At 40.6% G+C, this 72,089-nt stretch overlaps 2 protein-coding genes across 2 annotated transcripts in view; one reads left to right on the top strand and one right to left on the bottom strand.

The window, feature by feature from the left end:
• DLL1 (delta like canonical Notch ligand 1) overlaps positions 1–3,343 on the bottom strand; it is a gene marked incomplete at both ends in the record, with an annotated part of 6,698 nt that extends 3,355 nt beyond the window's left edge. The window contains 5 exons of the mRNA XM_079550315.1: positions 3–63; positions 2,308–2,565; positions 2,695–2,755; positions 2,856–3,167; positions 3,284–3,343. Coding sequence (XP_079406441.1) covers positions 3–63; positions 2,308–2,565; positions 2,695–2,755; positions 2,856–3,167; positions 3,284–3,343 — 752 coding nt within the window. The remainder of the gene's footprint in view (positions 1–2; positions 64–2,307; positions 2,566–2,694; positions 2,756–2,855; positions 3,168–3,283) is intronic.
• Positions 3,344–12,968: 9,625 nt separating this feature from the next.
• On the top strand, positions 12,969–71,413 carry FAM120B (family with sequence similarity 120 member B; the record flags this gene model as incomplete). Its single annotated transcript, XM_079532938.1, has 10 exons — positions 12,969–13,988; positions 16,948–17,128; positions 22,348–22,443; positions 28,954–29,126; positions 33,359–33,451; positions 48,267–48,473; positions 53,494–53,602; positions 55,338–55,451; positions 58,455–58,512; positions 71,308–71,413. 10 exons carry the CDS (start codon positions 12,969–12,971, stop codon positions 71,411–71,413), a joined length of 2,157 nt encoding a protein of 718 aa, XP_079389064.1.
• Positions 71,414–72,089: the final 676 nt, after the last annotated feature.

Raw genomic sequence — 72,089 nt, 5'->3', positions numbered from 1 at the left:
ACTTGCATTCCCCAGGTTTGTCACAGAAGCCGTGCTGCTCATCACACCCAGGCAAGCAAATCGCTGTGAACAGAGGAAGGAGGGAAGGATTGAGCCTGAAGGCCCACCACCTCCCCCTGCAGAATACCCTCCCGAGAGCACCCTGTGGGTGGGGGGCCAGGCAGTTAATAGCAGCTGAGTTAATCTCTGGAGCCTGCAGGAGTATTGATCTCGCCTGGTAGCCGGGCACTTTACTTATCGCCAGGGATGAGCATTCTTCTTAATACAGTTGCACACAGACAAAAGAAGGCTCACAATTGCTGCCTTCCCCGCAGCCCCTCGCCCCCCTTCCCTTCCCAGCGAGGGTCAGAAGTCCTTTTTTCCAATTCTATGCACATAGCTCCACCTCTTAATATCCCCCGAAAGTGTGTGTGCAGATAAGAGTGGACAGCTGGTGTGCAGGGTGCCAGTGCAAGACAGCTGCTCTATTGTCTATTCTCTCCCAGCAGCTGCCCCGCTGCAACAATACCCCCGGCCCCGGAGCCAATGGGGCCGGTGCCGGCGGCCGGGCAGCCTATCCCTGTCCACGGCTAATCTATGGCACGCGCGTGATTTCGCTGCAAAAACTTTTTTTCTTATTCAAATAAATAAGTCTAAAGTTCTTCCTCCCTCCTCCCCCCCGCTCGGAACAGGGGCGGGCAGCTCCGGGCATGGTGAGGAGGTAAGCGGGCCAGCGGGAGGGAGGAGAGGGGAGGGAGAAAGGGACTTGTGCTCATTACTTTGCCTGGTTATGGAACTCATTAAGCAGGCACTGCAAAGTTTTAATTCAACAAAGCCAGCCGGAGACAATGGCATGCAAGGGGAAGGCGGGGAAGTGGGGAGTGAGTAGGGAGGGTAGGGGGGAGGGGAAAGAAAGAATCGGTGCTGATAATCAGATCGCCTCAAAGTTGGAAAGAATGGAGCCGAAGGCAAGGAGACGGGAAGCAGTCTGCCACTGGGAGCTCGGCTCCTAACGGGAAGACATTCTTTTCGCATGCACACATAAACACAGCTCGGGAGCCGCGTCCTCCGCACAGAGATGGGCAGCGCCGGGCTGGGCGGCGGGCAGAGCAGTGGTGCGCAGGCATCCCGAGTGCTGACAGCACCGAAAGGGCTCGTTATCAAAGGGCTTCCTCTTCCTTCCCCTTCCCCCCCGTCCCCCGGCACAGCCGGGACAAGCACTTTTGATCATGGGAAAGGTTCTAGTTCCTATTTAAAATGCTATCAAAGGAAACGAAAGCTCTTTTGCCTGCTGCTTGTTGTGCAACATCGTAAGATGAACTGTTAAATGCATCTTAGCAGCCACGAGTAGTGTGAGCAGTTGGTCTGGGCCGGTGATAGCAGCTCAGCTGGGACCACAGTGCTTTATGGACTGTGACTGTTCTCTCCCTGCCTGCCTGGAGGGCTCACCCGGTGTCATCTGCCAGCACGCCTCAGTGTGTGCACACAGAATGCCACCACACACCACAGTGAGAGCTGAGTGTCCGTCTGTCTGTACTACACAGCTGTGTATCTACAGAGGGCTCCTCTTGTAAAACCGACAGTACCTTGCAATCATGACCGCCTGTCCCTCTGGGATGTGCTGACTGCCCCAGCTTTCCCTGCTGTACCAATACATTGCACTCCTCAACAACTTCAAGCTTGGGCTCACTCAAAACTCGTGTCCCATGACCTACTCCTGCTGGTAACAGTGATCACAGCAACGCTACAGGAGAGTGATGGGGAAGAAGCTGAGTGTTTTGGTGGCCCCAGATGCACTCCCCCTGGCAGTGGCAGCGTGTGAGCATCCCAAAGAAGAAACATATAGTCTGAAGGCCACAGAGGACATCCTGGATATCCCACTGCTCTTGTCAGTGCAAAATGGGAAGACATCAGGCCACAGCAATCCTACTTCTAGCCCTGCCATGGGGATGCTCCCAAAGCTGAGGTCTTTAGAATCATTTCAGATGGAATGGACCTTTAAAGGTCATCTAGTCTAACTCCCAGGTCCTCTCCTGGAGCCACATACCCATGGATGTGATACATCCCCAAGCAACTGCTGAACATGTTGCCATCAGCTTGGCAACTGAGTGAACGAGTGACGTTGGCACTGCCATTTTGTTAGCCTGAGATGTGGCTGCTTGAGTCAAGTTTCTGTGCTAATACTGAGCACTGCCTATACCCCACATGGATGAAACCTGCACCTAGCAACGTGCACACCTGCCTAGACCCCTCTCCATGGAACCTGAAGTTAAAGAAACCCCTCCCCCACCCCCCCAAGAGCTCAGGGGACACAAAGGGGACACTCACGCTCAGTGCAGTACTGGCCCTTCCAGCCGGGGTTGCAGACTTTCTCGCCACGCTCTCCACAGGTGAAGTGACCAAAGGCATCGTCACGGGGCCGGCAGAAGACAGAGCAACCTTCCCCGTAGTAGTGCTCATCACACACAAAGCGATAGGAGTACTTGAGGTCGGTTCGGCCGCTGCTGTGCAGGTCCTGGGACCACTCCTCACCCACCGCCAGGTGCCTCTGCGTGGCCAGGCGGCTGATGAGGCGCTCGGGGTTTTCTGCATGAGAGCGGAGAGATGAAGGATGAGAGAGCCCGAAGAGGGCAGAGCATGGGGAGATGCTCAGCGGGAGGGAAGCACGGGGAGAAGGGAGCGCAAAGAGAAGGGGCCCGGCGCTGGGCCCGGTACCTGTGGTGAGGTCGTCGGGTGAGTCGGTGTGCAGAGCCTCGATGATGAGCGAGAAGGTGCCCTGGGGAAAGAAGGAGCACAGACAGCCGTGAGGGCGGGCACGGCCGGAGGGGCAGCGCCGCGTCCGGAGCCCGGGATGGGCCCCCCGCCCCAACACTTACGGGCCAGGTGAAGCCGAAGGGGAAGCGGATGGGGTTGCTGAAGGCGGGGTCGGCGCCGCCCGCGCCGTCGGGGACGCTGAAGGAGTTGGCGCCGAGGACGGGGGTGATGGCGCTGCCGTAGGTGCAGGGAGGCTCGGGGGAGACGCTGGCCTGGTAGTGCTTCAGGCAGACGCGGAAGAAGGTCTTGCAGTCGCACTGCTGCAGCCCGGCGCCTCCGGGGCCGCCGCCCCGGCAGCAGTTGCGGTTGCTGAGCAGCCCCTTCTTGTTGACAAACTCCTGCAGCTTCAGCTCGAACACCCCGGAGCCGTCAACCTGCCGAGCACAGCGGCCGTCAGCCCGCGGAGCGGCCCCTGCGCGTCGGGCAGCAACCGGAGGCCCTCCCCGCTCCCTCCGGCCGGGCCCGTCGGGGGTCGGCGAGCGGCACTTACCTGGCATCGGCACAGCAGCGCCGAGAGGAGGGCGAGCGTCAGCAGGAAGCGGCTTCCCATGGCGGAGGGGCAGCGCTCGCGTTCCTGCCCCTGTGTCTTCGTGGGGGGAAAGGAAGAGTGTCTCTCGGGGAAGGAGAAAGAACGGAGGGGCCACAACCGCCCCGCAGAGCCGGAGGGGGTACTGTCCCGTCTCCTGCTTTCAGGAGGGTCTCTGACTGTTATCCCCCTACCGACACCTCTAGGTGCAGCCCGGCGGCGGCTGACAGCTCTTTCAGATGGCAAAAGGAAAAGAAAGAAAAAAGAGGAAAAAAAAAAAAAAGTTTTAAGATTAATCTGCTAAACTCTTTTTCTTGCCCAATCCACGGTGCTCCTCCTTTTCTCCAGGAAGAAAATAATAACAATTAAAAAAAAATTAAAAAAATTAAACAAAAGCAACTTAATTCCCAACGGAGGCAGAGAAGAGGCTTCCAAGGAAGGTCACAAATCGGCGCCCTGGCAATCCCTCCGCAGGGGCAGCGCGGGGCGGCAGCGGCAGCGGCGATAATTCCCGGAGCGGTGCGGGGCGGCTCTGCGCGGCTCTGAGCGGCTGCGCTCGCCCTGCGCACGTCGGGGCTGGAAGGTGTCAAGCGGCAGCGGCGGCAGCGGGTCACGTTGGAGCCTTGATCCTTTTTTTTTTTTTTTTTCTTTTTTTCTTTTCTTTTTATTGTTTTTATGTTTTTAATTGCAAAAGAAGCTCCCGCTCGTTCGTTGTTGTGGGCTGACTTTTGTTTTGAGAGGAATCCCAGCCAACACAAATAAGCTCGTGTCTCAATAGCGGCGCACGGAGCGTGTCCGGGTGTGCTCCTGCGGGGGGGCAGGGGGTGCCCGCTCTGCGCCGCGGCCCCGCGGCTCTCTCCGAGGGTGAACGCGAAGGATCTGCCTCTCCGTGGGCGCCGGCCTCCCTTATATCCCGCCGGCCGCCCGCATGCCTAATGAGATGCAAATGAGCAGCCCCCCAATCTGGCTGGAGCTGTCACAAAGGAGCCACTTTTCCAAACCCTCCTCTCAATGGATCGCCAAATGGTCAGTGAGCTGTAAAATGTGCAACCCTCCTCCCCCTCCCCTCCGCGCTCACAAAACGTGCTCATTTACATTCCTACAAATTCGGGAACCGCAAGAATCCCCCTTCTGCTACGGGGAGAGGGCGGCACCCCCGCCGCACCGGGCAGCGGCCCCGGCACCTCCGCCGCCACCGCCCCGACAAGCGCCCCGGAGACCGCGGCCGCTGCCGGGGGGCTCCGCGGGGCCGGGGGCGGTGGGCGGCAGCGATCCGCAGCGGGGGGAAGCCGATCCCTTTCCTTTCGCACCGCATTTCCCCCGACGTCGGCGAGATGGGCGGGAGCGGGGGGCGAACGGCGCGACCCCGAGTCGAGTTTGCCCGTCTTCGCGCTCCGCTCGCAGCCCCCGTCCCGGCAGCGGAGAGGAGGCCCGCGGGGTCCCGGTGGTGCCTGCCGCCCCCCCGCCTCGGGAGCGCCGCCGGGAGCGGTGAACGGGGGCTGCGGGGGTTACGGCTCCCGTCTCCACGAGAACCGCCGCCGGGAAGAGCTCCCCTCTCCGCCCCGGTCCTGCACCCCTCTATGATTATTATCATCATCGCCAGCAACCTCGGCCTCTCTCCCTCTCTCCCTCTCCCTCTCTCTCTCTCTCTCTTTCTCTTTTTTTTTTTTTTTTTTTTTTTTTTTTTCCTGCTTCAGCTTAGTAAAAAGTGAGTTTGGTGTGTGTCGTTCGCGTGGCTGTCATTAAGGCCGTTTGTTATTGTGTGAGGGCTGAATCAGTTAGCTCTTTGTGCTCTCAGCTGTATGGTAATGTAGACAGCACCTGCTCCCTGCACAATGCGAGGGAGAGAAAGAGCTCCCCTCGGCGCACGCTGCTGCCTCTACAACAATGTCCGCACATTTTTTAAAGAAATCCCTTCCAGCACTTCCCCGCTCCGTGGAGGAAAAAAAAAAAAAAAAAAAAAAAAAAGACGACTTTACCCCAACCGTCACCTTATTATTTTTTTATATATCCGTCACACACTGGAACTTTTGTTTTGGTCGTAAAAACATCGCGAGGAGTTCGGTGGCGAGGAGATAGAGGGGTAGGGACGATTTCCCTTCGAGCATCTCCCCAGTGACGGATGCGATCGGGGATAAAAGTTTGCGGGCGGCTCTGGCACGGGGTCTGCCGCTTTGTCGGGCCCTCTGCGAAACACCTTCGGCCTCGGGTTCATTAGGATGCAAGGTGTAACTGTCTCCCTAAATGTCATTTTAATTGTAACAGAGCATTTCAGCGCAGATTAAGCTGGTGTGCGAAAGGAGAGGATTTGGCTACAATAACCTCACTGTAGGTATGCCGTGCTCAAAGCCTTATTATGGCGACTTTATTGGGTGGGAACGTGCATTTGCATGGCGAAATGTGACTTTCATTGAAGCAGATGTCTTGATCACAAATTATGTTACAATGCGCTAGAAAAAAAAAAAAAAATCTTAAAGACTCCTTAAAGTAAAAGCATCGGGTAATACCAATTAAAAGAAAATCGCTAATGAGCCCATTCAGCCCCGTTCACTGCCTGCTCCTGGACCTCCGCTGCCCACGCGGCTGTGCAGCCTCGGGATCCAGGCGGGCACTGCCTTCTCTCCTGTAAACCCAGCTCCACTCCAGCCAGCCACCTGCACGCAGGTACCCGAGGAGAAGGCTGTTTTCCTCCGTCCCGGTGCTCGCAGGCTGCTCTGTGCCGGAATGTTTGCGTTTCCCCGTGCCTGGCCCGAGGATGCGGCCGGGGGCGAGGCTGGGGTGTGCCCGGCGGCGGAGCGGAGAGGGCGGCTGCTGCGGCCCCAAGCGCACATTGCTTTTGCCACCTAGCGACAGTGCCGCTCCGCCAACTTGGCTGCGGCGTTATCCTCGGAAAGGGGAGGAAGAAAACAACAACAACAACAACAACAAAAAAAAAAAAAAAAAACAAAACAGCACATCCAGCATCCCTCTGTATCGGGTTTACCAACCGAGTGGGGTGGAGGGGTGGCAATATTTGAGATCCGAGGGCGGATGGATCTGCCGAAGATCGCTAAGGATCTTTTAGCCTAGGAGAGGTATAGAAAGTTGGTCCGTGAGCATCCCCTTGCTTAAGAAAGTGGAAATAAAAAGTTCCACGCGCGAGGGCTTTCACCCAGCAAAGAAAAAAAAAAAAAAAAAGCCCCGTAAAACCGTGCCCCCGAATCGCGACCACCCCCCCGTCGGCACCGGGTATTTGTTAAACTGACGTGGCACAGATTTCTCGATTACCGCTGCTGAGCGTGACTGAAAGGCGCCGTGAGAGCCGGCAGGATCCTGCCCACGGCGCTCATTCTTCTCCGGCTTAATTTATGCCACGCGATTCTGTATTGGGGAAATCAAGCAGAAAGCTCCTTTTTCTGCTTTTTTCCCCCCTCTCCCTCTCTCTTTCAGATGCCGGGCTAACGGGGAGACTGTTTAACTTAAGTGTTTCTATAGGAGGCTGTTGTAGTTTAACTCCTGCCCACCAGTAGCTGAGGCGAACAAAGGAGGGACTCGAGGTCTAACTATTCATCCATTCTCTGCACTTTAATTTTCATTGATTTTGAAGACAAGGGGACTCCTTAGGGATTCTCGCTGAAGGGGGATGACACGCCTTTAGACGCGATCAGCCCCCCAGCCAGCCATCTGCTCCCAACCAAATGGCGCTTTTTCGCTCCCAACCGCGTGTCTCCGCACCCCGCTTCCCCCGGGCCGCCCCCGCGGAGGTGCGCGCTCGCGGTGAGCAGCGCGGGGGTTGCGCGGTGACACCCCCCCCCCCCCCCCCCCCGGCCGGGAACGGCTGGGTTGCCGCGTTCCCTCGTGGATCGTGCTCCTTTCGGCAAACTCGAGGATGGGAAAAGTCACTTCAAATCGGGGAGAGAGAGCTGAGGATGAAGGCCTCCCCCCGACCCTGCCTTCTTCCCGGGGCGGGGGGGCCGCGGGCATATGGCGAACGGTGCCTACGTGTGGAGCTATGTGTAGCCGAGTGTGCATAATATTTTAATTAGCCCCCCGGCCCCTACGTAGGCATGCGTGAGGCCGCAACCCCGCGTCACCTGTCCCGGGCATCCCGGTCCTCCCCGGTGCCGGGCGCTGGCATCGCGCTGCCCCGGGCGGTGCTCGGCCGCCGCCGGACCCTGCGCACGGTGCCCCGGGGCCGCGCCTGCCGTGTGCGGGAGGGGATTACGGAGTTCTGCATGTAGGTTAGCCCAAAGTTGCAAAGGCATGTGCTGATTAGAATAAGAATGGGCAGTCGCGTGGCTCAGCTGGCACACAGCGAGGCCAGATGATAGATAAGCAGCTCCGGGCCTTCCCTCCCCCCCAACCCCCTTTTTCAAATCGCAAATCATCTGCTCCGGCCCTATCCTCGCCCCTCATTTCCATGACAATGGCCGTGTGTTTACCTGTGATCCCAGGACCGGCGGGGCATTCCTTTGTCTCCCGAAGCGATTACCACAGCCAGCTGCTCTCCAACCCATCCCCGGGCAAATCCCGAAGTGGCCCCTATATGTGTTTTACCGATGGCACACGAGGAGAAAGTGAGCCCCCCCTTCTTCCCCCCTCCCACCCCGTTCCCCTGCGCTCCGTGTTTGTTTGGGTTTTCTCCCTGGTTCTTCTCCGACGAGATTTCGCTCGTGGGAAACCGCGAGGGATAAAATTGGCTGCTCGTGTGTGTGTGCTTTTCCAAAACGGGACGGATCGGGGTGCACTTCCTTTAGGGGTACACGGAGGGAAGCGGGAAGCAGCGCCTGCTGTGAGGCTCCGGGGACCTCATACAGGGCTCCCCGGCTCTTTCCCGTGCCTCAGGCCCTTGGGCTCCCTCCCTAGGAGAGATGCCTTCTCCAGGGTGCCCAGACTGCACGAAAGCCCACTTCCCAGCAACCCACCTATCTGCTGAAATCTCCTGCCTCACTTCTGCAGAAGGGATGTGGGGACAAATCACTGCATCTCCAGGGTCCACTTGGGTGCAGTTCAGTCCTACTGCAACAGAAGAAGCCTTTCTCCTTTTTAACCCCACGCTTGCTCCCCACCCCAGGAACCGGGAACTGTATGAGGAGCACCCATGGTGCCTTCCAATTTGAGGAATAGCCAGGACAAACCTGCAGCCCCCATAGGGCTGGATCAGGCCTTCCCTGGTTCTGAGGCCATGGAATGGGAGGTATGAGCAGGCTGACATCGTGCAGACAGGGAAACTTATAGTACTTCTCAGAAAAGTGCTCTGCACGTTGGCAATGAGGCTCCTCTCAGCAGCAGTTCTTAATGCATTCACCATTTCACCTAAGGAAACCCCCTCTTGTCTTTTCACTGGTTTTACTTATCATCATTATAAGCCAGAACCCCAAAGAGTGTCTGCAAAGTGCTCCCCCAGCCCTGCTCCCTGCCTGCAGCCCTGCTCCCTGCGTGCCACTGTACTGTACCATGTTTCATGCATGAGGGGTTTTTCTGTCCCCTGAGGCCCCCATCCCTCCCCCCCCCCCCCCCCCCCCACTCAGTGCACACATTGTGTGCTGGCTGCAGCACAGAACCTGCTGCTAATAAACCTTGAGGGGGTTAGAGGTGGGAGGGGGGGAGCAGAGGGGGCAACAGTTTGGTTGTATGTTTGCAGGGCTCTCTGAGCCACTTCCAATTTGTGTTGTTTTTATTTCTTCCTGCATCTCTGTGCAGGGGAGAGGGCTTTTGCAGAAGGTGATTATGAGGCAGAGGATGGGTACGGATGGGGCGGGCCGTCCTTTTGGAAATGCTCTCTGCTTTTCTCAGAGCATCTGCCCGGAGACGAACAGATGTGGGCACCTGCGGTGACAGGCCACATATGCTCCATCCTATTCACAGGCATTCAGACACAGCCACAATGGCCAGGCTTTGTGCACGCCGAGCCACCAAATATATTAATCTGCGCTCCCCAGAGCACCGCTCTGGTTAATTTTTCCCTGGCAATAACATCAGATCTCAGCCTTCCTCGCTCCCCTCCTTTGCCTGAGAACATGTGGAGCTATGCCCCACCTGTTGGCTGCGGGCAGAGGTGGGCATGCAGTGGGGACACGGGGCTCCCTGCTCACCCCAAGCACAGCAAACCCACCCCCACCTCACACAGCCTGCTCCCCCATGGGGTCCCAGAGGTCACTTTGTTGGTCAAACTCTGCTATTTGTCCCCGCAAACACCGGTCAACGAGCGGCGCAGATGCAAAATGACATCAATCTCAGATGCAAGGCTGGGACTCTATTTTTTTAACCAAATCACTTGGCTGCCCGCCCTTGTCATCGCCCCCTCTCGGGTTTGTTTTGGGGCACAGTGTTTGGGGGACAGCAGGCCCGCGGACGAGTCCGAGACCCTCCCCATACCCCAGGCCGCCATTGTGATGCGAGCAGACCGCTGCAGCCGTCGGACGGCACCGCAGCCTCCCGACCCGCGGCTCCTCGGGCCCGGCCCGGCCGCTGCGCGCATGCGCGGCTCCGCCCTGGGAGAAGCGGAAGCGCCTGTTCGGGTCAGTGGTGGGGGCGCCGGGCAGTGCTGGTGGGGCGCTCGGGGGTGGAGGCGAGCGGGGTCCCGCTCCTGGCCGGCAGCACGCCCGCCCGCCCGCGGCAAGGGCTCGCTGCGCGGCGGGCTCGCACCTCGACCGGGTTGCTCACTGTGCCTGGAGAGCGGCGAGGCCGCGGGGGGGTGGCGGTGCGTGTGAGCGGGAAGTGGTGGGCTGTGCTCCTGGGGCGGAGTGCTGCTGGCTGCCCTTTGAGATGGGACGCGGGGTTTCGTGGCCATAGCATGCGTGTCGTAGGTTGGTGGCTGGCAAAGGCCGTGGTGTAAGGATACACAGAATCTTTGGGCCTATACAGCGCTTAGAGGGAAACTGGCTATTTTGGGTCATGGAGGATTTTTTTATTCCCCTCTAGTTCATGCACTTGGTAGCTTTGCAGCTAAAGGCAACTGGGACGTCTCTCTCACAAAAGTAACGAGCATCCAGCCTTCATTGCACAAAATGTGTTTTCCTCTGTTAAGAAACGTGAACATTCCAACATAAAGTGTTTTAGTCCTACTTCTTCGTGGATTGGACTAGGTGATCTCCAGAGGTCCCTTCCAATCCCAGTGATTCTATGATTCCTCCAGTTGTGCTAAGGAATCCCTGACAGTAGCACTCCGGGCTCCAGGCAGAATGTTTGCCTTCCCTTTTCAGACACTGAATGAATTAAACGTGGCTCCTCCTTAATGTGGACGTTTCTGTTTAGTGGTGGAACAGGGTGGGTGGAAGAATATAAAATCCTCAATTTTTGTAGTGACTTTTTTAGTAAACGTGTGTGGTCATGTTGAAATGGCAGCAGCGGCCAATATTCTTGCTTATATGGCTGGCTGTTAACTGCCTCTTAATTAAACTAGGTCATTACTGGTCATGGAGATTTTTCTGATAGTGATGATAATAATGTCATAGATTTGCATGAGTTCTTAGGCAAGAATATCTTCAGATACAGGTGTTAAAGGTAGGGAAAATGTCTCTTTCAGTTGCATATGGCATAGTATAGCTTGTAAGTTGTTTACTGCACGTCTTGCTCTAGCTGCATAGCTGCTGGGGACAGAGTCTGCACTGATTCATAAATTTTGCTTGGACATGATGCGTTACTGCAGAAGTAAGACCTGCTATGGCTTTTTACATCTCTGCAGTGAGTTTGAAAGGTGAAGATCTTCACACCCATTGCTAGGTCTCCATGGAAAGTGATAAAAAGAGATAACCTTCCAGGACTCAAATTATTCATAATCAGAAGTGTATCTTTCCTGGAAAGCAAATGGCTGGAGTGTTAAGGGCACGCAGGTATCACTGCAAGGAAGTAGCATCTCAGAGAAAGCAGTGCCCTATCTTGCATACTTGTACAGCAATGTGTGTGATTTATGCATGTTCATTTCTGATTCTTATAACAGTGATGTCTGTTGTATATTTTGAGATCTTATTACACGTGCATTTGTGTATTTCATCTTGCATTGAAGACTATGGCATTCAAAAGCTATATCTGAAAGGCATTTAAATATTTAAAACTTCAAGGGAGAAGAACTCAAAAATACCTGTAGAAATTTCCAATTGCAATACTTCTGAATTCAACTTTCTCCCTCCCCTCCCCCCCCCCTTTTTTTTCTTTATATCACAGACATGTTTATTGCAATCATAGAATTGTTAAAATTGGAAAAGATCATCTAGTCCAACCATCCACCTACCACCAATATGCCCACTAAACCATGTCCCTAAGTACTGCATCTACCCTTTTCTTCAACACCTCCTGAGAGTGTGACTCCACCACTTCCCTGGGCAGCTGTTTCTATGTAGCAATGTAATGCTCTGAAGACAACCTGTAACTGAATTGTCAGAGCGGCGTGAAAAAACAAAAATTGTAGCTGATTAATTAAAACATAGTGAATATCTTCACTAACGGAAGAGGCATTCAACTTTTAAGTAAAATCAGCATAAAAGCAAATAGATATTTTTGAGAATAGAGAACAAAGTGAAGCTCAATGAGAAAATCAACTTGTTTCTTCCAGTTTTCATTGCAAAGTCCTTTAAAATATCATTGTGATAAAAAGCACATCTAATGTCAAAGCTGTGCTAAACTAATAATGTGCCATGAGATTTCTGGAAACGAAGTGGAGGTCATCTATGGTTCTAATTTTATCCTGCGACTCTTTTTATGGAAGATATACGTTGGTTCATTTAGCATTCCAAATAAAGTTCTGCCACAGAAGTTGGAGACTGTGCTTCATTCTTTCGGCCGTTTGCAAATAGAAAATAGACTTATTCCAGTTTTAATTATTTAGTTTCTAGCCAGTGCTTGTGTATGTGTCTTTGAAAATAGGTTGACTCAAAATTGCTGTGCATGTTAGAGATCTCATTTAATAAAATAAATTAACTTCACTATCGGTGACAGTGAGATTTGTAGATTTACTGAGGGTAGGTAAGTCTGTAGTTCTTTAATGTGTCTTAAAACTTAATATTACGTCTCCAAATGACAGCATGATGAAATGAATTGGAAAATAAATCCAAAGCAAACTGGCGATACTGATAATGTCAAGGTATTGCAACTGGTACCACATTGATGGAGTACTGCCTGTAAACGCTGACGGCAGGTGACCAATTTGAGCAGTGAAGGTACAGGACCAATTTCTGAAGTTATTCAGTATTTTTTTTCATCTGGCTACAAGATGTTAATGTATTTTTAGTATGAAAATCAAGTCATTAATTCATGTGTTGCACACTGCCAGGTGAGATGCTGTAAGGCTTTTAATTGCATCTATATTTGTTTTTTTCTAGAAGTGTATACTTTTTATATTTAAGAGTGTTCTGAAATTTTTGAAGTCATACTTCTGAGAACATGTTGATAATTACAGTTTTTACTCATACAAAAAAAAAAAAAAAAAAAAAAAAAACAAAGCAGGGATGGAAAGCAAAGCAAATGGGCTATGTAGTCAGTTGGTGATGGGAAGAAAACTGGATGTGACACTTTAAAGGCCAGGATAAAAGAGCAAGCTATTAGCAAAAGCAGAAAAATTCCGTTCAATTTCTGAGCTGTTTTTTCAACTGTAGCATTTCTCAAAACTGCATTTTGGAATGGTGTTTTTATTTTTTTCCTTTCAGACTGCGGTGAGCTTCCGAAATCAACCATGGGCATTAAAGGTTTACAGGGATTTGTGGCGAGAGTTTGCCCTGACGCATGCAGGATGGTAGATCTGAAAGAGATGGCAGAAAAACACCGCATCGATCATCCAGATGTCACGCCTGTTATTGTAGTAGATGCCATGAGTTGTGTTCGACACTGGTACACACCAGAATCCTGGGTGTGTGGTGGCCAGTGGCGAGAGTACCTTACTGTTTTAGAGCATTTCATCGAAACTTTTAAAGCAGCTGGTATCGAGTTGGTGTTTTACTTTGATGGAGTGGTAGAAGAGAAAAAGAGAGATGAGTGGATCAAACGGAGGCAGCAGAATAACAAGGAAATAGCCAACCTATTTCAGTTTATCAAGACTCACAGGAAACAGCCGGGGAGAGAAATGTTTGTTCTTCCCTCAGCTTTGCCTACTTTTACACGGTTTGCTCTTAAGTCACTTGGTCAAAAAACAGTGTGCACATTGCAAGAGGCAGATTTTGAGGTGGCTGCATATGGTTTGCAGCATAACTGCATGGGAATTCTTGGGCAAGATAGTGACTACCTCATCTATAATACATCTCCCTATTTTTCCATTGAGAAGCTCTGCTTGGACAGACTAGTCACTGTTATGTACTCCAGAGAAGATCTTTGCCGTGCGCTAGGTCTTAATATGATGCACCTTCCTCTCTTTGCTTGTTTGCTTGGCAATGATGTTGTTCCAGAAAACTTGCTGGAAGGCTTCTGGCATAAATGTTTAGTCATCTGTCCCTCCAGGAATAAGAGCTACAACAGAAGAACAAGCATAATTCTAGCTGTAGCAAAATATATCTCCAAAATTCCATGCTTGTACAGCAGCCTGAAACACTTGGAAGATATGCTACCTCTGGGATCAGACAAGACATTACTTCACAGAGGAATGGAGTCCTATCTTTTGCCAGGGCAGCAGTCTCCATGGATTCCTCCTGATGCAAGAAATTTCAAAATGTTCTCAGGTCAAGAAGAAACACCCATGTGTCGAGATAAGGAAATCTTTCAGGTACTTTGGCTTCTAAAGCTTAATGGGCATTTCATTGTCGTGACTACTTAGTGAAAGCTGGTACTGAGTATGCTGATCCTATGTATTTAAATTAGAGCCATGATTAGAAGAGTTACACACTCAGGGCAGATGCAGCACATTTTAATTAACTTGTTTCTCTCTTTTTGAAGTATCAGACAGGTCAAATAATGGGAAGCAGCACATGTATGGACCCACAGCTGGGCAAAGAGATGTGCTTTCCAAGTATTGTACAATGGAGTAACTTGCTTTTTGCTTTGAGAAGCTGCAGGTCAGATACAGCTGGTTAATGGTCTGCTTGGTTGTGCCTGGCACAGGCAAAGTACCAAAGGGGAGCTGTGCTAAGAATGCAGAAGTTGAAATTGCTTTCATGGAGGTGTTGGAAAAGCTTCCAATAAATCTGTATTTCATGATTTTAGGACCACGCTCATTACTGTTCAGATACATAATGCATGGATGAACCAAAAGCAGAGGCCTGTTAATTCTTAAAGGGCAGGTCTGCGTGAAGAAGTTTCACATATGGCTTCCCGCATGGGCAGAGATGCACTGGTGTTGGGTTGTGAAGAGGTACCATCTGCAGATTGGATATATTAATTAGGGTTGCCTGCCTGGCTAGTGGAAAACTGCTGCCAACACATGCACTGATCTTTACACCAACTGGGCTACATTGCATCTGAGTCTATACAACAGTAGTAAGTTTAGAGTATAACTGCAAATGCACGGCAATTAAGAGAATGTATTGAAGTTTAATTAAAAAAAAAAAAAAAAAAAAAGTCTAAAGGAGATGATAGAATTACTGTTACTCCCTGTTTTGTTAGATACATAGGGGCTTTAAAGAGAGAGATTTTTTTTGTCTATATGTTACTTAGTTTCCTTTACAGCTGTTTTTCTGTTTCCTCCTTATATTACTCTCATGTAATCCTACAATGTACATTTTCCTTTTCAGAAAGACTCCAAAGCATTTAAAAGTTAAATTAAAACCTATGCAATGCTCATTTCAGCTAAACTGTAGGCATCTGGGTTTGATGTTAACCACACACATATACAATACATGTAATTTTTCACTGTACTAGTTAAATAGAAGACACCATTGAAAAAAAAAAAAACAAAAACATCACTACATCCTAATTAAATTTTGAAAAATACTGTTTCTGTTTGAAGTGCATGGAAAAATTAGGTAGAATGTAATCATCTATGTTGGATTACAGCCAGGACAATAGTAGTAATATCCTTACTCCTTAAGAGAACGTATCATGTGGTATTTATGACAAGAGGTCATTATTTCTTGATCTTTCATTTTAAGGGTTGCAGTTCTCTAGCATTGTGCTGAGCTACTACAGTATGAAAATATTAATGTTTAGAAGCTTCATTGAAGAATGCCTCACTGTTGCTGCATAAATCCTATGTTAAGCCAGTCACTGAGCCAAGGAAATTACAGTCAAAACTGAAGACATGTTAACTAGTCTTCTGCTTTTCTACAACAAGTGTTTAGATATTCGTATGTTGTGTGTGTGCTTTGCTTCATATTTTGGAATCTTTAAAAATAATTCCATTTGCCCTGCACATTATATAAAATGCACATAACTGGCATGTTCAGCCCAGTTCCAAGTTCAAGGACATAACCTCTTGTTACCTCTTCCCTCGGGTTTGGTTTTGCTGTATGTGAAAGCAGGTTTGGGATACTGCATTTCTTCCAGGGTAACCATAAGGATATTGTTATAAGAAAATGCTCTGTTGATTGTACGGAAGCCTACTGTTCATTCTGTGCTCATGTGTGCAGTTCTTTGGAAAGTATGACATTTCAGTTGAGTTAGTTTTGATCCATAACGAGCAGTGCTTGACTGCAGCTTTGAACTCCTGAGTTCCCATTCTGGCAGACACTGGAATTCTGTGGAGACAGTGAGTTTCTCTGATCCGGCAATTTCCAGTGAAAGAGACGGAGAGAGTTGTGTATATGCACAACCCCAGTCACATAGATAACATGACACGTAGGGAATGCTGAGCAGAGAAACTTCAGTGCCTCTCACCATTCAGTATGGATCCAAGAGAGTCTACTAGTGGTACCCCATGGAAATAATAGGTCTCATTCAACAGTTTGAGCACCCCTACAGTTTGGTTTGAGGTTGTGAAGTACCAAGTATGGCTGGTTCTGCCCTTGCCCAGTCCAGTTAGGTGCCTGAGAGCAACTCTGTTGCTTTTCCATGTAAGATGTTCCAGACCAGCAGTCCCTGTTGGTGCTCTCTAGGTGCAGACGTGTCTGTACCCAGTGTGTGGTTAACCTGCAGTCGGCACTGCTGTGATTCTGCTTCTCAGCAAGTCTGGAGACCTTGTTTTCCTCACTGCAGCAGACTATTTCTTAACCTGGGAGAAAAACTATTGCAAGGTAATAAGTAAAATTGCAAGGTAAAAAACTGTGGTGAGTTTAAGTGTTCCAGATTCACCACTGTGTAAACTACACACACTCAACTACTCTCGGAAGAGTCTGGTGTAGTTCATCTTGAAATAGAATAAAAAGGTTGGGTTTTGTCATGATTTCACTTTTTTTTTTTTTCTTTAAGTGCACATACCCTTTTTTGAGAGGGAAATTCGAGTGACTAATGGAGGGCAGTTCATTTTTCTACATCTGCATTCGGAATTAATTCTAGAAATGATTGCACTTCAAAAGATGTCACGGAAAAACAACTACCAATTTTCAGAATTCAGGGAGAGACTAAAGAGGAGGGCAATGATGAGTTCCCTGATAATCCCTATCCACAAAATGATAGGTGTCTGAAAATATACTGTACTTCTTTTTTAAAAAGTTCTTGTTCCCTCCCAAACATTCTGTCTACTTCTCCTGATAAAGTACTGTGTCTTCCAGTAATGAATGCATTTATTTTTTTCTGTTTTTACTGTTTGATTGTTCTTACTTTTGAAGATAACGCCTTCTTTCTTTGAACAGTTAGCTAAAGAACATCACATCCAATCTGAAAATTATGCAATCTTCAATATCCTGAGTAATGGAGAGCTTGAGTGCAGCAACTCTTTGGAAGATGATTGTGATACAGAGATTCCTGGACAGGCACTCATCTATCGCCCTGCTCGTCAGCATATTTATTCTGTCTTGTTGGAATCAGAAGGAGGTAAGGTTGAGGCTCCTTACGCTACTATTCAAGCGTACTTTAAAATCTGAAATCTTGAATTCATTGTTTCATTGGCTAATTCAGCATGGCATTTAGGATAAAAGCTGGGCAGCTGAAATGTACTTTGGGAGGAACCAACAAAAAAACTTCACGAATTGTTTTTCTGCATGCTGCTAAATTTCAGTGCTTTTAAAGAGATGTTTTTTAAAATATTTTGTTAAATGAGAAGTTATGAAAGTTGTTAATGATCAAAAGATTGAGCAAAACTGTGACATTTAGGCCATTTTAAGAGTTTGAGAGGATATGAAGCCTTATTTTGCTTTAGAAAGTATAGCTCCTAATGAATTAGCTTCAGCTGTAATATTATTCTGCGAAACAGTAATGCACTGTTGCCATTTTACCTTCTGTTGACTTTAAGTTTGCAATTTTAAGAACATTTGATAGGCAAATGTATTTATTGTATACAAACACAAGTAGTCATGCTGGTGATTATTAGTGCTTTTATCAATGTGGAAGAAAGTGAGATTTATTTATCCAGCAGTGTAAGTAGATTCTGCAGTGGGTGTATCTGTGCTTTTATTCTACTTTAAGACACAGAATTATTTATGCTCTCAGTGGCTCTTAGGCAGTGACTTGAAAATTAACTGCATTGCAGTTTTATTCTTTTTAATATGTTGCTAATCACTTTACATTTTTATTAATGAAAGTGCAAAACTATCTACTTAATATTCGAAATTCAAAGCAAAGCCTTATATATTAAGTACCTGACTTCCTTCACCAACTGGAGTTTGAAGTCACCATAATAGGAAAAAAAAATTGGAAAAACTGAATCAGAGTTTACACAGTCCTTTAGAGAGAATAACAAAAAGCTCAGCAGTAGCCATGCACATCTGTCATCTTTCATTTTTCGGCCTACTGCTTCTAAATTTTGTAGACAATTATAACTTGGTTGGGTTTTGTTTATTCCTCTACGCAGCAGGATGTTCATTGATGTTTTCAGAAACACCCCGACCCAAAACTTCCAATTAACAATTGTTGCTGCAAGATGGCAGGGTAGTGGGCAGATTTGCATCTGTGTTAGTTTTTTGTAGTACTCAGATGAAGTAGATCAGAATTGAAATGCAGAAACATTAATTTGGAATTCTAATGAATATGAAATTTGGACATGAAGGAGATTTTATTTTAAAAGAATTCTATTTTTTAAAATAAAACCACAGATAACACCTAATACTTGCTCTCAGTTCATGCTTCAAATTCCAGAAAAAAAATTCTGCAGTAGATTAAGCTGAACACTCCCACTCCTTACCTTTCCAAAAAGATACAAGGAGTGTATCTGCATGGGTCCCATCCTAAATCTGCATTTATTAATTTCGTGCATGTATTTACTAACTGCTATAACTATGTTGCTTCCCAGTATTTCATTGGTTGGTATTTTATTCCAGTGTATATTTGCTTCCAGAGCAAAAGTGTTGACCATTGATTAGTTTCTATAGAGATTTATAAGTAAATGTCCATGTTACTTTTTAATGAATTTCCTTCTAAAGCTACAAGGCAGTAGCGTTCTCCACAAAGCAGAATCCTTTACCAGTTTTGCTCAGATAAAGTCAATTATTTTTTGTAATTCAGTAAGAGGTAGAAGAGGGAGATGTAAACTACGCTGTATGCAGATTGTCATATGATGTAGAATTACTTTGAATTAGCATTGAAATAAGAGCTTACTGGAAGGAATCAACCAATTAAGTTAGTGCACATGGAGTCTGCTGCCATCATGAAAAACTGCCACTGTAGTTCACCCAAAACCAAGTTGGCTAACTACATGATGTTCCGTTTTGTAGTTTGGATACTGGCCTCTTTGCAGTTCACAAATCTGCTTATTTACTGTTTAAAATAGAGATAGCCAATATTTTGCAAAAGCAGTGATTGCAGTTTTATTTAAGAACAGGTGAAAATTATTTAAACTGCTTTGTCTACCTTGAAACAAGAAGCTCTTGTAAGTTTTGAATGTTTAGGTTGAGGTTTTTAAGTAGCCTAAGATACCCAAGAATCAACAGGAGCTGCGTATCATATCCTTTGAAATCACTTGCACAGAGTATGCCACTTTGCCTGAAGCCATAGTGTAATAAGCAGTGCCAGCTGAATTCTCTTGCACAGCCACTCATTTCAGTCCCCTTGCAACCTGACAGTTGTGCTGGTGCAGCTGTTTGTGATGCTACGTGGTGACCTATATTGAGAAACTGAAAATAATCACTTTTTCCCCTCTTACTTTCTTGCAGTTGAGTAACTAACCTGGTTCTGTTTCCCTGTCCAGCTCTGTAGTCACGAACAGTTATGGTGAAGGAATGACAGGGAGTAGGAATGAATGAATCAGCTCTTACCTGAAAATGTGAGCAAGTGTGCTGGAAGAATTGCTCATGGAGCTATGACTTTGACTGTAATTTGGTGTATGGTGAGCACTTTTACTCTCTGAAATGTTACCAGAATCAGAGCCTTATTTTGACTCAGTGAAAATAAACAGGAGATTGATGGTGATCTTGACAATACACCATTTGTTGCCTATCTTTTTATAAAATATATATAATTAATACTATTAGAGCTTCTTCTCATCATTGGGTTGAGTATTGTTTATAGTGATACATAAGCTGACAACTTCTAGCGTTGCTCTTAGGACAATTGTACTATTAGAAAAAATTACATAGGAGGGAAAAACAACAGTAAGTAGTACAGCCAAGCTCTTTTGTGCACAAAGAATTCAGAACAAAGCCGACAGGTTTTGGCACGAGCTCAGTTCATGGAAATACCTGCACCAGTTGCAAGGTTATGTAATGTGGCCTGAACACGTGGCCAGCTCCTGGAAGTCCTGGCGTCACTCCCAGTTCTAAGATTAGCAGCCAAGACTGACCATGCCTTTGACACTGTCAAAAACAGGCCATTAGGAGAATTTTTGCCAGTTACCACCAGGGATAGCTCAGTAGGGCTGTTGTTGCAGGTGTAGAGGAGCACAGAATTTCCAGCAGTCTCTAATTTTGGTGTTTTGCACGTAACTAATTTTTTTTTTTTACCTGCTAGGCAGACTTTTCATGATTCATTCAGAATCTATTTAAGCAGAGGAGCTGCTGTTGGTGATATTATGTATATGCATTGTTGGGGGGAAAAATTTGAAAAGTTAAACCTTTTCTTTTTAATTTTCCCCTAGCAATAATTCCATGCCAGGAGGTTTGGCATTTATTAATCAAACCTCCATTTTGTTCTTGCTAGGTTAATGTGCTGTGAATTTGCATGACTTGGGTTTTAGCTGTATTTATTTGGCATCTTATGAGAGCAGTCATATATTTCTGTTACTAAGGATTATAACAATGAAAAGCATTGAGCTGATGTGAAGCTGCATAGATTAAAAAGATGATACTGTAAGTTTCCCACTATTTTCTGTTTTTACTGTACTTGAGCTCAATGGGTGATGTACAAATAGTATTTCACTAGCATTTGAACTCAAGTGGCATTTTGATAAGCTGTTTTGTGAGTTGTGGAGCTTTGTGGCTCCCCCAGCTTCCCTCAGCAAAGTTTTGTATTTCCATGTTCCTGTTGTCCTCTTAACTTCTCTTAACTTCTCACATCCACAGCATTCCATCATGTAATATATTGTGTTCTCAAGTATGTCCCTTATTGTCTGTTGCTCTCCACAGATCCTGTCTGTCTTTTTATTCAGCTCTATTTCTTCCATAGCTATTTGCCATCTTGATTTGAGGTGGAAAAGGTAACTTCGCTTCCCTGCCTTTCTTTCAGTTGGTGCCCTGATAGGATCCTCTTGTCTGCCAAGTCACTGTCTTCGTGAAATGTTTTGCAATTTCATACAGTTGAAATCTTTTGTACTCTTCCATCTTGAGGTGGAAAAGACCTGTGGGTCCATCGATTAATTAAAAGACAGGCATCTTAATTGTATAAGCCTTGCTTCCTTAAGAAGCCAGGCTGAAACCTGGGAGTTTGAACAAGCTGAATGGATTGAATAAATCAGAGTAATTTACTTAATAACCCTTAAAACAGAGTGCTTTGTGAAAGTGACTTTGGGATATTAAATTTGAAGGTTTTCTTAATGAAATAACATTGTCACAGGTAGTAATTTGTAATCAAGATGTGAAACTATTCATGTACTGGAATACTCAGTTTAATGTGTTTGTTTTCCCTACTGAAGGAATTTTTCATTTTATTCTTTGTATCAGCAATTTTCAAACAATGAAGCATCCTAAGCACAAATGTAGGCCTGTCCTTTGCAATTCAGCTGCCAACTCTTCAGTTTATTGGGAGCTTGTACTGTAGGTCCATGGTTAAGGAAGAAAGAAGAAACAGGGCAGTAAAATGTTTTGTCATGTTCTTTTCTTCTTCCATATCCCTGAGACTAGCACCATATCTGAGGAATTTTATGCCAGCAGTCATTTTCTGCATGGAACTATGGACAAGGTCAGGAAACAGCTTCCCTTGGATTTTAAATGTGAGCTCAACTTTACAAGTCGGTATGGGGTGGAGAGTGTGTGGCTCAAAAGTAGAGAAACTTTTTAAGTAAAGAAACACCTTAGTCTTTACATGGGATGGTGAGGTACGGTTGGGGTTTGAGGGCTAAAAGCCACTTGAGCTATTAGACATAAATCATCTTTTTATACCAGATAAAGATTGGGAACAATGGCATCTAAAAGCTCTGCATCTTGCTGTGGTGTGACTCCACTGCTGTGAGCTTTCAAATAGATAGTTAAAGCCTCCTATAAAATTTTATCTTTACAGGCATGGGAAACATCAGGTCAAGTTGAGAAGAGGACCGTGTTGAGGACTGGCTGCATATGTGGCCCTGTGAGGTTGAGGTAGCTCATGCAGGTCCCTAAGCTACACCAAATGCCTCCGCAGCTGCCTGAACTGCCTTAGAATAGGAGGGCCTAAAATTGGATGAAAGATGTTGTAGAATGTTTTTCACTGACTTTTTCATTTGTATTTCTGACTGTAATTCCCAAGTCAAAACACCATGTGCATAATAAAAACTCTCTTCACTTGTCCTGATGGTTTGTCATAAAGATAGTAAAATTAATTTTTCTTGCTTGGTTTGTTTTTAAAGAAGCTGAACAAACATGTCATTATGAAGTATTTTCTATTACTTAGAATCCTTACCACCACTCTTTATTTTACACAATTGTCAGTACTTGCACTTCTCTTACTCACCCAATTCTGTCTATTTTTAGATGGAGCCTGTCCTATGGTAAAAGAGTGGTTTGTCTATTGTGGAAATCCTCTACAGGAGCCAGACCTGATACAACCTGTGCAGCCCTCTATTCCAGGTAGGATGAAATAGTATTTAAATCTGAAATAGTGACATCACTGAAATCAGGTTAGAAGACATCAGACATCCGAAGACATCATCAGACATGATATTCAAAGTAGTTGTGGAAATCTGGGAGCTGTATGCCTATAATTGCTTCCATTTGCCCTGTGTAATTATAAGAGGATTCAGCTTTGAGCTATATCTTATTATCGTGTCTTGTGGAACCCAGTGGTAATTCAGACATTCATTCTAAAATGCAAACAATTCCTTAAATGTTTTAAATACTGCTCTGAGGCCACGATAAGTAGTGTGCGGGGCTGTAATTAAAATTCTCCTGTGGAGCTGAGAGAATGAGTTAATGAGACTGGTGGAGAATATGGCAATTTTAGACCACCTGAACTCAGAAAAGAGAACCCAGTTTTCAGCAGAAGTGCAGTGGGGCTACCTGTTTTTGTGTGGTGTCTTTCACTGTCTTAAGTACTGAGTGTTTTGTATGTTCATACCATCTTTCCTTTGGTAAAATATGTATTCTTGAGCACTCTTCGTGAAATCATTATTATGAGAGATGTGTTCATGGGGAAGGATACTTTAATTAAAAGATTGGGCACTCATCTCTTTATCACTAAACTATATCATGCTATACTATATATACTATATATATATATATACTATACTTACACTATATATAAGTCTAGCAAAGGAAGTAAACAGTACTATATCATTTTAGGTTCTTTTTACTTGCTTGTTTTTGAGAGGGAAAATTGTTCTAATTGTTAATTTGACCATGCTACTGTGCTTGCAACCACTCTATCTTTATTCTCACAGCTATAGCTCTCTCTTCAACTAATAGTACGTGGATCCAGGAGCTCAGTGGTCTTTATAGGAAAAACATTATTTCCATTGATATACCTTTGATATCTTGTTAAGAAAAATGATCAGCTAATATATTTTTTAGAGTAATTTCTAACGCTTCTTTCAGTACTCAGAGCTTTGCATAGCATCCTCTTTCTGATCTGGTTTAAATTCTTTCACTGCTTTTTTGTGAATATACACATCAAGTTGGAGCACGCTGCCTTTTTTGTTGTTGTTTTTAGGAATTGCTTTAGATGTTACAGTAAAATGTCTCTTAAAATATCCTAGGATTGTATGTTTATCTTCATTATTAAAGCTGGTAATACCTTTGAACAGTCTTCAAATTCAAGATTGATGGAACGACAGCTGATCTTTAGATAGCAGCCTGTTCAAAATCCTTTTGAAAGGACATGTTTGGAAAGAATTGAGTTATATAAACAAAGTGCAAACAAGCCCTTCATTTGATATACAATAATTTCACTGTGCAGTAGCTCCAATATGTTATTAGCAGAGCGATTATCTAATTGACTTGATGATGGCATAAAATCATCGTGAAATTTTCCAGATGGATATGAATAGGCAGGGTAAAAGCTGATTTGCCTGTCCTGTAGAACTGTTTTATTTCAGTGTATAATGGTGTGAGAACATGCAATTGTAAAACAAACAAACTCAAAGAAGTATAAATGATTTCTATGTAGTTACTCTCTGATTGCATGGTAAATATTATGGTATTTATTGTTGTGAAATGTTACTTCCTAGGTAATATAGTACCTTCTTCCTTTCTTGGGAGGAATGTACTCTGATTCTACTGCTCTGCAAACATACCACGCACAGAACCCACCTTCATGTTGACAGTAAATAAAATTTCAAATTACTTTGAGTTTGTTTGTGTACAGCAGCTGCATATCAGGAGTTTGTAAAAACATTATCTTTGGAGACATAATCTTCACTAACTCAGTAATGAAAGGCTGTTCTAGCAGACTATTAAAAAGGGGGTGGAGGACTTCTAGTGTTTATTTTTAGTGCTCTGTTGTCATTCCTTCAGCGAACAAATATTTTTCTAAAATTTTTGCAGTCCATATTTGTATGCCTTACATTCGCTCATGCATCTTTTATTTTCCACAGCACGTCTTTCTAATTCACCAAATAAGGTTCTCTACAGCGCATCACATTTTTCAGACAGGGATCACATTTAGAGCTACATTTAAAGAAGTTTTTAAGGGAAGTTAAGAGTTCAAAGCTGTCAATCAAGATCAGGTTACTCAAAAAAAGACAGGAAACCTTAGGAGGAACTATTTGAGAAATCACAGGTGCAATCAGTCTGAGGAAGTTCTTTGTTTCATTTTTGGGGGGAAAAAAGAATAGCATCATAGTAACTACTTTAGAAGTGTACTGAGAATATATGGGAAATCTTGGCTCTTGTATTTGATTTGGATTAAAAAAGAAAGAATATTTAGTATGAATTTTGAATTGTGCTTCATTATAAATTATAGATTTCACATTGATCTTTAAAAAAAAAAAAAAGTGTTTCTACCAACGCATGGATTTTGGTGTGTAAAACAGCAGAACTGCCTTGAATATGAAAAGCTTGCTGGTGATATATTGCATTTTTTTTAATGAAACATTGAATCTTAATGGCTGTAAAATGATAGTTTAAAATGTGTTTAAACTAAAGTTTATTTTATTAATAATAAATATTAATAACATATTAATAATGTTTATTATTTATATGCATTTTTCTTGGGAGAATCTTCTGAATTAGCATTTCTGCTCATTCTCTTTCTATTTCTCTTTCTCCCTTCTGGAATGTTTCCTTTCAGCTGAATGAGTGTGATTGCAATGTTTCCCACACACCAACAGAGCATTATTTAAAGTGATTTTAAAACGTGTCTGAGAAATGAATTTCATTAGAAGATCTATGATCTAAGAAATTACTGTTTAACATACATAATGTGTGAACATCCATTTGATGTCTATACGATTTGTTATGGAACAAAGTTTTAAAATCTTTACTGGGCATGTACAGATTTCACATTTCATTTTATTCCTGGAAACGTATGGGATATTGTAGCTTGTTGTGTATGTAGACTACTTTATCCTGAAGGAGTCTGGATATACTTTCAGTCTTCTAATCATTGTATCTTGCAGGAATATGCCATGAGTATGCTCATATTCCAAGTACTTTTTTCTGATATTGATTCCTGAATGCTTCTTTAATTGTCAGTTTTAAGTGGCATTTGGGTTTCTAGCATCTTTAGAGTTGGCCAAGGTTGATCATATGTTAAGATTGAGCACTCCTGTACACCGAGCATTGTCCAGTATATTTTTATAATCTTATTTGTGTTGCTTAGTTTTTACGTGAGCGTGTAAAACAATAAAATGTTGCTGTTTTGTTGCTGGTGTTCTAAAGTGAAATGTCAACAGTCACTACCTCAAACTGATGTAAACAGTTTCATATCATACATTTGTGTCCATATACAGAATGATGATATAATTTAAGTTGGTAAGAAGGTGAGAGTCACCGCTGTGTAAGTCCAGTGATCAGTGATCCCATAATGTTAATGCAATTTGCAGGCAATGTATCTTCATAAATCAGTTATTGAAGTTCAAACAAATGAAATATTTTTCATGATGACAGCGTGTTTAAATTTATGAAGGGAAAAGAGGGAAAAAAATAGCAAATTATTTTTCTCTCACCTGTTTTTTGACCGTGTTTGTATTCATGCAAGTACTACCATTTCACCCCCATGGAGTTTTTTGTGATCTTCCCTTTCTGGGAGTGCCCAAGGACTACAGTTTAAATGCTACTGAATACTGTTTTCACACAGTTTTGTGTATATTGAGAATAACCGTAAGCATATGCAGATCGAGTCTCGTTCTGTAGTTCATGGGACCTTATGATTTCTATGACCCAAATAGGATAAATACCTTTCTCATGACTAATCTTTACAGTAAAGATGTATCAGTTGTATTTTTGAGCACGTTTTTGCTCTGTTTCTCTCCCTTTTGTTACTCACTTGTGGTCGTTGTTTTTTCAAAGTTAGTTTAGTAAATATTTAGATGTGTTAAAAAAGCAAAATACTTCTCGTTCTTGTCTAAGTAGCTTTCTCTTTCAGGAGTGTTTTCCAGTTGCTGCGAAGTACATTGTAAGATCTAAACTAGAGCAGAAATCTGTTTTGGGGATCTACTTTATATGAATCTTAGGTCTGTTGACTGTACACGTGGTCCTGAGGAAATCATTAAACTCCAGTGTATTTGTTTGCTTTACTTATCTTTCATTTAAGGGTTAATAAATGGCTCTCTCTTGATTATGACATGGAATTTAATTATTTGTAGAATGCATCGAGACTCTTTCAAAAAAATAGTGCCTTTGGCAGTATGTGCCAAAAGGAGATAGTGTCAAGTTTTCTTTCCCAGAGTAAATAACTCATAATTCATCAGTACCTCTTTTTCCCAGGCGCAAGTCAATTTCACTTCTTAAAGTATAAGGAACTGTTTATGGAAGAAATGTCTCAAATTTTTTGTTGAGCTCTCTCAGTATAGATATGTAGCCTTGATTATTGATGTAGTTCATGGTTTTGCTCTGAAGAAAGAAAAATTTCTATTATTAGGTATGCCCTTGGATGCAATTCGTTTTTAAAAAGTACAGTCAGAAAGGGAACTGATTCTTGGAGTTTCTCCTCATGCAGCTGAACGTGAACCTTTGGGAAAGCAGAAGCCGTCAAAACTTTTTGGGCTTACCTGAGTAAAAATAGTCTCGCAGCTTACATTAATTTAGCCTTGGTAGGAAAAGTTGGCTTTGTTTTGTTCTTACGCATGTAATCTTTGCATTTCTTCCTGGAATTCACTCTGCTATCTTTTATTTCCTTAAAGCAACAGTTACCACTATCTAAACCAGCTGTATCATGCTGTCTATACGGGTCCTCTCACCACCAATGTTTGTGATATCTCTAACCTACCTTTCTAACCCTAATCAAGTTGTTGTTGTTGTGTTTTATTGTTTGTTTTTTGTTTTACGTACATTTTGTCCTACAAAGATTAGAAACTTACGGTTTGTACAGTGGTAGTTCTTTACATAGTTAAAAATTTGGATGAGAAATTTGGTCTTAAACAGTAAAACAGACGTACACTGGGGAGATGAAGAAAGCAAATACTAAGAACTTTCTACTTTCACCTTCTCTGTAGAATTAGTACCATTTGGTTAATGAGCTTTCTTGGCTAAATAAACATCATCTGTATAAATTCAGCACCTTGTCACTTTAATAATTTATTATCACCAAGTGTTCCTAACTGGACGACAGCAGCTGCACATCTCAAAAAAAAAAAAAAAAAAAAAAAAGGTGTTACCAAATGCAGCTTAATTGGCCCACATTTAAAATTTACACCTCTTTTATTTATCTACAGAAGCAGCAGTGCTTTATGGTAGGAGTCAGTCAGTAATTGGGCTTCTTAGGCATAGCCACTTAGCTGTTCTGTTATTTCATGTGCATTAGTGTTTATTTAGATAATGGCTTAAATGTAATTTAAATAGGGAACAAATATTACATTGGATAATGTGTCACAAGTTGGGAGATGGTAACAGGGAGTAAATATGAAAGATTTAGACATTATGGTGAAAGGCACTATAGGAAAGCCTGGAGAGATATATTATACATCACCAATGACTGTTCTTTTCTATGTGTTTGCAGTAATGTTTTGTACGTCTGCCTAGGGACTACAGAGTGCCAGATAGCCTTGATTTTTTTATTATTATTTTTTTTTAATTTTTCCCCAAACTTGCTAGTGAACTTACCGCAGAGTAATTATGCCAGCACAGTGTTCTGTTGAGTGCAATGTCTAGCTTTGCCAGCAAAATGGCATAAGTGGCCAGTTTGTTCCTTAAGGTGGTCAGGAGAAAGGAGATTCTGGCATACCTCGAGGGAGTCCAATGCACTGTCACTAGGAGAGAAAAGAAAGAGACATTGTCATATCCCACTGAATCACTGTTTTATGGTGAAACTGATCTCACCTAATGCTCTTGGGGAGTAGGGGAAAGGACAAACTTTAAGCCATCCTTTATTCTTGCAAAGGGTAAATGTCTCAAAGTTGTCTGTGTTCTGTAACAGTTGAATTCAGTCCACTCTTCTTAAATGTTACTATATTGATAGAATCATAGAACCCTTAGAGTTGGAAGGGACATTTAAAGACCATCTGGTCCAACTCGCCTGCAGTGAGCAGGGACATGCACAGCTGCATCAAGTTGTCCAGGGCCAGATCCAACCTTACCTTGAAAGTCTCCAAAGACAGGGCATCCATCACATCTCTGGGCAACCTGATCCAGTGCCTCACCACCCTCCCTGTAAAATACTTTGTCCTTAAATCTAACCTAAATCTGCTCTCTTTTAAGCCTAAAACCATTTCCCCCTGTTTTATCACAACAGACCCTGCTGAAGAGTCTGTCCCCTTCTTTCTTGTAGCTAACCTTTCAATACAATTTGTTTGAATTAAAAGCCTTAAGTTTTTGTTGTTTTTTTTTTTTTTTCAAAAAAAACGGGTTTTGTCAAATTACTGTTACCGTCACTCTATGGTCCTTGCAAGTGCCAAAAGCAGATTAGTTGTTTCCTTTCAAATTGTAATTTGGAATGCATATTTTATCTTGTTGCTGTTAAGATAAAATAATGGATTTCTTTTGTAGGTGGAACACCTAATTTGAAAACACTGTGGTTTGCCAAAGGACCTGACGTGGAAAAGCAACGATACAGTACATTTCTGGCATGCTTTCACCTTCAGGATGCAATGGAAGAGCTCCAGGCTCTAGAAGCACCTGTTGCAGCATTCTGCTGCTTGCTGACCTACCTTATGCTGCAGGTAGCTGGGACAGTTACTGTTTCTTCGGCTGTCAGCTCTTATAGGTGTGATTGACTAGTAAACTTGCTTGCTGGCCTGTGGGCAATTTTTCTTATAATCATTACTGGAGGCACAGTTGATCAAATACAATAATAATGCATTGCAGCATTTTAATTACCCCATTTGACATGCATCACCCTGTTTAAAAAACATGGTTTTTTTAGTAGTTCATCATAACTCTCACATGTCCATGACAAAGTCTCTTGGGCAGTTTAACAGAGAGAGTGTAAATAGAGGAGTTTTTCACCCTTTTGAGGACTTGTTTGAAAATTAAAGCTTTTCTTAGTGTTTACATAGTGTCATCAAAAGAAGAAATCTCAAGTGACTATGCAGGCTATGCCAGCAGACACTCTAAGTATTTAGTTGACTCTCACTACTTTTCATACCAGCTTGTATTCTACTCCATTTCAAGTCAGAATTAAGGATATGGCCCTTCTGATTAAATTGTTCAGGTGATCACTAGTTAGTAGTTAGAATTCTAAATGCCTGGCAGCCTGCAGACTAGCTTATTTGTAATAAAAAGGAATGGAAGTTTAAATGCAATATTACTTCATTAATTATATTCCTTCTATGTATAATGTGTTGTTTATGCTTGCCACCTTTCAAATGTGTTTTCACAACTATATTTTTCTCTCTGAGAATTAGAAAATTATAATGCTTTTATCTAATCTAGAGAACTCTAGCATTTTTACTAGCACTGCATTACATTTCATCCCTTGTTTTGATTTTTAGACTTTACTTGTTTTGTCTTAGTAACAGAATTACACTGTTTGTGATAAGTGAAAACAGATTCTCTCTAGGTTTCCTATTGTTTTTTTTTTCTTCAGTCTTAGATGATGCATTGAGGCAGTATGTATGGGAATTAAACAAATGATCCATATAGCTCCTTTTTTTCTTTAATCTTTGTATAGCAGGATATTAATGGAAATATTTTTTTAAGATCAAAGTCATGAAGCCACATTTCATTCCTTACCATTTCAATGCAGCAAGATAAGTATTGTGTACTTTGCTTTAAAGACACAGTTTAATTTTTTTTGTGTTTGGATATGATATGTTTTCACATTTATTTGTCATGCTATTCTGTATACTCTTCCATAGTATGATTATTTGAGAATGTTTTCTTCAATGTGATTAAGAAGTTAAGTAATAGGATAGATTACCTACAGAAAAGTGTATTTACTGAGCCTTGAACACAGAATATTAACAAAATGAAATAGATCCCATTTAGGGAATATGGTCTTCAGAACTTATCATCCAAAAACTGCTGTTAAGAACAGAGGAAAATAGTTTTGTGATTCTCATTTTCAAGAACAGCAAAGATATCATGCTAGATGATGGAATGATTTTCATGGCAGTGCTGGTTTCTCAACATCTGTCCCATTTTCAGCGCTCTGAGTTGCACAGGTACATTCTACCCTGTGAACCAGACTAGCAATCTGATTTGGATTAAAATGTGTTTCATTGCTTAGTTGTTTAGTGCTCTGATGTTGCCATTTGTTTTCTTGGGGTGTTTGATAGGAAGAACAAGAGTGTCGGCAACTGCACTTTGAGTTGAGAGTAGTACTTCCATTTGTTTTTATAGCTGAGAAAACAATGTTTGTCTAACTGTGGTCTAATTCTTGTCTTTACACTTCAGCCTTGCATTTGTATTAAAGAGCTAAGGTGGATTGTTAACCATGTGGTGATTTAAGCTACATAGTTTTAGGTTGCCTTGGGCAGGCTAACATCATTTCCCTCAGGTCATGTGAGGGAGAATTGAACTTCATAACAGTTTCATTTGTTGTCTTTTAATCTAACCTGAAACTGTTGTTTTTTTTTTTGTTGTAGGAATCAGGATAAGTGAGTACCCAAGCTTCCACAAAATTTGTGTCATAACAGCATAAAGAAAGTGTTGATTTAAAGAGCACTCTTTTCAGTGAGGATGCTTTTCAAATATCCTCCAAACTGAGAACAAAAACAGTGGAAAAAAACCAGCAGGTCGATCATTAAAAACGGGAAGGGGAGTGAATGACTCCAGAGATCAAACAGTAGAGCCTCCAGAGAAAGGGGAGATAGAAACATTTACATTTTAAATTTTTGTACTTTTATAGGAAATTTAACAGTGCAAGTGTGATAACTCGTCAAGCTGGGATATCGAATGAAATATTTCACTGAAGAAGTGTTTTGATATTAATACAATTTTTGCTGATGACGCTCTCTTCAGGATTTTTTTGTTGTTGGTTTTTTTTTCCTGTTGAATTTGCAAGAAATCTTTGATTTGTTTTTCTTAGGACAGAATTGTGCAAGACTTGCTCTGTAGATGAAATTTCTATTACCGGGATGTATAAAATTCACAGGTTTGTTGCAACCTACACAAAGGTGATATCTGAGCTGAAATACAGGGCAACTTAGGGCCATTATCAGATCTTAGCAGCCTTCTTAGTGGAGCTAATGAATACTAAGGAACATTTGGAAGCTTAAAGCTTCTCTGATATCCCTTACATTCTGGTGCTTTATGCAAGGTTTAATAACTTCTTACAGAGGAAAGTATTTTACAATGAGATAAGTAGTAAGATCTGATAAGAAAAAAGCACAACACAACAAAACAAAACAATTCTCAGTAGTGGTTGAATAATTTATATCTTGAGGGTTGCTCTTCTTAAGCAAATAAATGAATGAAGTAATCATAGTCGGCTTCTTAGTGTTTCTTTTTCCTACTGATTTACATCAGTATTTTTTGTTATTCTTCTCATTCATTTTTTCCTCTTAGTTTGTAATTCATATTAGTCTTAATAGAAACTCATAAGAGAATTGAAATGGGATTTGCATGACTTTCTCTGAAAATCAAGGTATTAAAAGATGGGCAGTGCGGTGTTGTAGGCCTTATAGCCTTTTAGCTGTACTGTAATCCCACATTGCATATTTCCTCACTTTTGCAAGAGAAACTTTCCTTCAGTTTCCAATTGATAATGATTTTCAGTGCTTTGTGAATCTCATTTAGAGTCCTCTTCGTAGTTTCAACAGTTGTAATTGGTATGTTGTCTTGTTGCACATGTATAATTTATGTTGTTCACACAGAGGAAATAGATTATCAGAATTAGACAGTACTGTCAGGGAGTTAGTCTGACTGGTACAGAAGCTTTGTCTTCATCTTGAGGTGATCATGTGCATCTAGAGAATCCCCAAATGCTTTTTCACAACTGTAAATATCCCTTGTACTTCCTTTTTTGGTAGAAATGTTTGAGTAAGCTATTGCATGAATTGAGAATTTTCCTTCATATTTTCTTGAGTATTTTAGATTTAGTTTTCTTACAGCCTTGAGTTGTTCCCACATCTATATGTAACAATCAACAGGTAACCATGTAAGCATTTGAATAAATCCTAATGGTTGTGACATCTGTGGCTCACTTGATGTCAGAGAGCTGTTGGAGAGGGTCGAGAGGAGAGCCACAAAGATGATCAGGGAACTAGAGCACCTCCCCTACAAAGACAGGCTGAAGGAGCTGGGCTTGTTCAGCCTTGAGAAAAGAAGGCAGCAGGGAGACCTAATTGCAGCCTTTCAGTACCTAAAGGGAACCTACAAACAGGAAGGGAGTCAGCTCTTTGAAAGGGTAGATAACTGTAGGACAAGGGGAAATGGTTTTAGGTTGAGGGAGGGAAGATTTAGGTTGGATGTCAGGGGGAAATTCTTTACAGAGAGAGTGGTGAGGTGCTGGAACAGGCTGCCCAGAGAGGTTGTGGATGCCCTGCCCCTGGAGGTGTTCAAGGCCAGGTTGCATGGGGCCCTGGGCAGCCTGGTCTGGTATTAAATGGGGAGGTTGGTGGCCCTGCGTGTGACAGAGGGGTTGGAGCTTGGTGATTCATGAGGTCCTTTCCAACCCTGGCCATTCTGTGATTCCATGAAATTTCCTGTTGTTAAGAAGTGCCAAAGAAATAGAAGGCAATATGTAAAGAATGGGCGTTTTGTTTGGTGTGTGGAAATTGTGTATATATGCTATACACTGCTATAATGAGCTATGCACTTCATTCAAATATTGAAACTTAAGCATTTTGTTCCATTTAAATATCTTTTCCTTGTCAGTGAATTCATGGTTGTCATAACTCCTTGAGATCATTAATTTAAGTTTGGTATACTTGAGAAAAAGTGGAGCCAGTTATCAAAAAATTTCTTTTCAGAGCTTACAAATAATGTGTTACTTTTTCATCTGTTTTAGGTCAGTAGTCTCTCTCTGGAAGACTTAAATGCATTTGTGGCACTCATTCTCTGCCTCAGAGGAAAGTCAGCTGCTGAACTGGCAAGTTTGCAGGTACTGATTGGAATAACTGAGTAACAGAAAATGTTCACAGAAACTCAGAGATAAATATTTTGAGGGGCTAGGGGGATTCAGCTTTAATTTTTTGTTCAGATATGGGAACTGAATGTGGTGGTAAACACGTAGGCTTTTAGTGCTACAGTTCATGTAAATATTTATATTTGTTAATCATGTGGGAAAAAAAATAGAAAGGATATTCTCTAGTGGTTGGGTTCCTAGGGTGAAGGAATGAGTCTCAGCTTTCTGCCTAACTTGGCTTCTGGATATTTCAATGATGGAAAATTTTAATGGTGAATCTTGTCCTGCAACATTGCTTTTCTTTTCTTACGTAGAAGAACAGTGTTTCAGAACATCAGCTGTTTGAAAATCACCACACTAAGTAGAATCTGGTACTACTGTTTGTGGCGGAATGTATAACCAGCCAGAAAAAAGTGTTACCTAATGTGGCCCCATTACAGTGAAGACCTATTGGGTCATTCTAGACTATAATATTAGGTTATGGAGAACTATTTTTTCTTTTCTGTGTTGATGTGGTCTAGTCTAATCTCCTAGAGCTTATGATCTGTGCATGAATCTTTTCTAACATAGTGCTGGATATTTTATTATTTATTAGTAAATGGTTAGCAGGGAATGAAAATACAGCAGAAACTGTATGGATTACAGACGTGGCTGTTGTGGAAACAGACGTGGAGACTGCGCGTTTGAGCAGTCAAGTAAAGATCATTTTGTGATGTATTAGTAATAGCAGTCTGTTGATAAAAGCAGAAATTTAATATTATCTAATGTTTACAAGGGCTTCTATAGTCTGCTTTTATACCTGGAACCAAACTGTAGTATGTTTTGAAAATATTTTTGAAATTACTGACAGTGGTTAAGGAAATCTATATTGCACCATTTTTTTTCTGTACGGTGATTGCAGAGGGTCAGCATGCTCTCCTTCATATGCTGTGTAGTCAAGAGACTGAGGGGTGGAGATAGGAATTCTTGCTTAAAATTCAAGTCTCATGACTGTCCATTATTCAGGAGATTTAAAATTTTATATACATTCTGTGCAAATCTGTGTTTTTCCCCTTTCCTATCTTCTTGAACTCACATTTTGAAAAACAGATTCTCAGTTATTGCAGTAGAATCATCTCATTAGTTCTTTCTGAATATCTGTGCAAGAGTATTTTCAGTCACAATTTGAGGTTGCATTCAATTTATTAGTTGTGTAAAGCACAGACTGCTTTTGTCAATGGCTAATTGAGTTTTGGGCTTGCCTAAAAGTAAGGATGGGTTAGTAATGGTAGGAACTTCAATTCACCTTCACTCAGAAGGTCTTGTTTATATTTCCAGGGAACTCTATGCTACTCTAACCAGACCATGTTAGGCTTTAGTAAGTCCTTTATGTTGATAGCAAGGTAATTCAACTATTGCTGTTATCGTCTGTTAGTTTCTAATGCATAGAAACCAAAATAACAAAAACAGCATGATTCCAGATAGATTATTGGACTCATTTTGACAGATGAAATCCAGTCTTCAATTTTTTTTTTTACAAATTCATCACTGATTTGTTCTGCAGGTAGTCAAATGTTAGAACTGTATGCCAGAAACAAAGCAATGAAATGATAGCAATGTGGAAAACAGCAAAAACGTAGGATTTATTTCTGTCTTGAGGACATTATTACACACAATGTACTTAACATTGAGCGTATAATTATTTTACGAAGTCTAATGTGGCAGCCATTCAGTAAAAGCACGAAGGCAGCCAAGCATAAGCAGGAACTATTGAAATAGTTTGTTATAGATGCCCCTACAGATGTTGTTATATAAATTTCTAAAGAGCTTGGAAGTTTGCTCTCTTGAATTCAATGTCTTTGTTCATTCATTAATGTTGTGGTTTAGAACACTTATTTTGCATCCAAACATGTAATATTAATTGATACATACTACTTTTCAGTAGTTATTCTGCTAATTCAAAGTTGCTCACAAATTTTGCAATCTATCCACAAAACTTATGGGACATAAGATGGCATGAAAGTAAATGATATGTGAAGCTGCTATTATGCTGTATGGTGCACTCTACTGAAGCACATTATTGAAGTAGACAGTATCGTGTTGGGACTGGGTTACTGTTGCTGTTTGCAGGTACTTTCAGAAGTGAAATCACTCTGCAATAGATATTTATTAAGTTGATTTTCTGGGTATTTATGTTTAAAATCAGTAGAGGATTCAAGTACACGGCTAATAAGTATGGGTTTTATGGGAGGAAAATGGAAGAGTACAGTTTAATCTAGTTACCATACTTTTTCTTCTCCTCTGAAAAGTTAAATGTGATCTTTGGGAAGAACTTATTACAAAGCTTTCTAAGAAGTTGTGTTTAACTTGGGCAGCATCTACAATTTTTAATGAAAATACTTGCTTATTTGCAATCTTGGAATTGTCTTTATATTTTAACCGATAGTACAGTGTTAATGTTGACTCCTTCCAAATGATTCTGTGAAGAGCATTAATTTGATCAAAATAGTTTTGCTGTATTCTTGCACAAGAGTCCATTAGTGAAGTTATTTGAAAAATTCTACTATTAACATGAGAGAAAATGTAAATAGAGCCCGATTTTCTCTTATGGTGAAGAGATCATTTCAGCCTTCACTTCCAAATCTGCTTTCTGATATGCTATCCATATTTCATAGTTAATGAGACCCATAAGCCTACAAATTCATGAAATAGAAAGGGACCTAGTTTGAATAAAATGGGTTAAAGCCATAAAAAAATACAGTTTACTTCACAGTGAAAGAAACTGTCCTGTGGACATATCAGTCAAATGCACATTATTCTATTCACTGAAAGTAACTACTCAGTTCTTAGATTTATTTTTTAAGATCAGTGGTTTCAAAATACTGAAATGTGAACGTGATAGACAAGAACTTTTGTAAATTCATTTTTTTCAATCTGGTTTCCTTGTTGCACCCCTTATATGGTATACTTATATTCTGCTTTGCCCAAGCCTCCTGTAGAGCTTATACATAAGGTCAGAATTAACTTTTAGGCCCCAGGTTGCCTATTTCCCTTCTTTCTATTTTAATCTGGTGTGCTGTTCTGGCAGGAAGCCCAGAGAGCCATCAGTCTAACTTTGCAGCCATTGTAGAAAAAAAAAAGGCACCAGCAGTCCTGCTTGCAGTGTTGTTTCTTATATTGTGCCAGCCCTGGTTCTTCACAAGTGCAACGATAAATCATCTTTCACCTGTAACATGTCTAGAATACTGTTCAAATAGGAGAAGCCACAGTGTGTTACAAACAGAAATAATACATTTCTTCTAGGATTTCTTCAAGTATGGGAAGATATAAAACATTTGTTTCAGTGGTGGAAAGTTTTGAATCAATCTTTACAGAAGTTGCAACCAAAGATAGATTGGGGAAACTTGGTTAAAAAGCAAATATGTCTGGAAATTGATAGATGAAATTTGAGTTGACTCAAAAGATAGTGATGCACTGGAACAGGTTGCCCAAGGAGGCTGTGGATGCCCTGTCCCTAGAGGCATTCAAGGCCAGGCTGGATGTGGCTCTGGGCAGCCTGGTCTGCTGGTTGGCGACCCTGCACATAGCAGGAGGGTTGAAACTAGATGATCTTTGAGGTGCTTTTCAGCCCAGGCCATTCTATGATTCTATGAGTTCTGAAAATGCTTTTAAAAGTTATATGTATGTCATAAAGCACTAACAGAATGTTAGTGGGAGATACATAGGTGGACATAGGTATCACATACTGCTTGAATTCATGGCATCTGTAAGCTCCTTACAGCTTTGCCATAACGCATCCAATTATGCCATAGTATCTACTTTGGAGCAGTTACATCTTTTGTCCCCCTGGTATAAGAGTCTGTTTGGCTGTGTATGATAGGTAAGAATGTCAGATTTGAAATGTATGCCTTCAGCAGTTCAAGTGTTTTCAGTTATTTAGAAAGTGTTATAGATCCGAGGTAAGCACAGACATTTTAGATCTTACATGATAAGTTTCAGAGTCTTTGCAATTTGGTTGCAAATGAACTTCCACAAAAATCACTAACAAGCTTTGCGTCATTAGATTTCAGAATTAAAAATAAAAATAAGAAAATAAAGACTAACCTCAGCAAACTGGCTTAACAGGCAAAAATAGTTTAAGCAAGAATTTTGGTTGTGTAGAAGGTTCTGATATCTTCTGTTTTATGGTGGCAGAGAAGCAAAATTAGCTTAGTAATGGTATGATATCAAAATTACACAAGATAATTTTCTCTCAGTATTTTCCTGAAAAACACTTGGCCACATTCATGCAAATAAATTAGTGTGTTGTAGAATATTTATAATAATTTAGATTATTTTGTATTTTTAACCTTGCTATTTTTTTTTTTTCCTTGCCATCCAAACAGAAAAGCATAAATAATAACCCGATTCTGAACATTCCAGAATTTGGCAAGCCAAGCTACATTTGTCAGAGCCATTAGATGCCATGATTTTCATACAGACTCTGAACAACCTTTATAGGCTATCTATATTTTTCAAAATACAAGTATTTTTAAAAAAGAAAATGTTTCTCATCAGGAGAGAGACCCTGACTGTTCCCAATGAAAATACTTGCCATCTGGTTGGATTAAGGAAAACATAAAATATAAGAAAGAATATTGTAGAGATCTCCCAGATAAATCTGTTCTATTCAGTATCTGCTTTCATCTGTGTATTTTGGTATTAATGCATTCCCAAGTGCTTTACTGAATCAGGGCTTTATATTCCCACAAAAATTTGCATCTGACCATGTTTTAAGTTTAAGATGATAGGGAACATTGTAATTAGTCAGAGAGGGGCAGCCGGGCTGAGGTTGCTTCCCAGCTCATTCTTTCATCTTCTGTAGCCTTCGGGCTTCTCAGTGTTCTGAGCTAATCTGGAATAAAAGTGCAGTAAGGCAGCATGTGATTTCAAGCTGAGGTTGGTTCAGTCCTTGTTCAGCTTTAGAAATACAGCTTCCTTCTCATTGCCTCAACGTCATTTTAAGCAAATCAGTCCAAATAAAACAGTTCAAATCTTCAATCTTTTGCATTTAAACATAAATTAATAAATTAATAAATTACATTGTTAATCAATAAGAACTTGCATCAAGTGAAGACTGCGAGAGAACAGTATGTCTTGAAAATCCCCTATCTAGTTCTATTGCTATTTCAAGATGTTTAAGGTAAAAGACAGTCTGGCACTTCAGCTAAAATTATGGTTGCATAGTATGGTTGCATGGATTCTCAAATTTCAGGGTTTTTTTTTTTTTTTTATCTAAACTGTATCATAGGGTTGATATTTTTGTACCAAAAATTATCACTTTTCAAGTCCTGTATGGCAGTTTTTCCATTCCAAGAGAAATTGATGTTCTGGAAGTGGATGCTTTCTTGCAACTTAATTACAAACTGATTCCTAATATCTTGAACATAGTTGATTACAAGCTGAAGGTTGGCAGATCCTTTCACAGGTCATCTGAGATGCTGCTGCTTTGAACTGTGGTTTGATATGTCTTGGACTTGAAGCTTGTCCTGAAATAGAATCAGATAGTTCTTTTCTTCCTCAGCATGTGGACTTAGCACTTGAAAGTTCTTTAGCCGGAACTATTTACCTTGGAATATATAACTTCAGAGGTGAACCTTAGTATCAATAATCTAATTGTGCACCTGCTCTGCAATACAAAGAAACTGGGAGTTAGCAGCAGGGAGAAACAAGAAAAAACGCTTTATTGCACTGGCAAACAGTGATTGTTCTCCTGAAGTTCCCTGTATTAACCATCTCAGTTCACTGGTGCTTTCATTTAAAGAGCTTATATAGTAGGCATGACTTTAGTAACTATTGATATAAGCTTTCTGAAAGGTGTAGAGCTTCAGTGTGCCAAGCAGTGCCTGATCTAAATTCTTCTAAAGGTTGGCTTCAGTCACAAATAGATCACTTAAAAAGCATGTACTCAAAATAGATTTGAGGGAATGGTTATACACTGAGACAATGAAGTAGATCTTGAACACCTACTTGGACTGCAGGGATAAAGTAAATTCTAAGCTGGGCTAATTAACTCTCACCTATCAAAATTTCATTGTAGTTTCAATGAAGTCTTGATCCACAGCAACTGTTTCACAGTATGCTGTGAAAAACAGCCATGAGAAAAGACAGTAGTGAGTGGCACACTCCAGTGAGAACAGTTGCACACCAAACCTGTTATCTTTTACCAGTATAGTCTGCTGCTCTGGAAAGGAAGCTAAGTATGTTCTGCTGAGCAGCTGATTTTTTACTTCTGTAACTTTCTTATGGACCATTCTTAGAATTAAACAAAGGGAAAAGGCTAAGTTAAAGTGTGAATAAGGTTTTCAGATTGGGCTTGTAGTTAAGATGGTAGTGGGAAGTCAAGCTCTTGATTTACGACGGAAAATCACTGGAACTGAGAAAGGAAGGTGAACTTCTGTACAGTTCTTTAAACTGTTTTGGTTTTTTTCTACTAACGGTTTCTGAATACGTTGGCTTTTTTCAGGAATGTTTGACAGTGCTGTAGGAGTAAGAAAGGAAAGAAATAAGTTACTGCAGATGTTCTAAATATGGGAAAAGAGAAAGGAGGGCTCTCTACGTATCCCAAGAGAGGAGGAAGCTTTAATGTAGTGTCAAGTTATTAGGGCATCCAAGTCAGAGAGAGACACTGCTACATGCATGGGAGAGAAATGGTGAAGATAGTAAGAGTTAAGATTCCAGTGAGCCCGTTTCTGTAGAAAGGATGTGACTGCTTGCTGGGTCACAGCCTGAGGACTGTAAACTCAGAGTTTATCTGAATGTTCTGAGAATGTCACATGCGTTATGAACTGTTATTAGCCCTGCAATCGTTTATATCAGAATTGAGCACAATTGTGGTTACAATAAGAAAAGTTATGCTACTTTAACCTTTCTGCAAAAGTGCGAGTGTGCTGTCCATGACATAACTGTGGGAATAACTTGGAAGGGCTGAACTTTTTTTACTGGTGTAATACTCATTATCACAGAAATTTCCTTTGTGCTTGATTTTGTTTGTTGTCACTGCTAAAAGTCCTGAAAAGTATTTGTATGTTTGAAAATGAAACAAGCAACTGAAAAGCAGTCTTTCTGCAACTGAAGGAGATTGCTAGGTTGGTTAGCAGTAGTATTTTTTGTTGTTACTACCTCTGGTGCTTAAATATAAAAGCAGTTTTAAAGCTTTGTTTAGATTGACTTCATAGGAGTTTTTGACCTCATGTAAATAACAGTGGGTCATTTTACATCAAACTCCTGACAAAACACAGTAAATAAACCTTTTTCAAGGTATAAACACTGAACAATTGGGTTGTTTACTCCTAAATATTTACTATGAAGGCTTTGGAAGTGTTTAAGAACTGGTTTTTCTCGTTTCCATTGCTGGTAGATACCCTCATAGGATCTCCTCTCAGTCCCCATTTTTCGTTGCACCCACCTTGTTTAAGCAGGAAGAGCTTAAACCAAGCCATAATCTTTTATCAGAATAAACCTTAGTAATGTTTTCAAAACACAGGCACTTAACTCCCCTCTCACTGTGACAGGTGAAGGGAGCAGGTGAAGTACTTACTACACTTCCAGCAACCCGTTGCACAAGCCTGACCGCTGCCAAGTAAACATACAGTTTCATCAGTGTTATTATCTCTGATAACGCTCCTTATTTTTACTGCTGTTGCACTGGTTGAGATTATTTTTGCAAGAGCAAAGTATACAGTTCCAGTACATATGGATCTGTTGACAGCTTGCACTTGGAATTTATACAAAGGGCTGAAGGCAGAAACACCTGCAATTCTGCAAATGACTCTTGTCTTGAGGTTGAAAAAGTCTGTTCACTGATTCTTTCCACTGCAGCAAATTTTAACTTCAGTGAAGCTGTCATCAGTTAACAGTTCATCTGTTTATATCTGAATCACAGTGTGCTTTACCTCTCCCAGGCAAAACTAAACCTTGCTGCGTTTCAATGACAAGAACTTAAGATACGATCTACTTGCTACCTTTATTGCTCAAGCATAAATCTCCTGTGGTAAATATTTGATGTTTTAAGTTGTGTTTGAGGGCAGTAATATACTGAGTAACATACTGATAATACACTGACTGAGTTCAAGTGGGTCTAAAAAGAAGTTTCAAGTGGGTCTAAAAAGAAATGGTGAAACTGGAAAAATACTTAGATTTTTATCACCATCACATAAATTCCAGCAGCTTATTGCTGCAATCAAATTTCACTGATTTTTAATTACTGTTCTTCACTTGATTACTTTTAACCAGAAATAAGCAAGTACTAACCTGTCCTTGAGATTTGCACTTTCCTTTTTATAATAGAAACTTAAATATTCCTTTGAGAGAAAGTAGACAAAAACTGTGCCATTTTAAAGCCATTTATTTTTAAATCAACATTTTAAATGTTGGCCATGTTCATATATTTTATATTCAACCCAGCTTCAGGAAGAAGGGAAGAAGTGAGGAAAAAATGTATAAGAACGACTTTAATCTAAAATCCAATGTAATAAAAACATATTAATGATTAATAAAGTATGTCCCCAGAATGTTATTAAAATTCCTACTTAAAGGAACCAGTTCTTACATAAAATGTAGTATGTAGTGCATTGAAGTGCAGATGAGGAGTGAAGCAGTGTAAATAAAGAAATGTGAGGTGATTACCATGTATTTATTGATCTTAATTTCTAGAAATGAAGACCGATTTACGACTCAGTACGTTTCTGGCCATCACTTGTTTCTTCTGACATTAGGCACATTCAGATACTTACTGTCACAATTTAAGCATGGTTGAGCCTATTCATCTTTTTAACAGAATTGAAGCTCTCAAAACTTGGTACAGTTTCACCATTCTAGGTGAAAGATCTGTGGATTTTTGTTTTGCCATATTCATATCACACAAAAGTGCTGCTTTTGAAGCACATTAGATAAAGTTTATACATCTACTAAGAAAACATTTGTGAATCCACAAAGAAGACCCAAAGGTCTTAAAGCATCAAGGTATTTTTACATCATGAAAAATTTTTTCTATTTATTTTTAATGATTTAATTACTTTTATTTGATCTGAAAATTTACTTACCATAAGTTCCATGTATGTATTTTTTCCTTTGAGTAAAAAACCATCAGCTGGATATACATTACAGTCTTTTAGTCTATATTTGCTGACTGCATCTGTGAGTAAACACATTCCTTCTTGCAAAGACCCTCTGAATGGTCAGTGAGGATGCACACAAGCACAGTTACCAGCCTGAACTTACAAGGTCCATCAGCTGAAACATTGTGTTTGTAGAGCAGAAGAAAGCATAGTATAAAATTGTTCTCTGATGATGTCTCTTCTAGCAAAGATATTTCTAAAATTGTTACAAAATGCACTAGGCTTTTGTCATATGGATATTGCTGCATTTCTCTCTTTTCAAGTTGGGTTATCCAGTTCAGCTCAGGCCTTCTAAGCACAGTATCAATAACCTCTGCTACACTGACTTTAGTGGACTGTGACCTTTGAGTTCTCTTCTCAGTCTTCCATCAGTGTTGGCAAATTGGAAATGTAATCTTTTTTCCCCAAACCCTGAGAGGATGGGGAGCTGGTGTTGGTGGGAGTAGTGGCAGGAGCACAACACAGGCAGCTGGCATAAGAAAAGCTGTTCTCACGCACTCCTTGTCTCTCTCACACAGATGTCATCAGCTGACGGTAGGAGTAGAAGCAGCAGGATCACAGGGATGTATCTTACATGATTCACTAGGGTCCTGAGTTCATAAAAATAGCAAAAAGCACAGACAGTTTCCAATAAGAAGTAATCTCTAGGGTGTAATGCCCTGGAAGGCAAGTAGTCTTTTCTTTTGGAATTTTCCACTTATCCTCATCATGACATCTTTGCATTGCAAACACCAAGCTGTTGTGAGCATTCCCATGGCAAAGCAACTCTGTGGTTTGCCATGTGCATGGGCTAATTGTTACAGACTCACTCCACTTTCATTTTCTTTGTATTTTCATTACCAGACATGGAAAATAGAAAAACTACCCTTTAGCAAATCTATTTCCTGTCTTATTAAAATAAAGAAGTCACCGTTGACAGCTCTTCTCTCAGTCTCAGTAATATTGATTTACACTAAAAAAAAAAAAAAAAAAAAATCAAGCCTTCCCTTCACTTCCCACCTATTACATTAGTTCTTGGGGAAAATTCTGGATTGTTATCCCTAAACAATGAAAAGACTTGTAAAAGCTGCCACCAGTGACTTTCTTATCTCAGTTGAAGCTGAAGAGCACAGCTGGGGTTATATTGCTAGCTCAGACTTCGTACTCACTAAGGAGCAACTAGTATCTATGACAGTACTACACCAATTTCCAGCTTGAGATGTCATTCAAACTGAAACCTCAAAGTCCTTCTCTACGTTTTATTACTTTGTATGTCACCATCAAAAGGAAAATTTTTCAAATTCTCATTTAGACGCTTGTTCTGCAAATATGTATGCATTTGCATTAACGTGAATAATGACATCGAAGAAGGTCAGATTAATCACATAGTTGTGTTGTATGTATGCTGAGAAATTTCAGAACAAAATTAAATAAAGATTTGAAATCTCTGCCTTAGAGATTTGTGGCCCAGATAGCATCCATCATCTATATATATAGTATCAGTCATCTGTCCTAACAGCTGTTTTACATCCTTTGTACCAGTGGGATTAAAATGGACAGTTAAGGGCATATCTCTGTCAATAAATGACAAAAAGGTATGAATGGTCATTTAGAACATAGCCATCAAGTTAGAAGATGCGAAATAGCTTCTGTTTAAGACAGCATTTACTATTTTCTTTTCAGCACCTTAAATACCTGCTTTCATTAGTATTTGAAAGTTTATTTTCAACAATTAAATCTTCTGATGTTATCAATACTTACTGAGACTTCAGTAATAGAAGATACTGATCTGTATGCCAAGGAATAAAAAAATAGATGTCTATAATAAAGAGAATATTGGTTGTGTAAGTCATATTGATAAAAATTTGTCCAACAAGTTTGATTCAACAGATTAATGTGCTACTGTCATTCTTGGACTCTGCTGCTAATTTTAGCTTGATATCATCCATTTTCCATACAAGCTTAAATAGCAAAACCTTACCTTTAGTCAGTACTTGTCAAAGTATTCTGTTGAGGAAATTACAAAAAAGGAAAGTTGTGAAGACTGTTGGTAGTTCTTACACATTACATTTCCACTCAAAAAATCTCACTTCAGTCTCAAAGCAGAATCACAGAATTGTAGGGGTTGGAAGGGACCTCCAGAGATCATCGAGTCCAACCCCCCTGCCAAAGCAGGTTCCCTACACCAGGTCGCACAGGTAGGCATCCAGGCAGGTCTTGAACATCTCCAGAGAAGGAGACTCCACCACCTCCCTGGGCAGCCTGTTCCAGTGCTCCGTCACCTCACTGTAAAGAAGTTCTTGCGCATGTTTGTGCGGAACTTCCTATGCTGCAGTTTCCGTCCGTTTCCCCTTGTCCTGTCTCCACTCACCACTGAAAACAGTCTGGCCTCGCCATTCTGCCCCCCACACCTTAGATATTTATAGACCTGGATCAGGTCCCCTCTCAGTCTTCTTTTCTCAAGGCTGAACAGACCCACTTCACTCAGCTTTTCCTCATAGGAGAGATGCTGCAGGCCCTTCACCACCTTCGTGGCCCTCCGCTGGACTCTTTCCAAGAGATCCTTGTCTTTTTTGTACTGGGGAGCCCAGAACTGGATGCAGTACTCCAGATGAGGCCTCACCAGGGCAGAGTAGAGGGGGAGGATCACCTCCCTCGACCTGCTGGACACGCTCTTTTTAATGCACCCCAGTAAGCCATTGGCCTTTTTGGCTACAAGGGCACACTGCTGGCTCATGGCCAACCTATCATCCACCAGGACACCCAGGTCCCTTTCCGCAGAGCTCCCCTCCAGCAGGTCATCCCCCAACCTGTACTGGTGCATGGAATTATTCCTCCCCAGATGCAAGACTCTACACTTGCTTTTGTTAAACCTCATCCGGTTTTTTTCTGCCCAGCTCTCCAGCCTATCCAGGTCTTGCTGAATGGCAACACAGCCTTCAGGCATGTCAGCCAATCCTCCCAACTTCGTATCATCAGCAAACTTGCTGAGGGTGGCCATTATCCCCTCATCAAGGTCATTGATGAAGATGTTGAACAAGACCGGACCCAGCACAGACCCCTGAGGAACACCGCTGGTTACAGGCCTCCAACCGGACTATGCACCACCATCTATTTTAAAGCCTGAATTGAGGTGAACTGGTTTCCTTAGCCAGTCTTGAGATTTAGCCAGGTGATCAGAAGCAATTATGTGAGTGTGATGTAAGAATCTCTCAGCTGCAACCTAATAACTGGCTGTGTGCACTGTGCACTCTTACAGTCTACTTTAGTACAAATAATACTGGTTCATTTAATCCACATTCCTATTTTAAGTACCTGTCAGCATTTTAAAGTGCTTTGCAAAAGCCTGCTTTACTTGCCAGAGCAACGGAGATGTAAGAGTGCATGTAGTTACTGGTATAGGCTGGGAAGATGATTACTTGCAGCTGGAGGCAATAATTTCCTGAAACTTGTAGCCTGATCCAATCGTGAAAATACTTTTATTTTAAAGTGAGGAGGTGGAGGAGGTCTTCCTTACTCAAATATGAAGCATCACATTAGATACATGATGAGCCTTTCATTTTCTGAATGACTGCTCAAGTTAGCTTGTGTTGTCTGCATGTCTGTGGTTGTCTTTGGTTGTCTCACTGAGTGGATTTCAGGAACCAAGTGTTGTGTTGGGTCAGTGCCCTGAAGGTCAGCTTAATGCCTCTCTGGGGATCACTGGAGGCCACAGTTATTCTCAGAGGGCTCTGGATGGCCCTGCCTGGTATCTTTACCAGCATCATCAGCTATAGGTCCTCCTTTGCTTCTGCCCTGTAGAAAAACAGCCACTGGAGGTAACCTCATTTCTTCCAGTTTGTTTAAACAAAGCTCTCCTGCCCATTGTCTGTGCTTAGTGGGATCCCTATCATAGAAATCATGTTCATGTTGTTAAGCTGTACAATGTTTGCTCATTGAATAATACAGCAAGATTAAGTCTTTGGCCAACTTCTAGCTATATTCATCCAAATGATTTACTGCGTTTGGCTCTTTTGAAAGATTTTTTTGTGGCTATGTGTTGCTAGCAAAGCTTTTCTGGTTTTGGTACATGGACCATAATGGGAAAAAAGTTCTGATCCAGTAATATGATATTCCAGGTTGTCTACTATTACCTGTATTTTTTCTTAAATAGAATAGGGATGGAATATGTGCATACCTATGAATCTTTTGGGAAACTTTCAAGATATACGATGATATTATCATTAGTAATAGTGAATCATAGAATATCCTGAGTTGGAATGAATCCATAAGAATCACTGAATCCAACCCCTGGCTCTGCACAGGACCACCCACCCAAAAAAATCAAACCCTATGTCTGAGTGTGTTGTCCAAACACATCTCCAACTCTGGCAGCCCGTTCCATGCCCACCGCCCTCTGGTGCAGAACCTGTCCCTAAGCCCCCCTGCCCCAGCTCCATGCCATTCCCTCAGGCCCTGTCACTGAGCTGTAGGCTGCCATGAGGCCTCCCCTCAGCATCTCTGCACTGGGCTGAACACACACAGGGACCTCAGCCGCTCCTCATACATCTTGGCGTCTAGACTCTTCATCATCTTTTAGCCCTCCTTTGGTTGTTCTCAGATAGTTTTACGTCCTCCTTATCATGCGACAACCAAAGCTGACTTTCCAATGCCCTTCAGACAAACAAAGCTCTCAGGGAAGTACAGTTAAAATGAATTTGAGCTATTTCTTTGTACTTTCTATTCTGGACTGTTTTGGATGCTGTTCCATTCCTAGTATAACTTACACTGTAAGGAAAACTGCAGGGTATAACAGCTGTTATGGATTACAGTATTGATGTCCACATCATTATGAACCCCTCCTAGTTCTGACAGACTGCTGCAATACAGAGTGTAGAAGCAGCATTCCCTACTGAGGAGCTTTGTACCATCTACAAAATACTTAAAATCAAAGTTTGCCACTTACTGGAGTCAAGGCTTTTACAGTTTGCTACATTCTGCCACAGAGGAGTGTTAAATTCACCCGCTGAGTTAATTTTGGCCAGAAGTTCTACTAGTCAGAAGTCTACTAGTTGAGTTTCTCTTTTTGCATTTTCTGGATGCTGTCATACCATTCCTGTATTTCTTCTGGGAACATCCATGTTTAAGAGAAATAATTTGGCTTTCCGTCTGCAATCAGAGGAAAATTTTGAGTATTTGAAGTATTTCTGAAGCCTGGGCACAATAAACTTTGTTCTATCAAATCTTGTAATTTAAATGATCTCCTCTTAAGCGCTGTAACATTTCCTGGCTGATCAAGCTGTGGAAGGGCAATGGATCGTTGTACACATTTTTTTTATACACCCAGTTCATATTTTACATTCCACTAACATAATTCTTTCTGGGGAACTGCTAACATCTTGAGAAATGCTGTAGAGAATAGCCATTTGTTTCAGTTTTCACTTTAGATGTATCTGTCTTAAGAAACTTGAGTGTGATGCTGTATTTATTAAAACAAACTTCTCTTTGTTCATTTTCTTGAATAAAACTAGATATAGAATCCCTTAATTAATTTTGCTGTGCAATAGAAAAACCATGATTGTCACAGCTTTGGGGCTGTTTTTCATTTGCTCTGCAGTTTGCAGGATTGTGTCATGATAAGATTGCCTATATTTCCTATATTTTTTTTTCCTTTTTCATTTTTTTAATATTATCAGCTTGTACAAGTGGACTCCAGAGCTGTACATCTCGGTGCTGTTTTGGTTCGTGGCCTTACAACGTTGCTCATGGCCAATAGTGCCTGTGGCTTTCCATTCAGAATGGATGATTTGATGCCCTGGAAAGTGTTTGACGGAAAACTTTTTCAAGAAAAATACCAAAAGTCACACCAAAGTTGCTCTTTGGAAGAGCTTCTGGAAGGCAACGTGAGTAATTACTTCTTCTCAAAGAGTTTTGTATTCCTTGAAAAATGTACCTGTCCATAATTATTGTTGCACTGGCCTCCTTTCTTCATATTTTTCTTCTTTTCATTATTTTTATTTCATCCTTCGTGCCAAATGAACCATAGTAGGATAGAAATACTGAGACTATGTGGAAAACTAAACATCTGCCTTACTTTTTGTTTCCAATACTCAGAAAACAATACAAGGAAGTATAAAAATGCTTGCCAATTTCAAAAAATGAAAATTACCATAGCAGTTTTCTAGTACTTGTAAATACAATGAGATCTTTCTGCTGCAAGACTTGAGGCAAAATTATAAGGGTATATATAGATCATCTTATTAGGTATAACTTACTGTATAATCAAAGAATATTTAGATATTATGATTACAAAATAAGAGAGTTAGGCAAAGCAAATCATAATAACAAAAGGAAAACAGACAGAAAGCTTACCCATATCCTGGGCTCACTTACAAAACTGCAGCAGAGCAGATCTCCAGAAGACACCCTTCCCCCCTGGTAGCCAGCTCTTAAATAGGTCTAGTAGACGTGAAGCCAGACTCCACCCCCTTCTGACAGCACAGGTGAATTGCCTTCACCTGTGCTCCTGTGGCTGACTCATTGCTCACCTCAGGTGATCAATCAGAAGTTCAGGCCGTGACTCAGCAGTTCCCATACACTTACAAAGCACATAAGAGGGATATTTTGAAGGTATTAAGGAACTTAAAATTTGAGATGGAGGTTTAGTGAATTCCAGAAGGAACAGGAAGCCAGAGGAGGGTATCATCTAGGCATTTTTTTTTGCAGAATCTCACCATGTACATTGTGTTTTCTTGTACCTTTAAGTACTTAACACTTGATCTCATTTTTCAGAAGCTGGGGGCTCTTACAATTTTCTTGCCATGTTAGCTGAAAATTGTATAATTTAAAACATGTCTGTACTGACTTGAGCAGACAGATATCAGTAGTCTTGCTTGGTATGGGCCATGGTGATGCATTAAGGTGATACCTTAGAGGTAAGGTCTGCTTGACAAAGTGCAAGGCTGTATTAACCTCAGGTGAGAACTGCCTTATGCCCCACCAACACAGAATATGTGGAGAGGAGATTAGGTACATCTATACTCACCTGTGTAGATAGCTCTTGAGACCTTAAATTCATACTTCTATTTTCAATGTTGAACACATACGATTTAATTATTTCTGAAAGCTTTAGTTATGAAATAGCTTTTTTGTGTTATTGCATCTGTCATGTGTGGTTAAAACGTTATTATAGAGAAATGAGTTTTATTTTTTGATAATTTCAATCTTGTGCATTTTGTATCAGTTTTACTGTAGTTTTCTTGTCCATTTCTGTGTTTAATTAGTTTGCATCCTAATCTGGAGTGATAGTGGAATGCATGTAGGTGGTGGATTGTAGATGATAATCCTTTCCATATGGAGTCAGTTGTATGATTGGGACTATCACCTCCATCCAAACCCTGTGGCTCCTACGGATCATAGAATCATAGAATTGCTCAGGTTGGAAAAAAAACCTTTGTAGAATCATAGAATAGCCTGGGTTGAAAAGGACTGAAAGATCATCTGATTTCAACCCCCCTGCCATGGGCAAGTTCGCCAACCACTAAACTAAGCTGCCCAGAGCCACATCTAGCCTGGCCTTGAGTGCATCCATTCTCCTTCAAGATCATCAAGTCCAACCACAACCTACCCATACTACCCTAACTCTGACAGCCCACCACTAAATCATGTCTCTGAGCACCACATCCATATGGATTTTAAACACATTCTGGGATGGTGACTCAACCACTTCCCTGGGGGAAGTCTATTCCAGTGCTTAACCACCCTTTCTGTAAAGAAGTTTTTCCTGATATCCAACCTAAACCTCCCCTGGCTCAACTTGAGGCCATCAATCTGTTGATTTCAGCAGATTTTGGATTGGGCCAGCTATTCATTCAGTATTTCCTGTAGAACTTTTGCAGAACAATAGAGGACTAAAGAATAAATTAAAAAATAAAAACAACACAAATTTACATACACCTTTGTGAAACTATTTCTTTTTCATTTGGGTAGAATTCAGATTAGTTAACAGCTTTTAGCATATGTGTACATAAATCTGAAAAACAAAAAAAAGATATTGACTGAGAGTAATTCTAAACTATATTAGCTGGTATGCTTTAGTTAACATTTGAAAATCTCATTATAACCAGATTGCAGTTCTATTTTAGCATGTCTCAAGAGGTGAGGACAGATACTTAGATCCCTAGAACAGAGCTGGAGTTTTATTTAACCAACAAAAATATCTAGGATAGGATTTTAGAAAGCATGATACTCAAGTTTAAACAAATCCCAGATAAACTGTTCCGTCGGGAGAAAAAAAATAGCCCAGTCCTGTTAATTTTAAATAACTTTTTTATTTTTTAGGTATGATATATGGCAGAGAGAGCTTCCAAACTAATAAAATACCTTTCTAGTTTATCAGTTTGAAAAGCAAGAATCTGTTTTTGGGAGAATTGCTGAGAGATGCCAGTTCAGTTTAGCTGGGGACACTGGCAGGGCAACAAGTGTATGTGATTGGTTGCTCTATTACTATAAATTGAACTTAATAAATAAAACTGGTACTTAGTTCCTGGCAGAGCTTAATGTATCATTGGAAGCCAAAGTCTTTCAGCACTTGTTTGTTAGCAATCTACCCTTCATCATCATAAATCTGACCTGTGGATAGCTACAGCACTGTATTTAGGGGGAAAAAAAAGTTATTCTACATTGGTTTTGTTATTGTAAAGATAAATAAAAGGAAAAAGTTACTGCTTTGGTGTTCCCTGCTTGTTTGCTATCTCCTAGGATCTCTTTATGTATCTGGACAGTTATATTACTTCAGGGAGTTCAGAAGATCTCGGAATCAGAGTTGTTTTGATTATGATGGTTTAAATACATTTAATAACTTTATGGAAACTATGGTGGAAGCACCATTTTGGTTAAATATTTACATATGCACAAGCACTTGTCAATGTTTTAAGGTTCGCTTACTTACATATTCTTTTGCTGAAGGAATAAAATGTGTAAATTAAATGCAGTTAATATATTTGTGGGCAAGATGGTTTTGTGTGTTTGTTTCTGTTGTAATTCAGCTCTACACAGCCTTAGAAATTTTTAAAGATAAAGAAAAAAAGCTGATAAGAATTGAAAGTATATCCATCCTGTTTTTTAAAATATATATACTTAGTCCTTATTGCACTAGTTCTCTGTTTTTCATAGTAGTAATTATATTGGTTTATTTATCCACACAGAAAATTGGATATAATAGTCCCATAAAGCAGTGAGGCAATGATATTATCACTTCATTAGTCTTTTTATTGCACTTCTCAGAGTATGTTCATTATCTTTTTTCTTTTTTTAAATTAAAAACAAATTACCTACTGGGTCAGCATACGTGATATGTTTTGGCCTTTTTTGATCATGCCTTTCATCCAGCCTTCATAAACACATCCTGAATTTGTTCTCTCAGTAATATAGTGAGAGGATTTTCCAATTAGTGTTATTAATACAGGGTTATTATTACCAAAAAAAAAAAAAAAAAAAAAAAAAAAGCTAGGAAAGAAGTTCATGAGGGAGTTCAGAGACCTGACACACGTTGGCTTTTTACCTTTTCCTGTAATCCTCTCTCATTCTTGCTGCTCCCTTTCCACCACATAGGTTACAAAAATGGAATTGTCATCCTGCTAAAAATCAATTCAGTTTTATGAAAATCACTAATTATGATGATATTTTCATTCTTTTCAATGTGTGCAACTTCCCACCTAAATCAATAAGCAAAGAAAAAGATTATAGGATGTGACGCTTCTACAAAGCTCACTGAAACCTGTAAAGTTAGATTTGTAGGTTGCTGCAAAAGTAACGCCTTCTGTTTATTTCCATGGAAACTACAACAGATAGAGCACAATAGCTCTGTTTGGTGGAGAAGCTACCAAACATTTTTTTTTTCAAAGTTACTACCATTAGCTGTGCTTTTTTGCCAGCAATGAACAAAAGCCTGCATGTTGCACTTGTAACAGTCTGTGGAAGTGACCCACTGTGGAGATGATCTGCTGTCACCACTGCTGAAACACACCAACCACCTCCTCACTGTGCTCACATCCACTGTTTGGTTTCCGTAAACATTCAGCAAAGCATCAGTGAATTTCAGTGGGTGCCATTTTTATCTCGTGGAGAAATTCAGTCACACAGCTCCGCTTCATATGCACTTCCATGTCAGACACCATTTGGTGAGACTGCTCCTCTGCTGCCATCTGTCACACAGCAACAGCATGTAATGGAATATTGGTGTGAAGGTTCGACCTCTGCTGCCATACCACCAATATCTGCCTCTGATATCAGGTGCCATCATAATAAAATAGGAGGCATTGCTTTCAGAGCAGCCCTCATGTACCACATCTTGTAGTATTGGGTCTTCAAATAGTTTTTGCTTGTCCTTTTGACAGCAGAACTTTTCAGCCCACAGGGTAAACACTGATATTCAGTTCCTCCATGTCTCTAGATGAGGTTCCATTTTATCAGACAACAAATACCTGGAGTTAAGGCTGATGTGTTACTATTGCGTTTGTAATGTATGAGAGTAAGATACTTTGATTTTTCACTCATTCATTCCACTTTGCCATGAGACTTTACCTGTCTCTCCCTGAGGTACTGCTGATAGACTTAAGCCTAGGTAGCAATTCGAAACAATAGAACGTGGAAGTAAGTAATAAACAGATGTGAGCAGAGGAGAAAAACAAACATAACCAAAAGAGGAAAACACATTCCTTCTGCACCCCTAATAGCCCCTCGAAGAATCCATTTTTAATATTAAACATTTCGTTTCCTAAAAAATGTGAACCAGAAAGTCTTCACGTATGTATGAGTGTGGACTAATAAAATAATTTTGATTGCTATATTTGTAATTGATTTGTGCTACACCTGAAGATAGAAAGATAGAACAGCCATTAATGTTAATGCTGTTGTCTCCAGGAGTCTTTGTATACACCCTTCCAGAATCTGAAGTCGCTCATTTGCAAGGTTTGTGCGGTGAAGAAAAGAACAATACAGAGCAGACCAAGAGGGAGTGGATTTATCACAGGTTGGCATTATGTTAATTTTCTCAACCAAATCAATGTGTTGATAAGTTCAGTTATCCTTCAGCTGCAACAGCATTTACCTAGGGAGTATGTCAAGCTAAATAAATCATAAGATTTTTCTCCAAGAAACCAAAGGAGAGATTTAAGAAAATGCCTCCTGCTTTTAGGAATTCATGTGGATTGGATTACCCAAGTTTGGATAAAATATTTCCATCTAGTTACGTAGCTAGTGAGATACACACAGTAAATAAAATATTATTCACTGACAGAAACCACTGCTATTTGCTCAGTGACTAAAGTTATTTTTATAGGAAGAACTGAATGACAGGTTTTTTCTGCCTTTCCCTAAAGGGAGCTATTTTAGCCATGATAGTCTAAGGTCTGAATAAGGCATTGAAGATACACTGATGCAGTTCAAAACCAAGGCAAGCTTTGAGGCAGTGTGGAGAAGGGCTTTCAGCCTAAGACTTTGGCTTACTTTTTTCCAACTGCGTGGCTTGCTTTACTAAAGACGTTCCTTTTCCCACCTGACCTTGAAAAAAAAAAATCTAAAATATTTTCAGCCTGATTCACACACATCTTGATTGTTGAGGTTTTTGAGGAATTGAAATAATTCACTCTGAAATGATTAGATTTTAAAATGTCATCATTACTATTCAAAATGCTGTTATTAAGTAGTGTCTCTATATTTTTGAAATATGGATAAGACATTGTCTTATAATAAGGCATTGTCTGCTAGTTATTTCTATTAAGAAAATATTTATGCCTTCAGCTTTTGGTAATCTTTACACAGAACACTAACAACCTCTAGCTTCCCTTTGTATGTCAGCTTCTCTCTATGAATTTAGTGTTTTTTCATTTTATGTGAGAGAAAGGAAGGTTTTTTGATAGCTTTTGAATGTATGAACTGGTATATGGTCTAGGTAACCTGTCTGTGGACCTTTTTATTCATATAAGCTGTTTGGTAGTTTCAGTGTCTACCAGTAGAGATGTGGTTGTGCTTTCATTAGTTATTGATTTATACATGACAGATTCACCTAGCGCTGTAAATTTGATCTGGTTCAGGTATGATTGGATTGTGGTTGAATTACCTGAACATCATGTAATAGAGCATTTATGCTGGTATTATCTTTATTACCTGCTTAATACCCAATCAAGTATGATGTCTGTGAGGATAAAATTTACCTGTTATAAATTTCTTGAGAAAATTGCAACAGGCAGAATGATTTTCTGTCAGTTCAGGACTTAGCATTATGTAACAGCACTTCTGTCCTCTTCTGGATATGATACTATACCATACTGCTGGGTAGCATTCAAAACTAACGGTATCTGTTGGTGATTTGTGATACCAAATCTTGTTAGTGTCTGCTATTGCTTCAGAGCAGTACTTAAGCATTTTAATTATGATTTGTGATTCTAATTTGGACAGAGATTTCTGTTTCATTGTAATGACTTCTGTTTCCAAATCTGTGTCAGGAGGTTATCTGGTTTTACTTGTTAACAGCTTGTTATCATGATGTCTATAGATGGAAATGAAGACAAGAACCATACTTATTAGGCTGAGTAGTTTGAAAGAATCGTAATTGTACATAACTGTTTTGACATAAATCTAATAAATGTGTTCTTTCCCTCCACCCCCCCCCCCCCCAAAAAAAAAAAAAAAGAATATGTTCTCTCTGTTCTTCTTCATTTTATCTTCTATACCATCAGAGTTGGCTAGTAACTTCTGTTTTTCAGGAACACACCAAAGAGAATTTAACCCTAGGTTCCAGCAAACACACAGAAGCTCCTTTGTTTCTCCATATCATAATCAAATGAGGGGCAACCTCTGGAGAAATCCTCAACCACAAGGTAAAAAATGTTTGCATTTGAAATTCTTTCTGTGAACAATATAACAGGTCTGTGTCTGTGTACAGTTTATATGTATATAAATTTATGTATTGTATGTTTATAAATTTATGTATTGTATGTTTGTGTTACCCTGTGCCCACAGCACTCAGCAACAAAACTTTTAAAATTTATTAGCAGAAACTAACTCTACCAAGTGAAGTAAGTCTTCTTTTCCTCACAACATTCTGAAAAAAAAATATTTCATGTGGTATTTAAACCTTACATGCTCAGTCTCAGCTGAGTGGTTTTTAAAACTGTAACAGATCTAAAATGAGTTGGCACAGCTGCACCGAAATGTAAGTGTAAAGTCTTTAGTTGCAATTCTTAGTTCATACTTCAGTAAAACACTTAAGCATGAAAATAAACACATTTTACATGATTTTCTAGATCAGATCTCAGTTTCCAAACCATTACCTGAATAATAGAAATGGATGTCCTGTTTTGTCTTGACAAAAATTAGTCTTGAATCTTTTGCCAATCCCCCTTCTTGAACACAACAGACATTTAATGCATCACTGTGGATAGCTCCACTGAGCTGATACTACTTCAATCTTACTTTCTTGTTATTATAAATGAAGACGTATAAACATAGATTAAAGAAAATATGCAAAAGGAAGAGAAGTGTCTAAGAAAGATCAGTTATTTTGTTAAGTCTGCAGAGCCTACATTTCTTCCGTGTTTGCAGATGATGTTTTCAAAGAAGACTGATGTGATTAGGGAGGAGTGTTAATAAATAAATACAGTAAAGTATTTATTTTGTAAATAAACAGTCTGTAATGTGCGTCAGATGCTTTTGTTGTATTCTTCAAAATGAGTTATGATCATTTAATTCACAAATAAAATTGTTTGATGGTATATGTAGCAAATACAACAATAGTGTTCATGCTGACTAAGCAAAAACCAAAACTTATCATTGTGGCTGTCACAAAAAGCCTGTTATTCAGGAATCATTTTTGCAGGTACTCTGTTCACCTCCACTATATATATATATATATATATATATATATATATATATAGTATATATATAGTATATATATATATATATCCACTATATATATATATAGTGTATATATATGTATATATATATATATATCCACTATATATATATATAGTGTATATATATGTATATATATGTATATATATATATATATGTATATATATATGTATATATATGTATATATGTGTATATATATATATATATAGTGGATATATATATCCATATATATATGGATATATATATATCCATATATATATGGATATATTCCATAAAGCATATTCCACAGTAGCTGCACTGAATTGTGTTATAATCATAATTCAGTAACATTAATAAAATATTATGTCTTCCTCTACACAGGCAAAATTAAACCTTATTTACTACCCCCCGGGCACTCTTAAAATATGATGCCATAATGGCAGTTAAATCTCTGTTATAAATAAAAATGATTTAATAGGAAAACATGCTTCTCTTTATAAAAGAATCTTGAAGTGTTTCAGAGTTCATTTTAAGCTGACCTGCCAAGATATTTGATGTTTTGACAAAGTTTCTCTTTCATAAGTTTGCTGATGTTAAGACAGGTATTTGATTTGCTTCATTATGTAGCTGTTGTCTCTGTTCTGTGCGTCTTTCATCAGAGAAACTGAATAAAAATGAAGAAAGTGTGATAGTTTGTGGTAAAACTTCCTATGATATTGCTGATATCTAGCTGCATACATATCAGGAACTTGTTTGGCCTAGTGGCTAGAGCACTTAACCCAGTGACTTGTCTCACTGGACCCAAGGATGCAGGTTCAGGCTTTGATTTTGTCGTCTGGATTTCTGCAAGGCTATTGTTACATGTTAAATTTCCCGCTGTTGCATATTATAGATAAATCATTAAATAAAATGCATTTTAAAGAACACTTTAAAAGTTAATGGTACAGTAACCATGGGACTCATATCTTCTGTCAGAAAAGTACCCAGTGATTAGGTGTTCTTTGCTCGTGCTTATCAGTTAATGTTTAAGAATTCCATGACAATGGCTTCACTTCAGCACTGGAGGAAACAGTGCCTCCACCAGAAAGCATAAACCTAAGACTCACTAGTATTTCAATGAGATGTTGATTTGAATACCCTCGGGCAGAGTAAGAATTGAACTATGGTATCCCTCACTTTGTGATGAATACTAACCACTGGTCTGTTGTAATTACTATCTAATCTTCCATCTGGGGTTTGAAAGAAGGGAATCTGGGGAGCAGGGTATTTTCTTTATTTATTTACTTATGTTCTCTTGATAAATGTGTTGGCTGTGTGTTACAAATCAAGAGAGTGCATCCATGTAACACTGTGAGACACCAAAGCCTTGCAGAGAGGGAGAAGTTTTTTATCCTCAGTGTTTCTTATTTGTTACTTTAGAAGACTTGCCATTTAGTGTTCTGAGTTTTCCACGTTGCGTTCTGAATGCCTGACCATTATATGCCTAATAAATAGATCCTAGGTATCTGATTTAAAGCTAAGATTAGGCTTCTGTTATTGAAAAGTAAAACAGCTAAAAACATGGCTTTGCAGCTTTTGGTAATCTTTGTGCTTTGTGTTTAAAAGTTTTCCTTGAGGTACAACAAATGTTTGCAATAAAGCATGAGTTTCTGAATTCTAGGTGAAAATATTTTTTAGTATAACTTCTATCTGGTTCTAAATAGTGTATTTTCTTTTACTGAATTCACACAGTCTGATCTACCAACCATTGTGTATATATGACCTCTATAGTTCATTATCTGAGCCTTTACTTGGCCATAGATTTAGAACTTACAGTAGCCTAGGAGCTTCAGGAAGAGCTCCGTTATGGACTTTAGCTTTTAACATCTCAAAATACTATCTGTAATTACATGCCAACTGAAGAGGAACATGCTCTTTTCTCAAAATATATGTGAATATAATTTTTCTTGGAAGCAATCTAAACAAGCGTTTCCTATTTTGATTTCCTTCAGGTAGAAGATACAGATCAGGACATTCAGACCAGAGGAGAAGATTCCATGTTCCACCTTGGTAAAGAATAAATGTGATGAGTTAGCAGACTGCGATGGTGGGATAGTTGCTGTTGAGATTGTTTTTTGTCTGTGAGAGCCTCTTACAAACTTTACAGAATAACTGAACCATATGACTGCGGAAGAAATGGATCAAAGCTGAGGGTATTTAGTATGTGAATGCCTTGCTATGTCTAAACTTGCTATGAGACCAGAATCACAGAACTAAGTTAATGGTACCAGCTGAGGTGTAGCTACATTGTTTTGTACCACTGACAATGGAAATTCTAAAGCATTTGTACCACATTATAAGATATTCCTGACTATTCTAGTTTTGTATACTCCAAGAGTTCGTTCGTCATGAATGACATGGAATATTCATGCTGAATTGTGGTTTGTGTCTTGGGTAGATTATATCTTAACGATTATGCCACTGGTACTGAAACCTGTTGAAAACTTTGAAAAATGTCATCACTATTGCCATTTAAACATCACCTGCCAGCAAAACAAAATGACCTTCCAGTAAAATGCAGTGCTTTCTGGAAACAGCCAAAAACTGCTGTTGCTTTTGGTACTTAAGCAATTCTCTCATCTGAATGTGCGGAATGAACCACAACATTGCAGAGGAGAGAAAGAATCTGAGTCTTGTCCTGCCCTACTTTGGCAATAAATAATACTTTTAAGAACCAGACTTTTCCCTGTCCAAAATCTCAACAATATAATTGAAAATTGTCTTCATCAATGTAATCCTCAACAGATTCATTTTCTTAGGTTTCTACTGATCTTTTAATAGGCTTGACTCAAGTGGATGTTTATGGAACTGATTTCCTCTGTTTATGTGCTTTGGAATCATCATATCTTTAGTTTTGTACTTCAGCATTTTCAGTATATTAAGTCATATCATAATCTCTGTATGGGAAGTATATAATGAAAGGAAAATGAAAGCTTGATAAGACTGAGCAGCAGAAATGAATAAAGGATATGCAAGGATGGAGGCAAAATGTTAAAAGGAAGTTTTATAATCTGGTACAGCATGCAGATTCTCACAGGACTATCTTTAGTTATTGAGGATGTTGACTATTCCAAACTGCTTTTAGAATTTTTTCACTTTTCTGTTCTTCAATCTGTAACAATCAGCAAGCTGTTTACTGTGCTGAATGAGTAAGATGTTGTGACCCAATTCTTGCTTAATTTATGTAACTTTATGTTACATTCTACAGAATATACAATATTTCAAGCTAGTTATTGCAAAAAAACAAAAACAAAAACATTCAGTGCCTTCTATCTGGCTTGAATTTGTACACCTTTGGCATCCACCTATTATTTTCTGTCTAAATTCCTCTGATTTCCTTTTATTTGAGGATTTTTTTTTTTTTTAAGGAAATTAAAAATAATACTTTTCAGGCACATGTGGCTTTTATGAGCAGTTTGCTTTTGAAACTTTTTATAGGACTTTCTGTTAGTAGAATTGTTTCAGTGTTGATGCTTGTGTGTCTTATTTGGCTCATCACAACTGTTGATTTTTTAGGTCATCCAGATGAAGTTACTCAATACTGGAAGTGGATGAAAATATTGTAATTTTCTTGTGTGTCTTTTTCTGATTGTGACACAATAAATACATTCTTTTGTACTCTGTGTATAGCAACAACTAAACAAATAAATTGACAGCAACACAGGATTTCTAATTCTGAGCAGACACAGTTTTTACACAATATAATATCTGAGTTACATTGCAGGACTCCTGTCTTGAAAGGGATACTTCCTTTTTTGCTTGATTTGTCAAGGACTGTCACTGTACTACCTCTTTTTTTCTTCTACTTTTTCTTTTTTCTTTTCCTTTTTTTCTTTTCCTTTTTTCCTTTTCCTTTTTCTTTTTCCTTTTCCTTTTTCTTTTTCCTTTTTTCTTCTTTTTCTTCTCCCTCTCACTCCCAAAGCTTTTGGAATAATGTGGTCTGAGTTTTATGGAAAGTTGTTTAGTTTAAGGAATCTTGTGTTTAACAGTGTATATGAAAAGAATGCCACTATGAGCCAGAATTTTTTAGTAATTCCTCTTTCAATTCAAATACAAGGGAAGATTTCTGTTGGCCTTAAGAAACAAAATTACATACAGTTAGAGTGAGATTTTTTTGTGTGCTAGTTTTGATATGATATGAATTGTTGGTAATAATTGCCCTGACTACTGAAGAACTATTAGACTCTGAGAATTTGTGTTGTTTTTTTTCCTCCTAATACTAGACTATAAACAGAAACTGCTGTTATTATTTCCAAGCTAAGATTTTTTCCCACTTGGAATCATAGAGCCAATGTAGGAGGAAGCTGAAAGATAAAGGGATTATTTTCCAGTGTCATTGAAATTTAAATTGATCAGAGTACCACAAGGCTTATGGACTGCAGAAGGAATTAATGTACAGGAAAACAGCCTTAAAGCTTCCAACCTAATGATGTTGCATTGATGTTAGTAACTGCCTATGGGTTACTTTGAATTGGTAAAACAGGTGTGGATTTGAAGTGAGGGAATCTATGTGAATCAAACAAAAATAATGCCAGAGAAGCATTCTTATTTCATTTGATTAGATTGTTTACCATTTTCTTTAGCCTTTATGAAGGCAGCTGTCTTTCACCAAAGAAATTGAAATTGAACATTTATTTATCAACTCCTCTTGAAGAAAGGTTTGGAGAACATTCATTATCGTCAGTAATTTGGTCTACTTTGACTCAATAGAAATAGTGACCAACAAGAGACATTTTGCTTCCTGGTTTCACCATGGATGTGCCTCATTACTGTGGACTTGTCCAGCAATCATGAGACTTCACATGAACCTGGTTACCATCACCAGACTTGCTCTGCTCTTGCTTGGATACTGTGGGCCTGCACCCCCACTGCATCTGCCCTTCCCTCTTCCAGCTGCCCACACTTGCTGCTCTGTGGCGGTTGGGCTCAAGGCCCAAATAGCACAGGGCATCAGAAAGCCTGACTGCAGGTACCATAGGAACTGGACAAGGTAAAACTAATAAATATGTTCTATGGAATAGCTTGCTGCTGAAAGCAGCTTGAAAAACTGAGAACAGCTGCAGGAGCAGTATCACTGTAAAGCTCTCTCTGGTTAGGAGCTTGCATTTGTTCTTTCGTAGACCTTAGAGCTGACATTCAGACCTTTCTCACCCATTAACTAGTATACAGTGTTTCAAATTGTGAAGCCTGTTCAAAACAATCATAGAATCATAGAATCCTTGGACTTGGAAAGGACCTCTGAGGGCCATCTAGTCCACAGAGGTCCCTTCCAACTTTAAGGATTATATGAGTGCAGACAGGAGTTTAGCTCTAGCAGTTTCAAGTTCTGTCATCCATGTCTCTACATACTACATAGGATGTAGAGAGGGGCCAAAGAGCTGCACTGACTGCAGAATTTCAGTCACAGTGTTGCATTCTACCTTAGGTGTTCATATTTAATATCAAAATTGTGTTTCATCAATAAGCATCATCAGAAGACAAAATGCATTATCTGGGAAAACAAGATACACAGGATATGAAGGATGCATACAACTTTTAGGATTTTTTATTGTTGTTAGTACTTTTTATTCTCTGGTAGTTGCTATTTAAATCACTTATTGAATGGCCTATTATTGTAAGTGGTCACATAGATAAAAAGCTGCATATTCAAAGTCAATATACTTAAGGCATGAATTTCAGTTTGAAATGCAGTGATATTTCAAATGTATTCATGTCCTCTTCACCATGCCAGAGAACACACAAAATACTAGACAGAGAAACCAGTCCTAGGTATGATACCTCTAACAATGCCCTGGAGACTTGTAAGTAAGGACTAGTGCCCTCGGTCTTAAATATTCAGTAGCCAGCTATGCAGCTGGTCTTTAGACTCTTAAAGAGCAAGAGTGTACTGTAAGAACTGCTCTGACCTCAGATGGGATTTTTGAATGTCCTGTAGTTAGCTCTAAACGTCATTGGTCAGAGCAATGTAGTTTTTAGAACTGTGACAAGAAACTTGTACATCATTTATGACATCTGGAACGCTTAATTCATGGTAACCATTCTGGAATTACCTTTATTGGATCCAGCTTTATTCTAATCAAAAGACTGTTAATAGCAGAGGCCTGCTATTTACTTTCTGAGAACAATTTTCATTTGTGATGAAGATGCAGCTCATCTAAGAGGCTGCAAATGTGTAATGCTATGCTTTTTGATAATCATCTTCAGCCTCTGGCATACTTACCCATCAGATCCTTAAGTGCCAGCCTACATTCTGCTGGAGGGCCTTCAATTTGTGCAAAGTTCATTCAGGTTTGAAGCATGCTGGTGATGAAGATCTCTTGTGAGGTAATATGCATATGAAAGATCACCAGGTTTAAATGTGTTGCTTACTAAATACAGTGATAATCCTAATCTAAAACGTCTTTGACCTAATGGCAATACTTACACTGTTGAGAATGCTTTTGTTCTGTAGGTGTTAGATAATTTCTCCACTACCTTCCCTGTGCAGAAAACAGACTCTGTGCATATCTAGGCTTGTTTGGCAACTTTGAGATCCCTCTGCAAGTCTTGACAGTGACCCTGATTTGTGCTTTTCATAAAGGTTACATTTTGAATGATTTCCTGAAGTAATTGTTCAAAAATAGTCAATAACCTGAAAATTCAGCTGTCCCTTACTTTGAGAACAGACTACATCCTTTGCGTTAGTGGTTACTAGGTTAATTCTTGTTAATAAATAGTTCTGCAAGGAATTCTTGCTCTAAGTAATAAAAATAATAGCATTAAAAATAAAAAAAAAAGTGCTAGTAGAAGCCAGTTTGTGTGTCCTAGCACTTGCCTGTTGGAAATAAGAAAGAGATCCCAAATTTCTGATTATGCATTTGTTTACACTAACATGTTATTGCTTGATCAGTCCTCCACGTTATTCCTCCCTCTTCCTGATCAACACTCCCATCTGTCTACAGAGAAAACCCAAACTGGCGAGGCTGATAATTTGTTGTTTTAGAAATTAGGATTTGAAAGACAAAATAATAATAATAATAATAATAATAATAATAATAATAATAATAATGATGATGCTTCTGTTGCTTGTGCTCCCAGAGTGCAGTGTTTCAAGGGGTTGTTTACTGTGCATGTAATGCTAACTAGGAGCTCCAGCTGCTACAGCCTGCTGGAGCTTTTGGAATTTTGAGTGGATGAGTGTCCAGCCTGCTGAAGGATGAGATGCATTCTCCTTTCCATGCGCTAGATATGATACAGCCTTCAAAAAGGAATGGTGTTAATCCACCAATGGTTATAATTCTAGGTATGTGAGGGTATATAGCATGTGAAGTTCCTGTCAGACACACTGAAGCATCTTCCTCCTGTGCAAGATTCCTGTACAAGCAAGGAATCTTGCTCCATATGACTTCAAATCTCTGAGAGGCCACAGGGAGGGAGGTTTTCTTTCCTGCATTAAGTTGGTTTTAGACTGGGCCCACCAAAAAAGATGATAAATCAGTGTGAATGTAATTTTACAGAACAGGATTGAAAGAAGAATGAGAATATGAGAGTATTGCTTGAAAAATAGAAATTAAGGGTTATGTTTGATTTTAGATGCCTTGTGCAAATGTCTTCAGATTAACCACATCCTTTTAGATGCGTTAGGCTGACAGTGCTGGGAAATTAGCCCAGACCTGACTTCTGGTAGGTGTCCTGACTGCTGGGCTACAACTCGCGTGACAGATTGCATCCAGCACAGTAGGCTGCAGAAAGGAGTTAATGGAAAATAGAATGCTTTGATGTTCACTTCTGGTGGGCTGGTCCTCCTGTCTAAAGGCTAAACACCTATTGTCCTCAGTAGGAGTTTTCTTTATGAAAAGCTCTCACAAAATCTGTCAATTCCAATTTTGTTTTCAGAGGCTGTGGTTTGCTCTATTCCCACATTGCCAGCAATGCTTGCAAGAGTGATTTTTAATTTTTGAGCCTCTAACTTCAGATGCCACAGACAGAACCATATTTCTCAGAAATTGCTGAGCATCTGTCCTCTTCTGCTAGAGCAGATGTCTCAAAAGTATTTCCATTAGAGCATCATAAACGAAGGCACCTAAACACTCTGCCTTCTTTCCTGAGAAATGGGGCTAAGCACTGCCGAGATGCACCTTAGAAAACAGGCTCAGCTAGAATTAAAACAGGGGGGAGGGTGAGGAGAGTGAGAGCTAATACAGTAACAGCCTATGATTAGAAATCTCAACAATGACAGTGAGTTCTGTTTAATTTCTAACTGCTTAAAAGCAGGCCTGGGGAAATGCTCTGCTTAGAAATGTCATGGAAAGCGCAGCTGGTCCATGGGCTTTATCTTGAAAAGCAAAGGATCTTTCCCATTTTGCAGTAACACTGCCATTTACTGGGCCATACCACTAGCAATTTGCAACAATGGGAGGGAAAAAAGCTGCCATTTGACCTAGAATGCAATTTTCAACTAATTAATAAAGTGACCATTAGTGCCCGAGGGGATAATAACAGGAATAAGAACAAATTACTGTGGGGTGCAAAGGAGGCTTGAGCATTGTATTGCAAATTTCTTATGGCACTATTCTTTTTTTTTTTCCTCACTAATACTTTTAAAGTGCCCCCACTCAACACTTGCTCCTTGTAGGACCCTTGCAAACCACATAAGAATTAGCCCTTCAAAGATCAATCAGGATCTAATTGTTGTTAACAAAGTGCCACCTGGAGAGAAATGTTACAATATACCTTCATTACAAAGCATTCAATCTCTCTCACACTCACAAGTCCTGGCTACAGTACAGACAAAAAGGAGCGGTTGCTAGCATTAAGATCAGGCACCTGCAATTGGTTGTAAAACACTGCCAGTCCCTGCACAAATATGCTCCTAATATTGCATGAGCTTCGTTGGAATTGCTCTGCTTATGCTTCTTCCAAGCAAATTTTGCTGAGGTCCCTCTATTACTGATGCTTTAACATATCACTGCAGCCCTCATATCGATGGGAACACAAGGCAAAGCACACCATTTGCTGTGATCTCTCATAGGCCTCAGGCACTGTGCTCAGTAAGGATTCTTCTGTATTTTATGACCCCTGCCCTCCACGTCCCAAAGGCAATTGCTCAGGAAGCCTTCCATGAACTGATTCTGGGTGTCCTGTATTCATTTATGATGACTTTAGTTTTGTCTGTCCTGTCAGAGATGGTAGCTGTAGGTGTAGGGCATATGCTATAGGCTGTCTGTGTTAGTACTCTGCAGTGATTCCCAGCTGTTTGCCACTGCACATCCCTTTCTGCATGCTTGACTCCTGGGGGATATTTCCTGCTCTGTTTGTGTACAGCAAGGCTATCAGGATAAAGCAGAATGGGAGTCTGGAACCTTTACTGGTCTGTGAGCTCCTGAAAATTCCCAGCGGGCAGTAGCAAACTGAAAACTGCTGTCAGCAGACTTAGTTTGCTTTGTGCCTTGTTTACAGTCAGGGAGTCAGATTGACTGAAAACTCTGCATGGAGGTAAACCAGCCTCTCTTTTCAAAACCCAAACATTGGTCATTGCTCAGGGCCCCCAGACCACACTTTCTTCAGCAATGTAGATAGCAGTTTCTGTTTGGATGTTTCTCCTTTAGTTCCAGGTTTTCACTTAGTTCCAGGTCTCAGTTCCAAGGCATTGCAGTTGTGATATCTGCTGTTGCTAGAGCTGTGGAAGCAGGGCACTGGTCCAGGGAGAACAGGGCTTCCTTTCCCATTCACCCCAAAGGGCAGGTGCTTCATCATGTGGACGGTGTTCTTGCTGTGTGTTTCTACTCCCTGCACTGTCAGCCCCTTCAAGAATACCACTCATCTCCCAGAAGCAGGAAATCAGTCAGGTACTGGGTTTTGGGCATGTTTGTGTCTGTGCTGAAGAAGATGAAGGTGTGCATGGTGAGAGATTCACTGTTATGTAGTGTTTCATTTAACAGAATTCAGAGCAAAAAGATCCAATATTTTATCTGAGTCACACGGAAGGAAATTTGCTCAGTAAGGATAATACATGCTGGCAAATAGGCCAAAGTTCTGAGACATTAATGCAGTCTTACAGATGAGCTCACTGACCTGAGTTCTGCATCCAAAAGCTCACTGTTGGGCTCACTCCAAGAAAAAGTGTTTGTTAGAAGGTGTTGACTAAATGCCCGCTGCAACAATGAGTTGACACAACCCACCATTCATGGGAATACATGGGTTGTATCATAGAATCGTGGACTAGTTTGGGTTGGAAGGGATCTTTAAGATCACCTAGTTCCAACCCCTTGCTATAGACAGGGACACCTGCCACTAGACCAGGTTGCTCAAAGCCCCATCCATCCTGGCTTTTAACACTTCCAGGGAGAGGGTATTCATAACTTCTCCAGGCAACCTGTTCCAGTGTCTCACTGCCCTCACAGTCAAGAATTTCTTCCTAATATCTAAACTAAATACATCTTCTTCCAGTTTAATGCAATTAAACAGGCTTGTAATTGCCCTTTAGAATCTATACGGCTGCTCTACAGTTGCAGTGTGAGTGGAGTTAGTATCTAACATACATCTTTTTGTACATAAAGCCATTAATAGCCTAATTAATCACTTATTCGATCATTTATATAACCACATGTGACTGTTTGGAAGCACTAGATTTGTTCTGGAAAACATTTAAAATATTAGCCATCTGGAATTTAAAGCACTTCTGTATCCACACCGGTGTTAGCATGAGTTCCATGAATAGCATGGTGTTACCCCAGTCATGGCTGACTAAAGTAATTCTGTGTGGGGAACAATGTCAATCAAGTGCTTTCTAGGGACAGTCTCAGTTGACTATGTGCTGCTTACCTCTTTTTTTGGTTCAAATAGTGCAAATAAAGATGTGAGTGATATTTTTTCTCTGATGCACATTATGCAAAACAAGATCAATCCTCCTGGATCCTAAAAGTCTTAATTTGTTAAATGTCATTCCAAATGTTCTTAGTGGGCAGATACTGGCTGTTTGTACTCACCCTGCGGGTGTTTTGTAAGCAATCTCTGTTACTGCCGCAGCTAAAATACGTGCTTTGAATTTTTCATTTTGACTTTGTGTGTCTGCCCAGCCTAAACTGCCATTTAAGCAGAATGTTGATCATGAAGGAGCTATTCTGCTTTAACTTTGGTGAGGATTTGCCAAAGAACCAAACGGTGATGTTTAAAATACAAAGTAACGTGCAGTGAGACTGCACCAAACTAAGATGTATGTGCAAGCTTCATACATGCAAAGTGGAGAAAAGGAAGAAAAATGACCTATAACAGGAAGAGAACCATCCCAGACTTGTGGATTGTCTTTTTCATAGGCTATTAGTATGAAACATCTGGCAACCTTATTCCTGAAACTGATGAAAGGTGGTTCAGCTACTCAGTGGTTTTGGATTAACAATGTCTTTAAATGGCTTAACTAGAACTGCAGTGCTTGTCTGTGGAAGTCAGCAATAAGAGGGCATGGGACACACTGTTACTCTGCAGAAATCTACAATTTATATCTGATCACTGTCCACTCATTTGCATACATCTTTTGTTCAAGAGTGCTCATTGTACGCATGCTTTCAGACTTGAGTCTTTCAGACTTGATGAATTTGGCCTGCTGTAAGAAGATTCTGTCTAACCAACAGGATATGGGACAGAGTTAGGAAACTAATTAACTCCCCTGCATCTTCCCAGGCCTGTCATTTACTTACTTAATAACCTTGGTTAAGATGTACCAATTTCTTGTGCTACCCATTTGTGATCTGATGGAGCACAGCCTGCTAGAAGTCTTTATGGAGTTTGGATCTACTGACGCTGTTATGTCTGTAGCAAGTGGGTACTAAATGCCAGTGAAATATTACCCTTAATAGTTTCGCAGTGTTGAGGCCAGATACTGAGGTGTGCAAAGTTAGAAGCCACTTGAAATGTGAGCAATTGGCTGTCTGTGCTAGCTACCCTTTGCTAAAAGAGAAGTAGGAGATCCTTATGAGAAGGGGCTATAGGATTGTGTAGTATCTGAGTAAGGCTTCAGAGACAAATATGAATTGGTGAGGTGGGCTCCAGACTGCAAGTCTCTGAGCAAATTCATGCACACCAAAGAAAGGTACAATGAACAGAGATGCAAGTGTTTGCCATCCCCAAAACTGCTTCATAAACCCCCAGGACTGAAGACTGGTTTCACAGCGAGTTCCTCTGCTTGCCCAAGAGATGGATGTACATCCCAGTCCCAATAGCATTAAAGAGAGGTGCCTACTAAATTTTCCCATGTGTAAATGGAAGAAAAATCTTCCAAAGGTATCTTACAAGGTAACAAAAGATTGTTGCTGCACGTTGCATTTCTTTACTATTTGCCTGTGATACAGCAGTCTGCCAGCATCATTTGGGTAGATCTGCTTGAAATCCTGCTGTCTGTCACAAAGAGGCGTTTTGGAGCCGTCCAGCATGCTTTCCCGTTATCCTCAGTGCAAGACTATAAATATACAACATGCATGCAATCTGTTTGCATACTGATTCCCTGTTTCCCAGATCAATCTCTCATTGCTTTCCAAGCAGCATAGTCCCCTTTGATTCCTGGTTTTTACTGAACTCTCATCAGCAAGAATATAGGCTTGAGGTTTTTCTTTTTTTTCTTCAGTGGCACTTCGTTTTTCTGTCTTTTGTAGCAACCATTAAAGTTTATTTTTAGGCAGAGGAAAGTTATACACTTTCTGACAATGCGTTGTAGGGGCTTATTTAATCCTGTGGGGCATTTGGGTGCATGTTGCTGGGGGAGGGGTGGAAAGAGTAAAAGAAAAAGCCGCAGAAATCAGTGGAACTGGAGATCCAGAGTCTTAGAAGGTGGCAATCTGTTAATTAGTGTTCTTGGGAAAACCTGCCTGTGATGAAAATAAAGCCTGTCGTTAAAACCCACTGCATTTTCATTTTCTGCCCCTGAATGTTGTTAACAATGTTGCACTCTGGTTAAGTAAAAATCTAAAACTGCACTGAAGTGTTAGTAATCGGTTCCTGAGCAGATTCCCTAATGCTATTCACTTTTCCCTGCTAATCTTCCTGTGTGAGTTATAACAATGCAGCACCAAATGAGAAGGAAATGTCAGGTTATGTTTCAGGGCCAGCCTCCTGCCCACCCTCCATCTGTGCTGATGTCAGTGCTTATTGGAACATATGCTGCCTGTTGCTCACTGACCATCTGTTAGCTGAGCTGATGAAGTGTTCCCGTTGCTGGGACAACCCAGCCCTTGATTGCCAGTGGCACCACAAACATTTTCTGCTTGGGTTTCACTTTTATCTGTGCTCTGGAATGGCAGCCCCGGGTGGGCACGGGTTACCACGTCCCTGCCATGTCCTTACACTGGCTGCTTTCCACAGGATTCAAGTTGCACGTTTTGGGGTGAATGTGGAAGGTTGGAGCGGAACCTATGTGCACGTGGTGGCTGTGATCAACTGTTGCCATCGCAAGCTCAGATCTAAGGGCAGGAGCGGGTTTGCTGGCGGGAAGGTGTGTGTGGGAAGGGCCAATGGGCCGTGGCTGGCACAGCACAGAAGTGCTGTAAGTCTGATGCTGTGCAGGGCTGCAGACCTGTTTTTGGGGCTGAGCAAAAGCAACTTTTCCCTTCATCCAGAGTCACTTGCTCTGTAATTACTGTGTTCTGTATTTGTGTCTGACAGCCACAAGTCTTACAGGCATAACTGGATCCAAATGTAATCATCTCTTTACAACCTTAGCTTTGGTTTGCAGGGCCAGAGCGATGATAAGCCATAGCAGCAATGATAAAACTGCCCGCATGCAGCCTTTTTGCAGCTCTGTCTGGAGAGCTTTCCCCCCTCTTAAAAATGTCTGCAAGCGTTAATCAATCCTCACGACAAGCCTATGGGGCTGGCAGGTGGTATTCCCATGTTAGAGAGAGAGAAGCAAAATGTGAGAGCTGGCATGAGAATCGAGGCATGCCCACCTCCCAGCCTTCGCCTGCTGAGATCACTAGACCATATTGCCCTTCACTGCACACCAAGGGTCCCTGCTCAGCCATGGTGCCAACAGGAGCTGCATACCAGAAACGAGGGCCAGGCAGGCTGTCCCCTTTAGTTCTCTCCATGTTTAATGTGAGGAAAAAAGAGCAGTGTCCGATAAATGAACTTTGTTGGGAAGGCTGCTGTGATGGTTAGACTCGGCACGGTGGTAGCAGGGTAAGAAGTGATGGCTGGTAGGTGTTAAACACTGCAAGGTGGTGAAATACCTCAGCCTCTCATTTTCTGTCAGTACTAATTGGCGTTTCTCACTGTTGACCCTGCAGTTTTGGTCCCTGGAGCATATTGGGCACTTCCATGATCTCTTAGCCCCAGTGCCCAAAGATTCTCCCATCCATTCCTCTCCCTCCACCCAGCCTTGCCTCTTTTCTGTTTTACTGAAACCTTTTTTCCTATGTGTAGTCCTTACACAGAAAAAGTAAAGTTTTTAGCCTGTCCTTTCTGTTTTCTCCCAGTGTGCCTGTTAGTTGCTCACTCTGGTTAGCCATTCCACTCCTTCCCCTCGCTTCTTCTGGTTCCGAAATCCTCTTCTCTTCCTAGCATCTTCCTTCTCTTCCCATTTTTGGTAACTCATCCTGTCAGGTCCTTTTCATAAGAGTGAGCTGTAGGCTCTTGTAAGAGTTGTAAGAAAAGGGGCTATTTCTTTTTTACCCTGCACATCAATTATTGCTCTAATTAAATGACTGAACAGTATAATAATGTTGTGTGCTCAGAGAATATGTGGCACGCGTGGTAGAGCTGGATGTGATACACACTGACATAATCCTAGGTGTTAACAATAATAGTGTACAACTTCAGCATATGTTGCTATTTCAGGATGTTCTGGCACAATGGGCTGGTTTTATTCACCCTGGGGCCGAGCAATGAACAAATTGCCACAAGGCCAGCAAGGGTGGGGATTCGCATTGCCTCATTGTGGTAAGTGCCTGTGCTGGTTTGTATTCTGTGGTGAATGTGAGGTGCTGTGCTTTTGTCAAGAAGCAAGCTGAGTCTTTTGCCTTGTGTTTACTGTGGTTATGGTAAAGGCATTTATCTTCAGTTCATCACAATTACCACAGTGGAGCCCAGGCACTCTAGATTTATACCTTCTCTTGTAGTGACTCGTTTGGTGCCAGTCTGCTTTTAAATCTGCTTTGGTGTCCCTTTGCACTGCCAGAATGGTATAATTGTGCCAGAAAACAGATGAAAATGGGGCCAACTTTTGATCTCTTCCAAGAATTTCATTAAGCTCGGGGGTTTGCTGATTTTACAGGCCTGGGCTGCTACACATCTTGAATCAAAACAACACAGAATTTAACACTTCGCTCTAAGAATTGACAACACGGATTTCCCTTGATCAAGGAACATGAGGGAAAACTGATAGTATGAGCCACCATCTGCCCAGCCTCCAGCAGCATTTCTACACAGGACAGGATTGCACGTTTTCTGCAATTTTTTGACTGAGATTAAGCAGTTATATTAATTTCTACATCTGGCTACGTAGTTAGATTGCCGTGTGGATTTGTGGAGTGATTTTTGAACAGCAAGTTTTCAACTAAATAATTTCAAAGCTTTGAGGTGGTACAAAACAAGGAGACAGACACGTATCATTTACCAGC

Source organism: Tetrao urogallus, assembly GCF_951394365.1.
Source record: "Tetrao urogallus genome assembly, chromosome: 2".
NCBI classification, from domain to species: Eukaryota; Metazoa; Chordata; class Aves; order Galliformes; family Phasianidae; genus Tetrao; species Tetrao urogallus.
Note: the sequence above shows the minus strand (reverse complement) of the source record. Positions and strands in the feature narration are given on the sequence as shown.